Source organism: Bos javanicus, chromosome 28 (assembly GCF_032452875.1).
Source record: "Bos javanicus breed banteng chromosome 28, ARS-OSU_banteng_1.0, whole genome shotgun sequence".
NCBI classification, from domain to species: Eukaryota; Metazoa; Chordata; class Mammalia; order Artiodactyla; family Bovidae; genus Bos; species Bos javanicus.
The window spans coordinates 2,539,120-2,604,446 of record NC_083895.1 but is presented as its reverse complement, the minus strand read 5'-3'; the positions used below and the strand labels follow the sequence as shown (position 1 = coordinate 2,604,446).

At 40.6% G+C, this 65,327-nt stretch overlaps 1 protein-coding gene and 1 pseudogene across 1 annotated transcript; one reads left to right on the top strand and one right to left on the bottom strand.

The window, feature by feature from the left end:
- Positions 1-5,971: 5,971 nt before the first annotated feature.
- NUP133 (nucleoporin 133) lies at positions 5,972-62,724 on the top strand. Its single transcript, XM_061404778.1, has 26 exons — positions 5,972-6,278; positions 8,302-8,420; positions 12,931-13,034; positions 14,165-14,272; positions 16,339-16,473; positions 17,336-17,506; positions 19,133-19,288; positions 19,600-19,670; positions 22,869-23,016; positions 24,966-25,113; positions 25,968-26,125; positions 27,713-27,804; positions 31,971-32,134; positions 33,505-33,599; positions 35,910-36,134; positions 40,550-40,672; positions 41,280-41,379; positions 42,245-42,496; positions 43,144-43,277; positions 45,547-45,705; positions 46,318-46,453; positions 49,395-49,513; positions 50,928-51,008; positions 52,813-52,877; positions 54,536-54,624; positions 61,978-62,724. Exons 1-26 carry the CDS (start codon positions 6,097-6,099, stop codon positions 62,112-62,114), a joined length of 3,471 nt encoding a protein of 1,156 aa, XP_061260762.1. The 5' UTR covers positions 5,972-6,096; the 3' UTR covers positions 62,115-62,724.
- On the bottom strand, positions 9,439-10,632 carry LOC133240273 (sodium/potassium-transporting ATPase subunit beta-3-like; annotated as a pseudogene).
- Positions 62,725-65,327: the final 2,603 nt, after the last annotated feature.

Sequence of the window (65,327 nt, the reverse complement as noted above, 5' to 3'; positions counted from 1 at the left end):
ATGAAAGTACAGGCAGGTTGTGCATTGATGCAGCCAGCCTTGATGCCGCATACAGGAAGATGCCAGAAAAATGGGCAGGGCTGGCACAGGGGCCATCACCACCACATGGGAAACAGTTTTCATTGTGTGTGCATGGGAGCCACTGAAGGACATGTAACTCACGTGGGCAGTATAAAGATGAGCAGAAAGAAAGCTTAAACTATGTGAAAACCTCCATGTGAAGATGAAATACACATTAATGACCCGAGTGCTTTGTCCGCTCATCCAGGTTCCTCTCTGCAGTGTCTCTAACCTTGGACCTTGCTGGTTCCCGTGAAATAGTCACAGATTAAGCCATTATAGGCTGTGCCCTGTATTTGGACCTTTATGAAGTAGGCCTCTACTTAGGAACTCCATTTAAGCTCCATTTTCCCATAACAGTGCCAAAGCTGTTAGAAAACAAATGAAAACAAATGTAAATGTCACAAAACATTAAGTACACTAGTGAAGGAAGTTTGTGGAGACTGCATTGTAAATGTTTGGGGATGTTTTTGTATGTTTTTACATCTGAGACATCGTCGGGCTTAGCTGGTAATCTCCATTCAACTCACTCAATAAACATTTACAGAGCACCTTCTGTTCTGTTGGGCTCTGTGCTAATGCTGGCTGGGCCTTCCTCAGGAAGTTGGTGCTGGTGGTCTACAGCTGTGACCTCTTACCTGTTTTGTATGTCCTGCGAAGCTAACGAGGGTTTTTACAGTTTTAAATGGTTTTTAAAAGTTCATAACACTTGAAAGTTACATGAAATTCAAATTTCATTGTTCAAAAGTTGCTTTATTGGGGTGCAGCCATACTTACTTGGCAACAGGCTGTAAGCCAGGGACTCATCCTCTCTGTCCCTTGACAGAAAGAGTTTGCAGCCCCCAGAACTGGTGATAACAACACATGTTCTTCACTGCTTGAAGGATGTTTAAACTATGCTGAAATTTAGAGTTATTTCAAAAAATTCCCTTGCCACTAGATGAGATTAAAGGGATGCCTTGGAAATGATTGCACGCATACATGCTCAGTCGCATCCGACTCTTTGTGACCCTATGGACTGTAGCCCGCCAGGCTTCCGTGGGATTCTCTAGGCAAGAATACTGAGATGGGCTGCCATGTCCTCCTCCAGGGGATCTTTCCCACCCAGTGATCAAACCCGTGGCTCCTGTGTCTCCTGCATTGCAAGTGATTTTCTCACCGCTGAGCCCTGGATAATATCCACGATAAGTTCGTCACTGCACCCCTGCCTTCCCATTTGAAGAGGATCATAATTACTGTGTTGCTGAAAACAGAATTCTGACAGTCCTACCACATCTGCAAGAAATAATCCTGACTGCTTTCTTATTGATGGCTGCAGTAATGAGTTCTACATCAATCAGTTTGGTCCTCACTGAAAGAGCTGCATTTTAGGAAGCTGGACAGAGGGAGGCACATGTAGGTTGAGCATCTCATAGACACACACATACTGCACTTGTGAGGGATTTTTCTTTTTATTTTAATAAAACAAAAATGGACTTACATTGGACATATTAATTTTTAACCAACCTGTTTTTAAATTTGATGACAATATTTCCCTACATTTTTAAGTATTCATTACACACATCCACATGTGTTCTTTTTAACCTATAGCATTCTATAATGTTAGTATATTATAAATCTATTGTTAGATTTATCTTTCCATATTCTCTGCTGTCATAAACAATGCTGCCTATATATCTTTGTTATGATTTTTTTTTCAAATTTCTAAAAGTGTACACTATTTGATTTTGCAGTTTTTTTTGACATCTTCAAATGTGATATTTTTATTCTCTAATTCTCACAAGGGGGCACTACTAGCAACTTACCAGAGACTCAAAAAGGTGACACAGATAGTAGAGAGAAAAGGTGGGGATTTGAAACGTCTCATTTAATTCCAGAGTCTATACATTCTCTCAATTACTGTTGTTTTCCTTGTTGAGTCGCTCAATTGTATCCAACTCTTTTGTGACCCCATGGACTGTATCCCGCCAGGCTCATCTGTCCATGGGATTTCCCAGGCTGGAGTGGGTTGCCATTTACTTCTCCAGGGGATCTTCCCAACCCAGGGATCAACCCAGGGATCAAACCAGAGTCTCCTGCATTGTCAGGTGGGTGGATTCTTTACTACTGGGCATCCAGGGAAAGCCCTCTTAATTACCACACAGTAGTTACCCAACTTCATGGGAAATAGATGGGGAAACAGTGGAAACAGTGTCAGACTTTATTTTGGGGGGGCTCAAAAATCACTGCGGATGGTGACTGCAGCCATGAAATTAAAAGACGCTTACTCCTTGGAAGGAAAGTTATGACCAACCTAGATAGTATATTCAAAAGCAGAGACATTACTTTGCCAACAAAGGTCTGTCTAGTCAAGGCTATGGTTTTTCCAGTGGTCATGTATGGATGTGAGAGTTGGACTGTGAAGAAAGCTGAGCACAGAAGAGTTGATGCTTTTGAACTGTGGTGTTGGAGAAGACTCTTGAGAGTCCCTTGGACTGCAAGGAGATCCAACCAGTCCATTCTAAAGGAGATCAGCCCTGGGATTTCTTTGGAAGGAATGATGCTAAAGCTGAAACTCCAGTACTTTGGCCACCTCATGCGAAGCGTTGACTCATTGGAAAAGACTCTGATGCTGGGAGGGATTGGGGGCAGGAGGAGAAGGGGACGACAGAGGATGAGATGGCATCACTGACTCAATGGACGTGAGTCTGAGTGAACTCCAGGAGTTGGTGATGGACAGGGAGGCCTGGCGTGGTGCAATTCATGGGGTCACAAAGAGTCGGACATGACTGAGTGACTGAACTGAACTGAGTTACCCAAATGTCCTAAGACAAAAAAAAAAAAAAAGTCCCAAGACAGACGTCTCCATAACACCTGGGAATGCAAATTTAGAAATGCAGATTCTTAGCCCTCAGCCCAATGAGTCAGACACCGAGGTGGGGCTCATCGGTCCAGCTTAACCAGCCTTCCAGGTGGTGCTTAGGCTGGAGAGGCCTTTGCACTACACTATTCTTTCTTCTGGACTTCTAAAGTGGCTGTTGCTACTGCTACTGCTAAGTCGCTTCAGTCGTGCCCGACTCTGTGCAACCCCATAGACGGCAGCCCACCAGGCTCCCCCGTCCCTGGGATTCTCCAGGCAAGAACACTGGATGTGTTGCCATTTCCTTCTCCAATGCATTAAAGTGAAAAGTGAAAGGGAAGTTGCTCAGTCGTGCCTAGCGATCCCATGGACTGCAGCCTACCAGGCTCCTCTGCCCATGGGATTTTCCAGGCAAGAGTACTGCAGTGGGATGCCATTGCCTTCTCTGTCTAAAGTGGCTACACTAGATAAAATGAGGTGAAAAGATAAATAGGGAAATGGCGGCACTAGGGAGGGATAAACAAGTACCTGGCTGGCTGCCCCAGGTATATGTGCTGCACATCTTCTGTTCTACTCGCCTTCTCCACTATTTCCTCCAGGAGGTGGGCCCTCCCACCAAGAGGACTGTCCTAGTATTCTCCTCCTTCACATTCTGGCCTCCTCACACTGAGGTCAGGGCACTTCCATTCCCAGCTGTTCCCTCCTTCTGGGTGGCCTTGAGTTGGTTGTGTCTCCTGATCCACAGCCCTGGCCTGGTGACCCCTTCTTTTCTTGGCCCACTTGTTCTTAGCAGCCTCAGGGCTCTATACAATCTCTGCTGCTGCTAAGTCATTTCAGTGTCCAACTCTGTGCGACCCCATAGACAGCAGCCCACCAGGCTCTACCGTCCCTGGGATTCTCCAGGCAAGAACACTGGAGTGGGTTGCCATTTCCCTCTCCAAGGCATGAAAGTGAAAAGTGAAAGTGAAGTCTCTTAGTCGTGCCTGACTCTTAGCGACCCCATGGACTGCAGCCTACCAGGCTCCTCCATCCATGGGATTTTCCAGGCAAGAGTACTGGAGTGGGGTGCCATTGCCTTCTCCGTTACCTTTATTAAACTCTCTACCCAGCTCGAGAGTGCTGTTTCCTTTAGGATCTTGTTTGATAGTCTGCAAGGCCCTTCCTGGGCCCTCATTTCTCCAGATTCCCCCACTTTTAGTCACTTGTCATCGGTTGGTTTGTCTAAAGACCCTGGAATCTACCAGGCTCTTTGCTGCTTCTGGTCCTTTGCCAGAGGATCCACGGCTTCAAATACTCTTCCTCTTTTTTTGCCTGGCTGAGGGCTGAGAGAAAAGGACATCTCTCAGAGGCCTTTGTAGATCTTCCTCCAAAGTCAGATACCCAGTCATTCTCTATCAGACACCCTCCTCTTTTCTTCCATTGTACACATATCAACTCGTGGTTGTGTAAATAAATTTGTGTTCATTTGTTCAGGACCTGTCTTTCTCATTGGCCTGTGATCTCCATGAGGGCAGGGCCCATGTCTGCTTTGCTTACAGTTAGAAACTTAGCACTTAGCATACAGGCTGGCACATGGAAGGTAGTCAATAAGAATGAATGAATGACTGTCTGTTCACCATCCTCCAACAGTCATACATCTGGACTCCATGTCAAGTCACATAGTATGGGACAATGCAAAAGGCTGGGCTTACTGAAATTATCATTCAGTACTCACCTCAGCTAGATAGGGGTCAGTATCCTGTGTTTTCATAGCCTGAGTTTCCTCAGGGCTCACCAGCTTACATGGTGGCAGCAATCACTGATGACTGTGACATCCTTTGTTTACTTATATGGCAGGCAATATTCCACTTATCTGGAAGGACAGTGTTGAAGACCATCCAGAGGCGAGAAGACCCCCAAAAAGGCAAAAGGATAAAAAAGAGGGAAGTGTGAGCACTTTAACCAGGGCAAAGGCAATGCAGATGTGGTTTCTACTAGAGATGCTCAGGAGTACAGTGTCCCAGGTGCTACAATGGAGGAAAGTGTGAAGGATGAGTCTACAATAGAGCTCTTCTTTTCGCACTGGCCAACTAACCAATTTTATCCAACGGGGCAGAGGTGGTAGTGAAACAGGAGTCCTAGAGAAAACCTGAATTCAGCTTTTAATGAGTCGATTGTGAGGCATGCGCAGGATATCCAGGTGAAAGCGGTCCACTAGGGCTGTCAGACGGAGAAGGCAATGGCACCCCCTCCAGGACTCCTGCCTGGAAAACCCCATGGACGGAGGAGCCTGGTGGGCTGCAGTCCCTGGGGTCGCTAAGAGTCGGATACGACTGAGTGACTTCACTTTCACTTTTCACTTTCATGCATTGGAGAGGGAAATGGCAACCCACTCCAGTGTTCTTGCCTGGAGAATCCCAGGGACGGAGGAGCCTGGTGAGCTGCCGTCTATGGGGTCGCACAGAGTCGGACACGACTGAAGCGACTTAGCAGCAGCAGCAGGGCTGTCAGAAGCCTATGGTTTTTTATCAGGACCTGCTAGAGATACAGACTTGTTATGTCACTAGCATGAAGGAGAAATGACAAATCTAGGGAACATCATCTATAACACTAAATGTGAAACCAGTGTCAGCTTTTACAGTTTTCCTCCCTTATTTTGGACCAGGGAATGAAGTCTTTTCATTTCCCAAGAGGTTCAAGAAGGACCAGAGTGCCGGGGCTTTGCGTTTCAGCTGCTGGAGGGGCAGCCCCACCCTCCAGACCGGAGAAGAGCCCTTGCTTTTCCAGTTTCACTTCCCTGAAAACTCTGGACTCTATCTCCTCCACTGATCCGCTCCAGGGCCTCTCGCTCAGGTTCCCCCTCAACTTCGAGGGTCCGCAGCTTTCACAACGCCCCACGGCTCGGCGTTCTCCTTTACATCATCAAAGCGCGCCCCATTCCGGTTTCTCCTGCTGGCCCGGCCAAGCCTCGATACTCAGCGCTGCATCTCCATGTCACCACAGCGCACCCTACCTCTCAATTTTTGCTGGGGTCTCGACCGCGCCCTGAGGCTCGCGCAGAGCTTGGACGTCATCACAGCGCACCACACAGCCTGGCGCTGCTCTTTGACGTCTTAATCGCGCGCCCTCCCGCCCACCAGGTGTTCGGTCTCCGCGCGCGGGCTGCGCTTTAGCCCCACGGCTTGAACGTGCCTTGGCTGTTGCCTGTCCTTTGGATCATGTTCCCGGCAGTCTCCTCTCCGCGGACCCCGGGGACCGGAACTCGAAGAGGCCCCCTGGGCGGAGTCGGGCCGGGCTCCACGCCCCGGGCGACCAGCAGGAAGGGTCTGACTCTGGGGTCTTCTCTCAGCTCCCCCGTGCTCTTCTCTCCGGCCGGCCGTCGGAGCTCCCTGAGCTCGCGGTGAGTGGTCATCCTGGGTTGGGTTCGTCGACTCACAGGCTCACGGGCCTCCAGAAGCCACGAAACCAGGGACGGCGAGGGACGCCAGAGTGTTGGGAAAATAGACATCCGTCACCCTTGCACCCTTGAGTGATTATTTCAGCCTCGCTTTGATTAATTCATCAATTGAGTCTGCTTCACACACTTTGCATGGATTTACCTTTGTGTAGAGGCAGCAGCAGCAGAGGTGGAGTAAGCTCCGAGAGTTGGTGATAGTCAGGGAAGCCTGGCGTGCTGCAGTCCATGGGGGTGGCAAAGAGTCGGGTACGACTGAGCGACTGAACTGAACTGAGAGATGGACAGGGGCTTCCCAGGTGGCTCAGTGGTAGAGAGTCTGCCTGATAAGCAGGAGACGCGAGTTCGATCCCTGAGTCAGGAAGATCCCCTGGAGAAGGAAATGGCAACCCACTCCAGTTTTCTTGCCTGGAAAATTCCATGGACCGAGGAGCCTGGGGGGCTGCAGTCCATGGGGTTGCGGAGTCCAGCAGGACTTAGCAACTAAACAGCAACAGAGATGTTGAATTAGAATCTGGTGATTAGAATCGGGTGGTTACCTGCCTTGTTCTTATTACCCCTGTAATCTAGTGTAGGTCACACATGGTCTCCTCATCTGCGAAATGGCAGTAATGAACCTAATCTGAGCCTGCCAAAGGAGTCAAAATAAAATGCCACGATGCAGATTAAAGTGATGGTGGCAATGAAAGCCTCAAACCCTGTAGAATCATATTTGCCTAACATACTAACTCCCTGTTAACATCTGCTGATTGATAAAGGGATTTTAGTTACGGAAGTTAACCCTGAAGCTAAATTAATAGGGGAAAGACTTTCCATAAGCAACGAAATAAGAATAGTTGTTATGTTACCAAATAAAAGTGTGGCACACCAGTGCACATCACTTGTGAGACCATGCTCTGCATCTCCCCTTTCATAGTTAATCTCGAAGCACATATGTTTCTTGAGTGGTTCCCTTTGACTTCGTCTATCAAAAATGAATTTGCCTCTGTAAGAAAATGGGAATATTGAGTCTTGAACTCATATTTAAAATTTATGTATAGAAAATTGCAATATTTTAAAGGATAAGTGATTTTTAAAGAATACCTTGTATTCCTTGACATTTGTAAAGTGCTCTTCAAATGCTAATCTTGTGATTGTTTTCTACTCCTTTTGACAAAAGTCAGTGAATGAAAGTTACACTTTGTTTTCATCTTTTTATTTTAATTTCTTCTTAACTTTCGGTGATCAAGTCAAAGAAAAACCTTTGTTATATTCAGTCAGAAATAATGCTGTCAACCACTCTGTATGTGCACTCATTTAATGATAAGAGAATCCTATGATAAGAGAATAACTTTTGTATTGACATATTTATACTTTTTCTGAATGTTAAGAAGAAGGTAAGAAGGAAATATAATCTCTACTGCTGTATCTGTTATTGAAGAAGAGGTAACAGCAGATACTCGTGACCCTACTGGATTTCTTGATTTTGATGGTATATCTAGTAAAATCTTATATTTCTAGATTTGATGAGAGCTTAAAGATGATGTAACCCAATGTTTGTAAAACTTTTTTGACCATAGAGTATAATAAACTGGACTCTATATTCTATTTTGTTTTTCAAAAATGTTGAATGAAACCCTCAAAATGACCTATAATTTGAAAAATACTGATTTAGTCCAACCTTCTTATTTCACAGTTAAAGAAGCAGAATTATAAAGCGTTTAAGTGACTAGATCATAGATCTAATTACTGAAGCATGAGAATTGAAGCCAGATTCTGTTAGTGTTTTTTTTTTTTTTTAATGAAAAATACATTTACACAGTATACATGAGCCAGAAGTTTTCACTATTAAAATAGTTTTTCACTATTTCATTTTTCTTCTTGTTTATCAAAGATTTTCTCTCCATTGTGAAAATATATACATAACGTTATAATGAATAATGGAAAAATTTTAAGTTATGAGTAAAATAATATGGTCTCATTTCTTTAGAGGAACACCTACGCGAATATTCCCACACCACTCCATAACTGAGTCTGTGAACTATGATGTGAAAACATTTGGATCTTCTCTCCCTGTTAAAGTCATTGAAGCCTTAACATTGACTGAAGGTGGGTGTCATTTTCCATTTGTCTCTATTAGCAATTCAAATGAAGCCTAGGTCTGGCATGAAGATAGAAATTTGTGCTTTCTCTGGTCACCTGGTAAAGAATCCATCTGCAATGCAGGAGACCCTGGTTCGATTCCTGAGTTGGGAATATCTACTGGAGAAGGGATAGGCTACCCACTCCAGTATTCTTGGGCTTCCCTTGTGGCTTTGCTGGTAAAGAATCTGCCTGCAATGCAGCAAACATGGGTTCAATCCCTGGGTTGGAAAGATTCCCTGGAGAAATGAACGGCTGCCCTCTCCAGTATTCTGGCCTGGAGAATTCCATGCACTGTATAGTCTATGGGGTCGCGAAGATTCAGACATGACTGAGCGACTTTCACTTTACTTCACTGGTGTACCTTCACTTCCTTGGGGAGAAATAGTTGACTTATTTGGTTTTTCATTGTGTTTGAGAAATATAACAAATTTGGGAAGCAGAATGAGCTCATTTTAGCACAATCAAAATAAGTATTTATGATTGTACATACTGTGTATGCAAAACTCAGTCCAATTTCAAAAGTTGTTTGAGTATATGAAGTTTAGGTTTTTTAAAAAATCCAAAAACTACTGCCCTACTGCCTCACATTATTGGGTTTAATAATGCAATAGAATAAAGTCTTACCTCTATTTTGGATCTGTGTAGTACCCCAGAAGCTGTGTGCATAATTTTTTTTTTACCTTTCATGCTCACTTTTATTTTCCTTTTTCCTTCTCACATAAGAACTTTTCCACCCACCAATTTTCTTATAGCTGTAAAGTCATTTGATGTTGATCAGGTACCATTTTATCTCCTAAAACTTTGGTGGCATCAAAATATGACAGTTAACCAGTGTTAAATCTATAAAATATTTATATAGCACAGAACTTGAAGCATTAGACACTGGGCAATTAAACCACATAAAAATTGGACAAGACCCTTGTCCTACGTGTTCAGAATCAGGTGTTCACAGCCCCTATCTGGTGCAGTCCCTATCTGGTGATTTTACATGATTCAAAAGGCAGCAGAGGCAACAGGCAAGTTACTTTGAAGGACGTGGAATACTATGATCCGAAAGAACGTTATGTTGTTACTCCAGTGTCATGTACCGCTCCACCTTTCTCCAAAGGTGGTCTCGATAATTCTGAAATGGCAGGTCTGGCTGATACAGGATAAAGATGACAACACAACACTTACCCTGTGGAGATATCCTCCTACTGTGCATGTATGGTGATCTTGAATGCAACTCGTCTTGAAATCTTGTTTTTAGGTTTTTAGGTTGGGTGATCCATCAGTCTTGCACTCAACTGTTAACTTCTTTTATGTCATCCTTATTGCCAAAGATAGCTCACCTAGTGGCTGTAGATAGCTCCCATCCAGTTTTTTCCTGTAACATGAAAAATATTTTAAATCTATCTTTCCCCTGGGAAGATAAGTTGGTAGAACTGCTGGGCTTTCATTCTTTGCAATACAGTCTATCCTTGGTTCTCATTGAGGCTTTAATTCAATCATTCTGTTCATTTTCACAAGAATACAAAGGTTTCCTGTGTTGTAGCCAAGCTTGGCATCATCCACACCTCTGCATGCTTCAAGGAAGGCAAGAGGAAACTGACATGCGGTATAATCTGGACCTTTCTGCTCAGAAGAGTTTCCATTGTTATATTCTGTGAGATTCTGTTCTTCTAAGCCATATGGCTTTAGAAATTTCTTAAGCTCATCAGTGTACCTTCTATAGGACTCTGGATTAGACATGCCAAATGAAAAATCCAATACCGTCACTAGTTTTGGAAAAACCATTTAAGTCCTGAACTTGGAATCTGGTCATGATATTTTGGAATCTCATTGTTCAGAGTGAAGTATAGCCCACATTGTGAATGAAAAGAGTGCAGCCAGGCTCCCATAAAAGAGTAGGTGGAAGAGCAAGATCAAACCCCAGGTCTTAGCAATGCACCCCAGGAACTCTCATGGTCAGGTTTTAGATGAAGAGCTTCCACTTGGCCAGGCTCTGTTTGAAGGACTTCTTGTATTTCTTTGTCATGGTGTGTGCTGACCGCACGGGGAGTGGTGGCACGGTGGTAGAAGAGGCGAGAAGGGCAGAGGCTTGTCCTGGTTTGAGCAGCAGCAGAAGGCAGTATGTCCAAGGGACCCTCCTCGCTGTGGTGAGCACTCAAGCCGACTGCTCTGCACCATGCCAGGCTGGGCTGCTGCTCTGGCCAAATTCATGTTATCAGTTTTGTGCACCATTAGAAGATTCTTCTGGCAGGAAATCAATATTTTTATTTATTTTTAAATATTTGTTTATTTTTGGCTGTGCTGGGTCTTCATTGCTGCTCCCAGGCTTGCTTTAGCAGCGAGCAGAGGCTATTCTGTAGTTGAAGTGCATGGGCTTCTCATTGCAGTGGCCTCTCTCATTGCACAGCACAAGCTCTAGGGCACGCTAGCTTCAGTAGTTGTGGGGTATGGGCTCCAGAGTGCAGCCAAAGAGGTGACCCATGGGCTCAGTTACCCTGCAGCCTGTGGGATCTTCCAGAACCAGGGGTGGAACCTGTGTCCTTGCATTGCAAGGCGGTTTCTTAACCAGTGGACCACCAGGGACACCCGACTGGTAGAGAATGAGAGTGGAAGTGTGGAAGATGTGGTCAGCACGGGCTTCAGAAAGGTGCTCTTAAGGCTGAGATTTGGGGTGACTCTAAGAGCAAAGTTCAGAGCATCCTTTGGTTTCCTGGAACAGTGTTTTTCAAACTGCAGGTAGTGACTGAAATCCCTTTAGTGGCTCATGACCAACATTTTTTTAAAAAATGAAGTAAAGTAGATTGCACAATGTCAGAGTGTATCTCATTTTGTTTTATTTAAATTGTGTATGACTACATCATGCTGTGAAATGTATTTCATACTTGGAATGACAGTGAAAACAGTTTATAGTATTCCATTCCATAAAAGGGAACATTTCTTATCAACTTGAACTAGCACATCTTACCAATGAGTCCATGGGAGCTTCAGGTACAATTATTTTCAGACGGCTGAACTTCTAACCTCTGTCATGCATTGTTCCTGGTTTAAATATATATTTTCTTTTCCCTTCTAAAAATTTAAGCTTAAATTGCATTTAAGCCTTTGACACACTCCTGGTTCATACCATCAGATCATGTTAATAACAAATAGTACACAGGCTCAGAGGAGAGAGTTTCTAGAAATCAGGATGTGAAAACTGAAGACTGTGTAAATTTAAGAAGATCTCATCCTCACATGGAGATTTCCAAGCCCTAGTCAGTTGGTGTACTGAGTCAAGGTCCTCAAGCGTTCACCAGTGGAGGATTTGGAGCTGCCACGGTGCTTTTAGGGAAAGAAAACACCAATCAGGTATTCCATTTCAGCAAAAAGCCCACGCTCAACCTAGGTATGATTTGATATTTATATTTTAGCTTGTGCCTTATTGGTGCCTTTTATTTTGCCCCTCTATCCTGTCTTCAAATGAAGAGCAAAGCTCATATTGATTAAATTTCTAGGACTGTTAATGCATTTACACAGGTTTAGCACCAAAACTTACAGCAGCAATAGAATAGTCTTCCCTTAGCCACAGGCATAAGTTCCAAGACCCCCAGGGGTTGCCTGAAAGAGAATAGCACTTAACCCTGTATATACTGTTTTTCCTATACATACATGCCTATGGTTAAGTTTAGTATATCAGTTAGGCACAGTAAGAGAATATCCACATTGCCACATCACTTCTCTGTGCTTTGTGGCCACGTTTTAGTAAAACAAAGTTACTTGAACACAAGGGCTGCAGCACTAAGACGGTGACTCTGATAACTTAGACTGCTACTGAGTGGCTCATGGCTGGGTGGCGGGCACAGCGTCCATACACTGGACAAAGGAGTGAGTCACGTCCCCGTCAGGACAGCGGGACACTGCCAGATTTCATCACAAACTTAAAAGTGTTATTTCTAGAATTTTCTATTTAATATCTCAGGCCCCACTTGACTGCAAATAACTGAAACAACAGGTGAAACCGAGGAAATCTAACCCCTTTAGGTTATCATGTAATAAAGTAATCTAATATACATTCAAAGAGCTCTTATTTGAAAATCTTGTTCTTTTGCAGGAACATGATTTTTCCTTGAAATGTTTTATGTATTTAATTAGGGGTTTATTATTTGTGTTGCTTTATCAAAATAAAATCATGAATTTTACTAAATATTATAAAAAGTGAGATAAATTTGTAACAAAAAATAAGAAATGTTAAACCTAAGACCAGAACATAGTTTTTACCTTTCAATATAGTTATGAGTGGTTGTCAAAGTTAAATGGATCTCTTATTTTGGATATTAATAACTCTTGAATTATTCAAGAGTATTTTTGTTGTGAGTTAATCTTGTGTGTGTGGTGGTTACTTTTTTGGGTGAAGAGTATGGCAGTAAGGAAGATTTTGGTGTGAGAAATTTTCACAGTTTTAATTCATACTGTAAGATTAATTATGTACCTTGTTTTTTTTTAGTTGATGATCAGCTGACTGTTCACATAGATGAAGGTGGATGGGCTTGTCTGGTCTGCAAAGAGAAACTCATTATTTGGAAGATTGCTCTGTCACCTATCACTAAGGTAATGATTCTTTAAAGAGCTGGAGGGAGAGAGAGGAGAAAATTCCTAATTGGCTCTGAATTTTTACCCTAACTTTTTAGAGTTGTTGGAAATCTGTAATTTGAATCGACTCAAGCATTATAGATTTGTATTTTTATAGTAATATGAAATACCAAGCATGCATACACTTTTGTGTATTGGGAAAAAAGTTTCTCTCCTTATCATGATTTTAAACAAGATATATTTTATTTACATTTAATAAAGTTAAAGACATTGACGTTTTTAATGAATGTCATGCTAGTCACTCTGCGCAGTGAAGTCTAAGACTAAATGCCATCCACATAAACTAATGAACTGAGTTTCGAAGAGGATAGGAATGTGTTGCACTGAATCTATTGAATCATGTGTAAGAAAATAGGAAAGAATTATACCAATTTTTAGAATGCTAACTGAACTCTTCATTGTCAGCTTTTCACACGGGGGCTTTCATTTGTGTGTTCACTGCTGTACTCTCAGCAGCCTCTTTCTGTGCACTCCAGATCAGGCATACTCTCTTGCAATACTCATGCTCGCTGGGCCTTTGTTCCACTGGGACTCAGGCTCCACCTTACCTAAACTCTTCGCGTGTACTGGTCTCTGTACACCTGCTGTCTGGAAAACCACATCTGTAGTTAGGGGCGTAGGTGAAGGAGAGGTCCTGCAGTGGCGTCCTGAGTTAGCAGAGGAAGCCTGGTACTGGCCAAGTCTCGGAAATATTTTCTAGGCGACTTTGAATACTTACTCTAGTCATGCCAGTTTTAAATGTCAACTCAACAAATCAAGATTAGACTGGGAAAATTCCATAGGAATTCTACACAGTTCTTTCAACAATGGACTTTTTTTTTGTCTGGGAAGAGATTGGAGTAGTTTCTGTTAAGGGTCTGGTCTAGCTGTTAAGTTTTCCTGATTCTGTATCTCTTAAAATACTTTGTTTTAAAATTAGTGAAAATGATGATGGAAGCCTGATCAAAAAGGTGTGAGAAGAAAGTATTTCTAGAATAGTATTTCTAGCAGTGAATTAGAATCTAAAGTATGCAGAGAAAGTGAAGTCAGGTGCATGTTCAAAAATTGGATTTGAAATGAAAAATTTTTTGTTTGGATTTGTTTTATAGTTATCTGTTTGCAAAGAACTTCAGCTGCCACCTAGTGATTTCCACTGGAGTGCCGACTTGGTGGCTCTCTCTTACTCTGCTACCTCAGGCGAAGCACATTCTACTCAGGTGGGTGACTTAAATGCTTACTGAAGTACATTTTTTTAAGATAAGGGAGTTGTAAAGTTGGGGGGATCACCCAGTTGGGTTTTGAAACATAGCTGTAAAGCTGCAGAAATCAAGACAGAATGGTTGTGACAGAGGTAGACACACGGGGCACTGGAACAGAACGGTGTAGACATACAGACCCACGCAGAGACGGTGCACTGGTCTTTGACAGGGGTGCAGAAGAAATTCAGTGACGTGAGGATGGTCTTCTCATTAAAGGGTGTTGGAACCATCGACCATCTTTAGGAAGAAGAAAAAATTCCTCCTGAACCTCATGGACTTCCCTGGTGGCTCAGATGGTAAAGCGTCTGCCTACAATGCGGGAGACCTGGGTTCAATCCCTGGGTCAGGAAGATCCCCTGGAGAAGGAAATGGCAACCCACTCCAGTTCTCTTGCCTGGAAAATCCCATGGACGGAGGAGCCTGGTAGGCTACAGTCCATGGGGTCACAAAGAGTCGGACACGACTGAGCGACTTCACTTCACTTCAAACCTCATGGAAAGATGAACCCCAAATGGATCATAGGTCTAAATGTAAATTGTAAAACTAAAAACTTTTAGAAGAAAACAGGAAAAAAATCATCATGACGTGGGGTTAGTTGAAGAGTTCTTAGAAATGACCAAAAATGTGACTCATAAAAGAAGAAAAATCGATAAATTGGACTTAATCAAAATTTAAAACTTGGCTCTGCCAAAGACCCTGAGAAGAAAATGGAGAGAGAGCTACAGATTGGTAGGAAATACTATAAATCAAACATCCAATAAAGGACTTGTACCCAGAACATAAAATGAATTCTCAAAACTTAGTAAGAAAACAAACAACCCAATTTAAAAAGTAAGGCATAGGATTTGAACACTTTACCAAAGAGAATATAAGGATGTCAAATAGGGGAATGCAGATAAAACAAGTGAGATACCAGTTCACTCTTACTACAGTGGCTGAAATTAAAAGCACTGACACTGCCACCTGCTGGTGAGATGTGGAGCACCTGGAGCCTCATACATTGCTGATAGGCATGCAGAATGGTGCAGCCGCTGATCTTCACTTTCTTAGAAAGTTAAAGTGCCCTTGCCATATGACCCAACAATTCCATTCCTGGCTGTTTATTTTAGAGAAATTAAAGCTTATGTTCACACACACACACACACACACACACACACAAAACAATAGACTAATGTTATAGCACCTTTATTTGTGATAGCCAAAGGTGGAAACAATCTGAATATCCTTTAGCAAGTGAATGGGTAAATAAACTGATTCTTTCATAGGATGAGATACTGCTCAGCAGTAAAAAGACATGAGCTATTACTCCATGAAACAACATGGGTGGATCTCAAAGGCATTGTGCTAAATGAGATAAACCATTGTCAAAAGGTTCTATTCTATATGATTTCGTTTGTTTGGCATTCTCAGAAAGACAGAACTATAATGATGGAAATGGGGATTGCCAGGGGTGAGGGGAGGGGAGGGTGTGACCAAAGGGAAAGTGTTACGGAGCTTTGGTGCTGATGGACTCTCCTGTATCCTGTTTGTGGTGGGACTTACAGGAGTCTAAAAGTGAAAGTTTTAGTTACTTAGTCATGTCTGACTCTTTGCGACCCCATGGACTGTAGCCACCAGGCTCCTCTGTCCATGGAATTCTCCAAGCAAGAATACTGCAGTGGGTTGCCATTCCCTTCTCCAGAGGATCTTCCCAACCCAGGGATTGAACTTGGGTCTCCCACACTGCAGGTAGATCCTTTACCATCTGACCCACCATGTGTTTTAAAATTCATAGGACTGTAAAAAGTGAAACATTTTGTATGATCTGAAGAGAAACCAGGGTATAAAAATTCATAGAATTATAAAACAGGAGAAAATGTCAATTTTACTGTATGATAATTTTTTAAATATGGAAAAAAAGAATTTTTTCCCCTGATTTCTGTTCATTAGTAGTGCATTGCCCTGATTTCTTTATGTCAGTGTCGTCAGACTACCGCTTTGGGCTCCTTATCTTGTGTTTGCTGAGTGTTATGATCTTGTTTCAGGCTGTTACTGTCATGGTCGCCACCAGAGAAGGATCCATCCGCTATTGGCCAAGCCTTGCGAGTGAAGACACCTACACAGAGACGTTCATAGATCTGGGAGGTGATAAGACCTACAGTTTCCTAACAGCAGTACAGGTATACGATGGATATTCTTTTATATTTATTGGGAAGCTGTCATTTGGCTTGGAAATCAGGTTTGGATGACTAAAAATTTGTGATTTTGAGCAGATCATATAGGTAGGGGTGGGAGGAGATCAAAAAAGAGGCAAGGAAAGAATGGCACCCCACTCCAGTACTCTTGGCTGGAGAATCCCATGGATGGAGGAGCCTGGTGGGCTGCAGTCCATGGGGTCGCTAAGAGTCGGACACGACTGAGCGACTTCACTTTCACTTCTCACTTTCATGCATTGGAGAAGGAAATGGCAACCCACTCCAGTGTTCTTACCTGGAGAATCCCAGGGACAGGGGAGCCTGGTGGGCTGCCGTCTATGGGGTTTCACAGAGTCAGACACGACTGAAGCGACTTAGCAGCAGCAGCAGCAGCAGCAGGATTTGAGCACTTAAACAGAGGGAAGCCCTTCTTATAGGACTCTGACCTATCAGTGGAGCATAGTAGCCAGTGGTATTCGTTTCTGTCAGAACCATCTTTAGAGAGTGATTCAGAAACTCTTAGAGGAAGAATGGTTTGCTAATACATATTCTGCTGGTTTACCAAAGAAGTAAAATCTGATTCTTGATTTGTTGAACCTACATAATGTGAACCAGAATTTAAAAAAAAATGCAATTAAAAAAATGGCTATGAAGTTTTTCTGTGCAGTATTAAGTGAATGGATTCATAAATAAATGATTTTTTAGAATAGCACTGTTCTTTTTTTATTCTTTTAGATTTATGTGGAGGTTCCGATGATTTCCCTCAAAGCATATCAAAGTGATTTGTGTTCATTTTCTTTTCTTAGTCTTAAATGCTTAACTGAACTAATTTCACATTTGTTCACAGGGAGGAAGTTTTATTTTATCCTCATCGGGGGGCCAGCTAATCCGCCTGATACCTGAAAGTATAGGAAAAATTCATCAGCATATCCTGCCTCAAGGACAAGGCGTGCTTTCAGGAATTGGTCGGAAGGTTTCTTCTCTTCTGGGAATTTTATCTCCTAGTAGTGATCTCATTGTAAGTTGATAAAATAACTTTGTTTTACTAGCTTGTTTCTTAGTGAAATCAGTAAGTTGGCAGTCTCCTATGAAGTTAGCGTTGCCACTGTATGAGCAGTGGTGTCCGTGAGATGAAAACTTTGATCTTTCAGTGAAGCATTTTTATTATGATGATTAGATGAGTTCATACTGACCCTCTTGCATCCTCTGTAACATTAATTATTCTTAAGTTTTATAGATTATCTCATAAGTTCATTTTTTGAATTAAAACTATGATGTAAAGTTATGCATGTGTTTAAGGATTAGTTTTGCTTTCTAGACGTAACCAAAAGTGTGTTTCCACCCCCGAGCCTCCAGCTGTGTGTGTGGATGATGTCTGCTGGGCTCTGCCTCAGACTCTGGAGTAGTGAGTGACGATGCTGGGAACTAACATGTGGGGGCATCTGCTCTGCCAGGTGCCCTGTGTGTGTGATCTCCTGTAATTATTGTGATCTGTAATGTATAGAGCTTCATGTCGCATTTGTGTTAAATAATTGAGGAAATGGCCTCAGTGAGGCTACCAAAATTGCCCAAAGTTCAAAGCTGCTCAGCGACAGATGCATGCCCACACATCTGTGTGAACTAAGAGCACATTCCCCTGACCCCAGCTTTTTTTAAACATTTTATTTTATAGGAGTATAGCTGAGTAACAGTGCTATGGCAATTTCAGGTGGACAGTAAAGGGACTCAGCCATACATACACATGTATCCGTTCTCCCCTAGACTCCCCCTGCAACCAGGCTGCCACGTAACACTGAGCAGAGTTCCCTGTGCTATGCAGCAGGTCCCTTTGCATTAGCCCTGTTAAATACTGTGGTACCACATCCTTTATTAAACTGTGCTTTTCCCTCTGATTTCAGGTTGCTATCATTATCTGCTTCTTTAAATGGTCTTTGAACCTAAGCCTTAACATATCTAGAAAAAAATTGCTCATGTTCCCTTCTCTCCTATTGACTTACAAAACTCACTTTTCTTTTGACCTATTTCTAATGGCACTGTCACCTTTTTTCAGAGACCCAGGTATGAAATCCTGGTGGGGGGCGGGGGCGGGCGGTGTGTGTGTGTGGAGGCAATTAGGGTTTTAGTTCAGCAGTCATGTATACACAATTTCTAAGTTGGGGTAGATGTGTTCTTCAGAAGCAAGGAAAATGAAGTGATATAACCATGTGGAACTACACACACCCCTCCAGATTCCTTCTCCTGTAACACAGCTCTCGTGCTCACAAGCTATGGATATTATCTCCTTAGCTTACTTGGTTTACAAACTGACATTCAAGACTGTGCTGTGTGTGAACCTTAGTTTTGCTTCTTTCCTAGCTATAATCCACATTCCAGTTTAGCAGGACTGTGTTTTGTTCTTTAAAGAGTCTCTGACTTTCCTGCCTCCCTACTCTCCCAGGCTCTTCCTGGGCCTTCTGCCTGTGAAAATCCTCCTTACTCTCAAGGTCTATTTCAGGATCACTTCTTCCCTTGAATCCTAAATGGAGAATTCTGCTAGGATTACTAATCAAATAGCTATAAAATATACAATTTTTTAATTTCAGGAAAATCATCATTGACATTAGAATTTAATAATCTATAAACTTTTTTTCTCCTCTCCATACAGCTTTCAAGTGTCCTTTGGGATAGAGAGCGAGCGAGCTTTTATAGCCTGACAAGTTCAAACATCAGTAAATGGGAATTAGATGATTCTTCAGAAAAACAAGCACACAGTTGGGATATAAATAGAGTCCTGAAGGAAAACATTATTGATGCTATCTGGGTAAGGAACAGTAACATTCATCTCTGTCATTTTTATTTATATAAGATTGCTAGTTCCTTTAGTTGTATTTATTAGAACACATTTCAGTGTAATATACCAAGTTTTAGTCATCAGATAAGCTGAGATGGAGTATTCAATCTTTAGAAGTATTGGGACTCACTGGTTTACTTAATTTTTAAAATGCATACATTACTCATTCAATAAGTTTGACTTACTGTGGATGAGGCAGTTTCGTAGGTGCTGGGGATATAAAGGTGAAAAGAAATGATTCTTATACTGAAGGAGCTTACATTGTTGATATTTTCATGTAGGGATCTGAAAGTAACTATGAAACTATTAAAGAAGGGGTCAACATTCGATATTTGGATTTGAAGCAAAACTGGTAAGCAATTCATTTGTCATGCAGAACATAGGTAGTCGTTTGGAAAAACAGATTGATGTTTGTTATAGAATAATAAGCACCCTTGCTATCTCTTCTTCTGATGTGTCTAACCCTAATCTTATATTATTCCGCCTTATTGAATCACTTTGTCTGGCAGTGCTAATTCATTTCACAAGTGTCGGCAGTTTTCGGCCTTCCACTGAGTGTCCCATTAGCTGTCTGCCCTTGTTAGGGATCATCTGTTCTGCTCGCATAGCTGGAGCTTCTGAGAGCTGCCTGCCCCGCTGCTGGGTGTGTTCCATGCTGTCGTCTTTGCTGACTCAGTGGAGATTCTGGGGGCTCTTCTCCAGTCCTTTTTTTGTTGCTGAAGGAGCTTTAGCCTGAGTTTGTGGCTGTATTGAATAAAGGAAGGATGGATGAGGTTTTGTCCTGGAGGTACAAGTTAGAACTCAGTCATTGTTTATGACTGAGTCACTCAGAGTGAATTTCCTCTTAGAACCAATGCTCTTAGTGGTGCTTAAGATCTCAAGTTAGTCTGATAAAGCTACTTAATCCCATGTTATTGTTTAGCTTTAATATTATGGTCATATAGAACTGAAAAGCCATTTATAATACAGCTTCTGTGATATCGTTTATAATGAATGCCAACATATGATTTGTAATTCTTTAAAACACAGCTTACTGGAAGTTAGGATAATTTTTTTTTTTTAAGGATAATTTTTATGTGTTTTAGAGTAGTTTAGTGGAACAAATTCTACTTGTTTCTTGGCTTACAGTTCTGCTGTTTAATTTTTCTGTCGTGGGCTGTTGAGACTTGTCAGGATCCTTCTTTGTAATTTCTGAAAAACTTCTATGTAAACTATCAAAGAAGTAAAAATAATGTATATGCTTAATTTCCAAAAATATTTTAATTAAATACAGTTTATCTTGTTTTAATTTATCTTTACTGGACCTCCATCATAAGTTTAGAACTGGTGCCAGGATGCAGCCAACTGTGGGGAAGAGGATGTAGACATTTTTTCACATGTAATTTTCGGAATGGAGACATAGGTTGAGCACAGAGAAGCATGCTTAGGACTTGCTGTGCTGAGGCAGACACAGAATGCTGTCGTGCCAGCATGACTTGATTCTTGTGGGGCCTGTGAGATGCAGTTCTCATTCGCCTTCTTGGCCCCCTGCCACCATTGCTCCCAATGATCCAGTCATCACTCTCTGTATCCTCAAGTTCCACTGACCCTTGTAGACTGTTCCACGTCTGGATAGGTGTCTTCTGTTTAAGAAGCATGTGTCTCCCTCATGCTTGTTGCTCTTCCTTGATCAATTGTTGAAATTTTTACTGATTTGCAAATTAATTATCTTTCTATCATCTTTACTACCCAAAATAGCTTCATGTTATTTTAATCATGAAGTTTTTTTTTTGATAGAGATGTCAAATGAAGCTGATCTAAGCAGCCCTTCCTGAGGAATTCTTTATTAGCTATGTCTCTGGGCCTCATTGGCACCTCTTACCGCACAGCGATCCAGTCTGTGGAGTAACTTCAGTTGACTCACAACAGCATGGCCATCTCTACCTCCCTACCTAGTGCAGAGGAGGGCTCTCAGGACTGAGTTCTCTGTGGCTTTGCTCACTGCCCTCTTAGCTGTCATCCGCGAGCTGTTTAGGTCACTGCCAGTATGTTCCAATTTGGACCAGTGTCCTTGAAGTTTTCGAGGAACTTCAGGTAGAAATGGTAAGAGTTGGGGAGCTGGGAAAAGGAAACAGTGGAGAAGGAAAATGAGAGCTGTATCAGGACTGCTTGATGTGAAGTGCATGTCATCTATTCAGTAGCTTGCTTTATTATTTTTAGTTGTCGGTAGAGAGTGCTTGCCATCCTGTTAATATTTCTGAAACTTGAATGAAAGTTGTTAAAAATGCTACTAAATATTTCAGGAGTTGAGATTAGAGACCATTTAATTTTTTTTTATGTTCGGGGCAACAACTTTGATAGACTTAAGAGGACCACATACATTTTTAAGATGGAAAAAAGTTTGTTTTCACCTATACAGCAGCTTGAATATACAGTAGCAGTTCTATGATTGGTTATTAAAGGTAAAACCAAAATGTTTTTCTTCTGTACAAAAGTAAACTTTAAAAAGCAGATTAGATCAGAGGTTAGCAACCTTTTCTATAAAGGGTCCAAAACTATATTTTTAGGCTTTAGGGACCATGTGGTCTTCGTTTTAGCTATTTTACTCTACCAGTGGTAGTATTAAAGCATCCATAGACAGCACACAGACAAGGGGGCATGGCCGTCTTGCAGGACAGATTTATTTACAGAAACTCATCTGTGGCCAATTTGACCTGAGAGCTGCACTTTGCTAATCCCTGTGTTTGATGATTTGTTGGTCTTTTCACGTCAGATTTATTGAGTTATATTTTACATAGGGTAAATATTTTGTACCTTTTTAGTGTATAATTTGGTGAGTTTTGATGAGTGCATAGTCAGTTAACTACAACCACAATCAAGATACAGAACAATTCTATCACTCCAAAAATTACTTTGAACTCCTTTGTCAGGGGCTTTCTGGGTGGCTTAGGGGTTAAAAAAAAATCTGCCTGCCAGTGCAGGAGATGCAGGAGGCACGAGTTTAATCCCTGAGTTGGGAAGATCCCCTAGAGGAGGAAATGGCAACCCACTGCAGTATTCTTGCCTGGAAAATCCCATGAACAGAGAAACCTGATGGGCTATTGTCTGTAGAGTCACAGAGTCAAACAGGAGTGAGTATGCACGCACACACTCCTTTTTCAACCCCTTCCTTCACTTCCAGCTCCTGGCAACCATTGACGTCTTTTCTGTCCCTATAGTGTAGATGGCATCATACAGTATAAAGCCTATGGAGTCTGGTTTCTTTCACTTAGCATAGTGAATTTGATATTCATTCAGTGGTTCCTTCCTTTTTACTGCTGAGTAGCTTTACCAGGATTTGTTTATTCAGCAGTTGAAGGATATTGAGTTGTTTCCATTTTTAGGCAGTTATGAGTAAAATCACTATAAACATTTGTACACAGGTTTTTGTGTGAAGATAAGTTTTTATTTCTCTTAGGTAAATATCTAGGACTGGGCTTGCTAGGTCATATAGAAATGCATGTTTATCTCTTTAAGAAATTGCCAAACTGTTTTCCAAAGAGACAGTATATCTTTCTTTTTCATTGATTAGCGATGGGCTCCTAATTTTGGCAGCAGCATGGCACCTGGCAGACAGCCCCTGCCTTGTCTATTACTCTCTGATAACAGTAGAAGATAATGGCTACCAAATGTCAGATGCAGTGACTGTGGAAGTCACTCAGTATAACCCACCTTTTCAGGTAAGATTTCTGTTTACAAGCTAAATGACCAAGTGACAGTAACTTGCTGAGTTTTTTCTCCCTAACTGTTGCAAGGTCAGATTCTTTGAGATATTCACCTGTAGGGCTTAGATATATGTTTAATTTAATTTTTAAAAATCTCTTTATTGGGGGACTTTCCTGGTGGTTCAGTGGCTAAGACTCTGTGCTCCCAATGCAGGGGACCCAGGTTCAATCCCTGGTCAGGGAACTAGATCCCTCATCCCACAACTAAGAGTTTGCATGCTGTAATAAAAGATCCCACACACCCCAACTAAAACCTGGTGCAGTCAAATGTAAATACATTTTTTAAAGTAAAATCCCTTTGTTTATTTATTGTTATTAGCCACGCCGTGCAGCTTGCAGGGTTTTAGTCCCCTGACCATAGATTGAACTCGGGCCCTCAGCAGTTAAAGCAGAGTCCTAGTCCACACTGGGCCACCAGGGAATTCCCAGAATTCCTAGTTTTAAACAACTAGTGTTTAGGCAGTGCATTCTGTTTACCATCTCGTACTCATCCTCTGTTCAGCCTTAGCTAAAGAGAAGTGAGAGTGGGAGCCCTTGACAGTGAGCAGCATGTTTCTCCTGCTGTAGCTCTGAAGGGATTTTCATTTCTGTATTACTGAGTAGAAAGAAAACATTGATGATGAACTGCAGAGTGAAAAATAGGAAGAAACTTGATGGGAATTGGACTTTGGTTTTATGTGCTGTATATTACAGAAAAATCCTCTTTTTGCTCAAATAGGATCATATTTGTAGGTAACTGCATTATATATTTATTAAAATTCATGTGAATAGTTAAAAGGAAAGAGTTGTGGACATGAGGGGATGGGGCGGGCGGGGGGGAGTAACGAATTGAAAGAATACCATTAAAGCATATACATTACCATATGTAAAATCAGGTAGTCAGTGGGAATTTGCTGTATGACACAGAAAATGCAAATGCTTGAGACAGCCTAGAGGGGTGGAATTGGCTGAGAGGTAGGAGGGAGGTTCAGGAGGGAGGGGGCATATGTATACCTGTGGCTGATTCATGATGATATATGGCAGAATCCGATACAATATTGTAAAGCATTTATCCTCCAATTAAAAATAAGTAAATTTTTTAAAAAGACAAGCTGTCTAATTTTAAGCTTCTTGATGGCAGTTTAACATTGTTTAATAACTGCTGTTATTTAGGAGAGGCCTACACAAGGTTAACTTCATTTAACCTTGTGCAGCATCTAATTCTATTGAACTTATTCTTAATACAATTTGCATAACTGACTACTGTAAGGAAATCTTAATTTGATCTTTTATTTCAAATAGAAATAAATCTTATGTGTTCTGATTATACAAGAAAAACACACTCAGTGTTAAAATTTTTCACAGACAATGCGAAAGGGATAAAGAAGACAGTTTGAGAATTAAAACATCATGGGATTCCACTTTTATGTTTGTAAAATTCTTTTAATAAACAAAGTATCCTTTTGAGCTTTTGCTAATTTTATGACTTACTAAGTCTTATTTCTATTTCTCTAATTTCATATATGAACAAATTATCTCAGTTTTCTTGTGCTTGATATCTGGACAGTGAAGAAAGAAACAGTATTTATCAGGGATTGTTTTAAAAGTATCTCTAAATTCTAAAATAATGAACTGATTTTATTTTTTCTCATGTTTGTTAATAGGCTTTTTAGTTGAAATCTTACCACCATGGAAACATTTTCAAACTTTGCTAGTTATTTGCAACTCAGCAAATGATTTCTCTGATTGATGTTTATAAACTTATTTCTGTCATGTTTTGTAAATCATCTCAGGTAATTTTAACGAGGAAAATCAGTGAATTATTTTATCATTTTTATGAGATAGTGTACAAAAGTATGAATTATGAAGTCATACAAAAGTATTTTTTGTTTCAATTCTTATTAAATACAATCTTTAATTTTCAGTCTGAAGACTTGACTATATGTCGGTTGATGGTCCCAAACTTTTCAAACCAGACTGCCTGTCTATATACTGAAAATGCTGTCTACATGTGCTCCACAGGAACTGGGAAGTTTTCTCTTCCTCAGGAGAAAATTGTTTTTAATACACAAGGTGGGTAATCAGTTTTAGAAAGTAGGATTAGGAACTCATTAGTCATTCTGAGAAGTTTTTGTTCTCTTTGCATAAGCTTTGCTTCAAGCGTGATACCTGTGATGATTCAGTACCATACCTATAGTAGCTGAGAAACTGGCAGGGTGGTAGAGCCCAGTTTTACTATAGACAGAAAATAGTAACATTTTCCCCAGAAGAGGCCAAGAAGGAAAGAACTTATGCTCAGAGAAGTAATTGGTTGTTCCTGGTCAGTAAGAGTGACTTATTCTGAGTTGATATTCTTTAAACAAGTTTGTTCAGACCCCTGGGTGAGAAGAGTCCCAGGCACTGGACTCATGCATGGGGGCTGTGGTGGGCGGCGGGGGAGGGAGGTGTTGGGGGAAGCCAATCAGGAGTAGGAAAAACAAGCAGATAGTATTTATCTGAAGGGGCAAAGGACAAACTCCAGGTGAGCAGCAGCATGGCACCTTGATTGTCTGGTCCCAGCCCCAGAGCCTTGACTGGTTGGGTGGGATGCTATTAAGGCTGCAGGCAAACTTAGACTTTTCCTTGCCCCGCTGTTGGCTTACTCAGTAAGTCAGAGTAGGACTGACGAGCTGTTGCTCTGTGTCTTGCAGACAGGACGATTTTCTTGTTTGGCTCACTGTACTCACTGCTTTTGCACAGCACCATGGAGGACTCAGCCTGCCTCTGCAGATAGCGAGGAGCCTTGACTTGATGCAGGGTTATAACTGGGTTCAGAGTAGGAGTAACACAGTAAAGGGCTGTCAGCAGGATCTTCTGCTTAGGGAAGTAGATTTAGGAGGGTATTGTTTGGTAATATGTATTTGATTGCGTATTTTCCTTTCTCTTAGGAGACAGTATTTTAGGAGCTGGTTCCTGCGGGGGTATACCTATCCTTTTTTCTAGAAACAGTGGATTGGTGTCTATTACTTCAAGGGAAAATGTGTCCATATTAGCAGAAGATCTTGAAGATTCCCTAGCATCTTCAGTTGCTGGACCAGGCAATGAGGTAACATGGTTTCATAATTTTTTTTTTAAATATAGTTGATTTTGCTGTAGTTGTGTAGTTGCTAAGTCATGTCAGACTCTTGGCGACCCTATGAACTGTAACCTTCCAGGCTCCTCTGTCCATGGGATTTCCTAGGCAAGAATACTGGAGTGGGTTGCCATTTCCTTCTCCAGAGGATCTTCTCCACCCAGGGATCAAACCCACGTCTCTCACATTGCAGGCAGATTCTTTACCACTGAGCTACCAAGGAAGCCTGTTACAAAGGATTTAAACATTTTTATTGGACTATTTCCCACAAATGTTTGAAAGTCATACAGTTTTAAGAGTTATGATGAAGACGTTAGTTCTTTTCTCTCTCTCATTTCCTTTGTCCTCTTATTCAGAAGCAACTACTTTTAAGTCTCTTAGGTGTTTTTATTTTTTTGGTGTTTTCCTCCATATTTCTAAGTAATATGTGTATATCACTGTCTCTCATTCATTATTTTTCATCATCTGTAGACCTCCTGTTATTGAAGATGAGGACTTGGGGTAACTTACACTCCTCTGCCTTGCCTTTATCATTCCAGTATACATTTGTTCCATTCTAATGGCAGTGTGAATGTTGTTTTACAGTCCAGAGTGTAGTATGCTGATTATATTTATTTAGTGTACAACTTCATGTGATGCTTAGAGTGGACTAATTGTGTATTTGCTTACTTCTGCCTGGTATCAGGTTTAATCTCCCAGCATGTCCCAGCAGCTCTGTAGATGTCTTTCTCTCTAGCTTTGCCCAGTCACATGTAGAAACCTGTGCCTGCTGTCTGTTACTTGTCCTTGGGATCTGTTGCCACACCGCTCGAGTTGGCCTGGTCTCCTCCCCACTCTCACTTGGGGCTCTTCCCTCTGCTTTCCATCTTTGTGTACTGGAACCACAGATGTATGGGGGGTTTTTCTTCTTGGTATTCTGGGATGATTTTTGAGGGGAGAGTGGGGTAAAAACTGTCATTTTTTTCGCTGTCATCTTGAAGCTCATAATCTGTGAGATTTTTATCCTTCTTTTAAGCATTAATACCGTTTTGAGTAATTTCTGTTTGAAGAATACGTAAAGTATATAGACTTTTTGTGTAATTCAAAATGAAAATGATTTAGTAACAGTTTCAACAGAAAGTAACTTTTTGAAAAACTTTCATTATTTTGTAATCATGTAGTTTTCACAATCCTGCTATATGTTCTGAAGCTATCTTAACAGTATTCCATTTCTTTTAAATTTCTGTAAGTTTTTCTTTAAGCTTGAAATCAACCATTATGATTAGAAATATACTCTGTGATGTAAGGGTAAGCCTATCCAAAGGTTGTGTTGTGATGAAATCCTCAAATAATTTTACTCACAATATAATTCCTGAATTATATGTACATTTTCTGTAGGACTTTAATTAATCATTTGATGTTCCCATAAATGTCTTAAGTATATAAGTCATTGATACAGAGAGTGTGGCAAACAGCTTGTGTGTCTGTGTTGTTTTCCTCATAGCTTAGTCTAATTTTTTTTGTAGTAACTAAGAATATTCTTATACCTTCAACTCTAAACTATAGTTTATTATTTTACAGAGTGTGGTTTTTGATACTTCTACCAAGAATGAAACTATTGCCCAGGAAGATAAAACCAAATTGCTCAAAGCTGCTTTTCTGCAATTCTGCAGGTATAACAAGTTTTTAAAATTATGGCTCTTTTGATGTCCAAGGACACTTTACTGACATTTGCTACTTACTTGTTGACTAGTGGGAGTGAGTTGAAGGAATGATGCCGTCACCTAGATGTTTTTCTGAGCTTGGTGCTTGAACAACCTCTGGCTCTGATTTTGGTAGCCAGGGGAGGGTTCCAGCCCGGCTGGGAAGAGCGTGACGTAACACAGCCCTGGCGCGTGTTGCAGCAGTGTAGCACCAGAAGTGGGAGTTGCAAAGGTAGCTTGTGAGCGTCTTTTAGGTAGGATGTGAAGGCAGTGAAGTTTCATACACAAGGTCATCCTAGCTGTTGTGAAGTGTTGGCCTGGTGGTCGAGTTTTGTACTGTTGCAATCACCTCAGAACTCTCTGGCTTACTTAATATAGCTTCTGGTCCTGCAGTTCGGCTGTTCGGGGTTACGCTGGGGGTGGCAGTTTTCTTGGTCCTGCCTGAGCTCGTGCGTGGTCTGAGGTCAGTAGCCAGCTGTCTGGCTACACTTGCCCACGTTTTGGGGGCCCTAACTGGTCAGCTCCATCTGCCTCACATGGTGTCTCTTCATCTAGCAGGCTGCCCTGGCCTCTCTCAAGCCTCAGGGTTCCGGGAGCAGGAGGGAGCAAGCATTGCTACATAAGTGCTCCTCAAGTCTCTATCTGCTCATGTTTACTAATATCCCAGGGGCCCTGGCGAGGTCCGGGGGAGCCCCCCAGGGGAGGGCGCTCACAAGAGGGTATGCACAGGGTAGAGCAGACAACTGCACTCGCTCCGTCACACTTGCTGACTGGGTACAGTCATCTCTGCTTGTCCCCCACACACATTCTGCATAGTATGTGTCTGGTACCTTCCTTAAATGTTGTGCATTCCATTTATGTTGGAAGTAACACTCAGGAAAATTGTGATCCAGCCGTTGCTCTGCCCCTAGTTAGCTGTGTGAGACTGGACAGACCGCTTATCATTTCTGGGATTCTGGTTCAGCAAATCTTTGTTTTTAAGAGACATTCATACTGTACTGCCTCCATTCCCCTCACTCTCAGCTCATGGTCCTGTAACTCCACTCCTAGTGGTGTCTGATGCATGGAGGCGCCCTCTCACACAGGGGCGTCAGCTTGAAAGGGGCGGTGCGCTCATGTCTGGAAAGATCTGGGCCGTTGTAGTGACGGTCTGCTAAGCTTAGTTTCTTGTCCAGAGGAGGGCACCATTAGGTCAGTTTTTGATTTCTGTTTTTATATAATATTCTTTTAATCTTGTTTTATTGCATAGTGTTCAATCTGACTACCAAGATTTGGATAATACTATGATTTTATCTTGTATAATTTTATCCTTTAATTAACAGCTCTGACAGTCTTGTCTCATCTCAACATTTATATGGTAATAGAGTCATTGTACTAGTTTCCTGTGCCTGCTATAATAAATTGGCACAAACTGGGTGGCTTAAAGCAATAGAAATTTATTCTGTCACAGGTCTGGAGGCCTAGTGTCCAAGATGAAGGTACCAGCAGGGCCAGCTCCCTCTGAGACTCCGGGCCAGGACCATTGTTTGCCCTTCCCTGGCTCCTCGGGGCTGCTGGCCGCTGGCTCTCCAGGCCACGTCTGCACCCCTCACTTGTCTCCACTGTCACCCGTGGCTGTCTTCCCTGAGCACCTGTCCTCACGCGTCCTGGTAATGACACCAGTCATTGGATTTAGGGCCACCCCAATCCAGGATGACCTCATCGTAACTCAGCTGATCATATCTTCAGAAACCTCATATCCCAATAAGGTTACATGCTGAGTTTTTGAGTGTACTTGGATTTGGGGGAAACACCATTCAACCCAGCATAGTCATTTCTAAATGTTTTACTGGAGAAGATGATTAAGTACAAAAGGGGTCCCTGACCTGAAGTGCTGATAAGTGTAGTAACCTTAGGACTGGTGTTATTGGGCTTCTAACACAACTGTGCCTTCTGCTTATACTGTTTAGCATGAAGTACCATGAGGTTAACAAGTAATCATTTCTGGGGTGGTATCAGCCAATAGTCTTTAAAAAATTAAGACTTTTCACAAATGAAATTATGATACCTTTAAAGCAGCATTTCTCAGTCTTCTCACTATTGACCTTTGAGGCAGATAATTTTTGTTGTGGGGCTGTCCTGTGAATTGTAGAGTGTTTAGCAGCATCTCTGGCCTCTTCCCTTTTGATGCTGGTAGCATGCTTTTCCCCCAGTCTGACAACCAGGATTATTTCCATGGGGCCCAAATTGGTGGGTAGAACTTTAAACTATTGTTTAGTTTTTTGTGAAAGTAATATTACTATTTTTTATTATAGTAAAAAATATACTTTTTTATATATTATATTATATATAATATATATAATATATATTACTATATATTATAGTAAAAATATAGTTAAAAAATACTAATTTTTATTAATTAAAATTAAATTAATTTTCTTTTGATTTTCATTTTGCTGAACTCAGTATAAATATAAAATCTTGTTCGTGAGAATTTTAAGAAACTTCGTCTTTTGAGTAAAATAGTTCATTATTGAGTGATCTTGCTGTAGTACACTTTGTATTCCCGTAACCTCTAGCACAACTAGGTTTCCAGCTTCAACCTTGCCTTTAACACTTTTTGGCAGTTCCTCTGAGTTTCTCTGATCAGCTCTGTCTCCTGTCCTGCCCAGAGACCATTTCAGCCCTTTCTTCACCTCCTCTGTCCCCGTTTCTCCTCTACCCTTCCACCCCCTCACCCCCCAGCAGTTGATTCAGCCTCCTATTCCACAGGGATAGCAGAAGCCATTATGACAGCTCCCTGTACTTACCACGCACAGGCTTACCTGCATCCCAGCTCCTCTTTCTCCTTACCTCCCTGGAGAGCAGGAAGACGTGTTCTTCCTGAGACCAGTCTCGGTCTTTGTTCTGAGTGCCACTGGGTCTTGCTTCCCTTGAGACTGAACTCTCTTAGTTACCCTGTCTTATATCTGACATGCCATTCTTAAAAAAGACCAGTCTTCGTGTCCCCCTTTGAGCTAGCTTCTCTTTTGTTTGTTCCTGTCTATAGCTAAACTCCCTGAAAACTTGTCTCCAGTTGTTATTGTCTTCCATATTTTCCTCTATCTACTCCCTGAACAATCTTTTCTCCTTCCCAGGCTTCATTTGCTGAAGAAACACAAATCTACCTTGCTCTGGGCCAGTACATATAATGACGAATGTTCAAAAGCAGTTGTGTATTCCACAGGCAGCTGGTTGTAACACATCTGAAACTGTGCTTGTCTTCTCCAAATATTATTCTTTCTTTCCTAGCCTATGTTCCAGCCACATTCAGTTGTTTAGACTCATCTTTACATATCAGATCTAACCAGTGGCCAGAATTTCCCTCTTGTATCTCTTTCTCAAAGCTGTCTACCTGTCTGCCTCCTTCTCTGCTGCAGCTATGGCTAGTGGAAACTACTGTCCTCTCTTGCCTGGATAAATTTCTGCAGTAACTTCCTCACTGTATTTTTCTCCCTCATGTCTGATCTCCCATCTCCGTAGCATAGTTAGAATGATCTTTTAAAACTGGAACAAATCACATTTCCTTCTAAGCTCACACTCTGTCACATGTTTTCTGAGACCTGTACACTGTCCTTCAGTTACTGGTGTTCCTGAGAGGTCTGCGCTGGACCCTTCTTCCCTCTCTCCTCTCTGGGTGATTGCCATTCCCCAGGCCTTCACTTCTCTTGACGCAGGCGTGCCGGGTCCTGTCTCTGCCGCTGTGTCTCCCTCCTGCAGTCACCCCAGCCTTCCTGCACCTTCTGCAAGAAGACTCCCTGCCCCGCTGGTGGTTTGTGTTTCTCCTCCGTGTGCTCTGTGGCCCTCTGTTAGTTTCCGACTATGTGTGTGTCACTGCCTGCTTGTCTTACTCCTCCTGACACTGTAGACTTTGTGAAGTCTTAGGACGGTATTCTGATGTTTTGTTTATTGTTCTGTCTCCGGAGCCTGCATATTGTAAATGTTCAGCATATATTTGTTGAATTAAGGAATGGATAATTGTTGTCTCCCTTTTAAATAAATGTTACTAAAAGTGATAAACTTTGGGCTAACATATGGGATTTTAACTTCACAATTAACTTTCATGGTGAATTTAGTACTTTGAGTTGTAATACTTTTGTTTCCTAATTTTATTTCAGAAAAGATTTAGGTCACGCTCAAATGATAGTTGATGAGCTGTTTTGCTCTCACTCTGATTTGGACTCCGATTGTGAGCTAGACAAAGCTGTCACCCAAATCAGCGTGGACCTGCTGGATGACTACCCAGCTTCCGATCCGCGATGGGCTGAGTCTGTGCCTGAGGGTAGGAGCATCTGAAGTGTAATGTTGCAGGGATGTTTGTTTCGAGAAGAATATTCTGCTTTTTTTGTTCAGGCATTTCTTGGTGCATATTTTTTTTTTTATTTTATGAAACAATTTAGTATTAATTCAGTATTTTGTAAAAGGTTGTAACTTTACTTATAGCAGATTTTAAAAAGGACTCAGTGCAAGTAGTTCCCTGGTGGTCTAGTGGTTAGGATTCAAGAGTGTTCACTGCCATGGCCTCATTCAGTCCCTGGTGAGGGAACTGAGATCCTGCCAGCCATGCAGCACACCCAAAATAAGGAACAGCAACAACAAAAACCCTACCTCATCTATTTTACTTACATAAACACACACATACACACAGAAAGGGCTCAGAACAGATCTGCATAGTAGAACAGAAACGGAGGAAACATTGGAGCAAATCCTACATGTTGTCTGAAGTAGATTAATTAGCTCTACTTAGCTTTGTCAGCATTTTATTTCTAAAAGGAAATTGGTGGCATAGGTAAACATTTGGCAGTTACCGGAGAAGGCAATGGCACCCCACTCCAGTACTGTTGCCTGGAAAATCCCATGGATGGAGGGGCCTGGTAGGCTGCAGTCCATGGGGTCGCTAAGAGTCGGACACGACTGAGCGACTTCACTTTCACTTTCCACTTTCATGCATTGGAGAAGGAGATGGCAGCCCACTCCAGTATTCTTGCCTGGAGAATCCCAGGGATGGGGGAGCCTGTTGGGCTGCCGTCTATGGGGTTGCACAGGGTCGGACACGACTGAAGCGATTTAGCAGCAGCAGCAGCAGCCCCAAATTAAATGATAATTTTAGTGTAACTCCTGAATTTGGCCAATAGAAATTATATGTTTTTCTAACAGCAGCAGTGATCAAACCTTGGCCTGTAGAAATGGGCAATGTTCTGCCCTGGGTCTTCTCCAGATTGTTCCTCTTACCCTCCAGGCAGCATTGGGCTACCCGTTGGTTCCCAAGGACCATGGAACTGTCTCAAGAATCCTTTCTCTCCCTAATTTCCTACCTAGTAAGTAGCAATAGGCTCCTTGGAGACTTGGGAAGGAAACAGCAGTGCTCACCTTCTTTGACTGTTTTGAACTGTCAGGCTTAGAATAATACAAAGTGATGAAGCCAATAGTAATATATTTCTTTTTGAATAACTGTGGTATGAATTTTATCAAAGCCCCAAAGGTTTCCTATAGATTTTGAACCTCTTGGGTAATGTAATTAATAATCGCATTGAAAGGTCAGTTCTTTCCTTTTGTACAGATTTTTCTCACTTTTAGTAGCAGTAGTTGTTGTCAAGCCACTTGTGTCAAGCCACGTTGTGTCACGTGTTTGTCTTGTTATTGTTTCACCAGAAGCACCTGGGTTCAGCAACACATCCTTGATTATTCTCCACCAGCTAGAAGACAAGATGAAAGCCCACTCTTTCCTTATGGACTTCATCCACCAAGTAAGCATCCCAGTTGCTGTGAACCCTGAATGGCTGGACTCCTGACTTTGCTGTGCCTTCTGTGGCTCTCTCATGACAGCAGGAGACCCTTTCTTGCTAATTCTGAGGTGTTTCATTGGGTGGGACATGACTGCTGTTGTCCATTTTCTTTGCTGACTTAAGTAAATAATTCCAGGGCTGGTAGGGACCTGTTACTGCAAGAATCAAAGCTGCATTGAAATAAGATGAAAAGGAGAAAAATAGTATACTTCAGCAAAAATGTTATTTTAACTTTTCTTGTTACATTTTATGACACCCTGCTTTTCCTTCAGTTGTACTGTGTACTTTTATGTAAAGTTTAGGTTTTCCTGAGTTGATTTTGTATCGTTAGTGAAGAATCTGAAGGCGATGACAGGTTTTTCTAATATGTAGATGTTTAATTTCGAGGTGCCATTAGCATCAAGTACTCATTTAAAGTATTCCTCTTTTTTTAAGGGAGAGGGAAATTCCCATTTATATTGTGCCCAAAATTAGACAATGTTTTTGTTGCTAGACAGAGTTGTTACATAAAATCACCCATCCTTGCCTTGTTGATCAATTGTGTCTCCAAGGCATAATCCAGAAAAGTTAGATTATTCCCATTTTTCTGTGTTTTTCTCCCACATTAGAAACGCCTCTGCTAAAAAGACTGCAGTCAGCTCCGTAACAGAGCATTCTGTAGTGGTGGCAGCCTCAGTCCCCAGCAACTGCTGAGTAATTGAAATTGCTGCTGCAGCTGAGGAACTGAAGGTTTTTTTTAATTGACTAACATTTCAGTCACCACTTTGTTGAATAATGGCTACCTTATTGGACAGTGTGGTTCTAGAGGATTCCAGAAATGTCTTGGTTGTTTCTAATCCTGCATACCGCTTCACTTTTAATGCACGGTTTGGCTCCTGTCTGCTCTTACTGTCGTGACAAGACAACTTTATTTAGTCATTGAGTTCTTCCTTTTGTTAGTATTTTAGGTGGGCTACAGATCAATGGGGAAAAAAAAACATTTTCTCCTGATGTAATTGTCAAGTGTATCAGTTAACTATTAATACATAACAAACACCCCAGGATGTACTAAGTTGAAACAACTCAGTGGGTTTGACAGGTAGTCCTGCTGACTTCCATGGGCCCCTTCCTTGAACCACATTTGGGGTTGACTGATCTGGCACGTCCCCAGGTGTCTTGCCTGACTGGCAGGCAGTGCTGTTCAATCTGCTGGGGCCTCTTGGTTCCCTCCTACCTAGTCTCATCCTCCTCTAGGCTGGACTGGCCTCCTATGCCAGTGCTCTCCTTCAGGGAGCACTCTGAGGAGGTGAACTTAAGGCTGTAGGCTTCAGGCATCACATATTGTCGTTTCCACCCAAGTGTCATTGGTCAAAATAAGTCACAAAGCTAGGCCAGAATAAAGGGATTGGGAAATTGATTCTGCTTGTAGATGGGAGAAGTGGCAAGGTCATGTTGCCAAAGAGTGGGCTTGTTGGCATGGGAGGAGTCCGTGGCCCTAACACGCTACACTAAGGGAGCGCTTAGTTCTTGGAGGGCGGGAACAGTGGAGCTGGAGCTGGTGCGGCCGCTCTTGTCACAGCCTCCCTGGGCTCAGACCCTTGTGGAGTCGCACAGCTGCTGGCAGCAGTGTCTGTTGCAAAGGAATGTCTGTCCAGATCTAAAAATCCCACTCTGCCTACACCTTTATATTTCCTGAAATATTGAGAGCTTATTTCATTGAAAGATTTGCATTAATAATCAGGGAAAATGTACAACTACATACTTGTGTCTACGGAAATAGTTTTAAATATAAACTCTCCTTCTTGAGTTAGAAATAGGCATCAAGTAAAGAGACAGCTGATGCAGAGGGTTAGAGACCCCATCCTCCCCCTGGCTTTAGGGTTCTGGAACATGAAGACTTCTGAGTTTCTAGTTCCAAAGGTCTGGAGTTGAGGGGAGTTGATTAATGTAGGTAGAAAAGAACAATTTTATAATTCTTTGATAACCATAAGCAATCATTTGAGGAGTAAGGTAGGCAGAGACAACAGTAGTTGACAGAATCTCTGGGGTCACTGTAATCTTAGAAAAGAAACACCTGTACTTTCTTATAGGTGTAAATTGCCCTGGCTGGTTACGTGTGTGTGCGTGTGTGTGTGTGTGTAACAGCCCCAAAGACAGACAGCAGGAGATTTTTCTGGGGGAGACTGGGGCCAGCCTCTCTGTGCCCACTGTGCTTCTGGTGGAAATACGACTGCATCCTCCTCTGTTTTACTTTGAATGCTCTCTAAGAACACATGTTCGTCTTTCCACAAGGTCGGCCTCTTTAGACGTCTCAGCACTTTTCCAGTGAGAGGGATGCCAATGGCCACGCGGCTACTGCTCTGTGAGCATGCCGAGAAGCTGGCTGCCGCCATCATCCTCAAGAACCACCACTCGAGGCTTCCTGACCTCATGAACACAGTGATCCTGATGGCTTTGAACAAGAGGGACTGTGACGTCCCGTCCAACCTGACCCCTGCAGATGTCTTCTTTAGAGAGGTGAGATGAGCCCCCTCCTCCCCTTAGCATGACTCTGGAGCACTGCCATTTACTGAATGGACCCCCAGCAAGGAGAGGGTTGAGGACAGACGATCTCGTGGAGTTTTGAATTGAACTCCATGTTTTCTGGTTAAATTATCACTCAGAAGCATCACTCACTGATCACTTTCCCTGTAAATGAGAGCTTGGGAAGTTGACAAAGTCCTCTCTGTCATGTCTGATGTTGTCTTGTGCTTCTCCACACCCCTCTTGACTCTGCCCTGGAGGGCGCCTCCACAGGGGGCTCCCCTGCCCCTCCATTCCTGTTGGCTCTGGTGGAGCGGCAGCACCGTCGGGTCAGAGCCTGGAGCACCGTCCCCACCTCCCTTCCTTGCTGCTTCTGCCTGTTTGTTGTGCCTGCTGTTGGACCAGCCTCCGCTTTGGCTGCCCTCTGTGTGTCCAGCAACTGCTCCATCCCAGTGCCCCTTCAGGCCTGGAGCGAGTCGTGGCTGTCCTGTCTGGGTGGCCTTACTCCTGCCCATTGCTTTGTAGATAGTCCCTTCTCTAAACTCTTCTCAGCCGCCTGCTAGGATCCTGCTCTGCATCTTCTTTTTGACTGTGCTGAGTCTTCATTGCTGTGTGTGAGCTTTTCTTGTTGTGGAGCACAGGCGCTGGATGCGAGGGCTTCAGTAGTTGCCCTGTGGTATGTGGAATCCTCCGGACCAGGGATCCACTTTGTCTCTTCCATTGGCAGGCGAATTCTTAACCACTGGGCCACCTGGGAAGTCCCTCCACTTCATTTTTATTTTTTTTTAATATAAATTTATTTATTTTAATTGGAGGTTCAGATTTATTTTCAGAGAAAAAGAAAACCTCCTGTAAACTTGGGAGGGAGAAGAGATGAAGGTGCTGGAAGTCAGCCCACAGCTCTGGTACCTGAGTGAGCGCTCCCAGCCTTGTGAAGGACAGGGCTGCCTCCCATCTCCATGAGTGAACACTGATACCACGGCCCGGGGCCGGCTGTCTCAGTGGGGACCACAGGCCCTGCTCTGAGCCACCTGCAGCAGTGTTTTGGGCATGCTGATAGGCTGCTTCTGGAGTTCATAGTCCTTCCTGGAACTCCCTCCTACCTTTGTGGCATTATCTGAGTTTAGAGACAGTGCTAGCCTTCCCCCAACTCTGTGGAATGTGGAATTGTTTTTTGCTTTTGGGAAACTTCTCTGTTTGGTGCCTCTAATTTTGTTTCCTTCCTCCTACAATTTAGCTATAATCTAGCAACTAGTAGCCTCTGCCAAGAGTCTTTTTTATTCTGAATATTTGATGTACTGTAACCTGAAAATAATTTGACACTGAACTATGTTCACATCTGTTGACTCCATAAATGTATCTAGTTTGAAGAAGACATCATTTTTATACGTTTGGGCTTGTTTTCTAGGGAATGTAAGGCAAAACACTTTTCTGTTTTGTTTTGTTTTTTAATCAAGGAAGTATGCCTGAAATCTGAATTAAAACAAACCAAGACAGTTCACCTCAGATTTTATTATCTAACCAAACTACTGTCATTTTTTGTTTCCCTTTTTGTCTTTTTTCCCCCATGTTCACCTTTTTATTTGAATATTGGATTTAATAAGGAAAAAGATGCACTAAAAATATGTTGTAGAAAAAAATACACAAAACAGGGTCATTTTTTAAATTACAGTCACCATAAAGAGAAGGGTAGTTCCAGGTCCTGTGGCATCACAGGACATCACATGTCCCGTAACTGTTCTTCATGCCCCACTGAGGATGGGACAGGAGAAGGTTGATTTGTCCTCCAGATACAATGTCTTAATTGTCCTTTCCTGCCTCAGCCACATGGCAGGGTTGGTGCATTTGCACAGATCTTCAGTTGTAGTGGAGGGAGAGTGGCTCGTGAGCACAGTTCAGTTCAGGTCAGTCAGAAACAGTGCTCCTGACCAGTTTCTTTTTTATTGGGAAGGTGCACTCAGTAATTTAACAAATTATCAAATCACTTATGTTCATAATATTCTGAAGGGACAGCACTACTTAGGTGGACTTGGATAAGATAAGCATAACAGTGGTAAATTAGCCAGAATTGGACATTTTCCTATTTAAGGCATGATGGAATTGTCACCAGAGAAAGTAAACAGAAGCAAAATAATTTAATTGCTCATCCCCTGGATTTTAAGATTTTGAGCTATGGAAAATGGAAATTAAGTTTTGGTAATCAGTGCTAGCATCTAGGATGTGCTACGTGTTAGGTTGCTTCAGTCATGTCCGACCCACCCACTGTAGCCCACCAGGTTCCTCTGTCCATGGGATTCTCCAGGCAAGAATACTGGAGTGGGTTGCCATTTCCTTCTCCACCTTTTTGTCTTTATTCATACATAATTTTACATGATAAAGGTTTTTTTTTTAATTATTAATGACAGATTGAATTGAGCAAGAGCCTGATTCCTTTTTCGACTTTTAGATCAAAGTACTAAGCATACTGGTTAATCGAGTATGTGTACATTTTCCAGTTAACTGGGGAAAAAAAGAAGAGTCTGAAACTTATCAGTTAGATGGATACATAATTGATGAGTAGTACCGTAGGATATGACAGGAGAAAAAAATTTTAAATATGATTGGTTCCTCGAAAGAATACTCCATATAGAAAATGATAATGTTTAAGATTGTTTACATCACCATTTATCTTCACTTCTCTTTACATTTACTGGTCTTTAGGTAAAGTTCTAAAGGTCCTTCCACATGGCATAATCATAATAAAAACAGAGAATTCAAGAAAAAAGAGAATTCAAGAGAACTGAAGAAGGAACACATAAGTTTAATATGTATCAATTTTTTTTCTTTTTACCTGTCCATCCACTTGGAAGTGGTAAATTACATTACAGACAGGTATTAGCATTTTAAGAGATGAACTGGTTAACCCACGTTAGGCTCTGATTGGTGGGCAAGGTGATCTTGCAGTCCAGGTAAAAGATCAGACTCTGCTTGAACGTGCAGCCTCCACCTTGCCTCCAGTCTGGGAAGCAGCCCCACACCTCCTGGGGCTTTAAAAAGCGAGTTCACAGCTTCAGAACAGGGCTTCCAACTGTGTTGGTACAGCTTATGAGCAATGTTTGAAACCACTGAACACGTAACATATGTGATAAGGGTATTTAGCAAATGTTTTGGCATTTTATTTGCTTTTATGTTATTTTCTGCCTCTATGTCACATTTACTTTCATTATCTTTTTCACATTAACAGTGTAAAAAACTCTTACAAATTCACTGTGCCAGAGGTTTATTGCTCGGGCTGTTAGGATGACTTTGAGTGACATCAGAAATACTAAAGGAAGAACAAGATTTGCAAGACAGTGATTTTATTTGGGCTGCATTGTGCATGTGTTTATGTCTTGTTCCTTCAACTGGTTTGTAAACTCCTTGAGGGCAACAAATCTGATTTCCATTTCTTCTTATCTTTGCGTGCCCAATGCTAACTACCAAGTAAATATCCACTTGATAAATAAAGGAGGGTGAAAGCTTAACTGTGAGCTGAAACTGGAAGCAGATGTTTCAGTGCTTAACATTTTTCCTCAGTTACCTTTATGTGTTAATAATTAATGATAAAAAAAGAAAAGAACAGTTATAAGTTATATATTTAGTTTCTATGTAGCTATTGTTGCTGCTGCTAAGTCGCTTCAGTCGTGTCTGACTCTGTGCAACCCCATAGACGGCAGCCCACCAGGCTCCCCCGTCCCTGGGATTCTCCAGGCAAGAACACTGGAGTGGGTTGCCATTTCCTTCTCCAATGCAGGAAAGTGAAAAGTGAAAGTGAATTTGCTCACTCATGTCCAACTCTTAGCGACCCCATGGACTGCAGCCCACCAGGCTCCTCTGTTCATGGGATTTTCCAGGCAAGAGTACTGGAGTGGGGTGCCACCACCCTCTCCAACGTAGCTACTACTATTCTATAAACATTTCTATTATGTCTAAAGAAAATAAATTCTTCAAAGAAAGAAATTAGCCTGTTCATTAGCCAGTTGAATCACTATTTTTATCCATTGGTTCATTTGTTTAATTCATTAGTTTAGGGTCTTACAGTGTAATGTGACATTATTTGTAACCTAATACTATTTAAAGGTGGCATTGAGCCTTCATAACTCTAATAAATATTTCAGTGACTTGGTATTTAAATAAAAAGTCTACCTGCTAACAGTTCAGAATTTGCTTATTTAGCAGACTGTTATTTGGGCTCGCTGCCTTTTAAAAGTTAGGAGATTCTAGCTTTCCTTGGTTTTTAAATTTGTTTTTGTCACTGACCATCCCTCTGACTACTAAGCAGAGGATGTAACTTAGTGAGAAAAGCCTGCTGGGTCGAGTCTAGGCAGTTGTGATGGTCAACTGTCAGCATGGTTCCTCTTACTAGTGGGTGCTGTCTCTGTCCTCCGCAGGCGTCCCAGGTAGATACCATCTGTGAGTGTTTACTGGAGCACGAGGAACAAGTCTTGAAGGACACGTCCCTGGAATCAGTTGAATGGGCGGAGGTGGTGATCAATGTGAACAGTATTCTCAAGGTACAAACATATGAAGATTCTAGCAAATCAAAGCCCAGACCGTGGACAGAGGAGAAAGTGGTTTCCATATTCCTACTGTGCATCACCAGCAATCCATAATGGGTTAGCCATTTGTTAATTCCAAAAAGTTAGGAAAACATCAGTAATTTTATCAATTAGCAGACATTTTGAGTGTGTGCCTTATGCATATTAAAAGTTTCTGTTTGGTAGAATAAACCTTTTATTTTGGAGAAGGACATATATATCATTGTAAATGTATTAATTTTATTGTAATTTTCTAAACAATTGTCAGACACCACTTAGCAACTGAGAAACAACAAATAAGTTTCTCTTTTTTAATTACTCAAAAGCTCAGTTAAAACATTCCACTTAATTTTACCTCATGGATATTATAGTGATGATTTTCCTACTTCGGTTACCATAATTTTCTAAAATTGAAGTTAGATTATGGAGTAAAACAAATTTCAAATGCAGAAAGAATCAAAAAGTAATCCTACAGGCCTGTGCTGAGTAATTTTTTGTAATAATAGAACTTGATGTTTCAGATAATCTCAGGGATCCTGGGATCCCTCATTTCCGGCATGTGGTAACACATTTCGTTTTCCAGGACATGCTCCAAGCTGCTAGTCACTATCGACAAAATAGAAACTCCTTGTATAGAAGAGAAGAGTCAGGAGAAAAAGAACCTGAGTATATTCCATGGACAGGTGAGATTGCAAGCATTGATCCCAATTTTCAGATTCATTAGCAGTTGCTCAAATTATATATTTTTTTCTCTTTTGGGGGTTGTGCTGGTTCTTTGTCGCACACAAGGACACACGGGCTTTTCTCTGGTTGTGGCTGCAGGGGCCACTCTCCGTTGCCATTTGCTGGCTGCTCGTTGCAGTGGCCTCTCGTCGTGGAGCACAGGCCCTAGGCACACAGGCTTCTGTAGGTGCACCAGGTGGGCTTAGTAGTTGTGGTACATGGGCTGCCGCTCTGTGGCATGTGGAATCTTCCTAGACCAGGGATTGAGCCTGTGTCCCTCCATTAGCAGGTGAATTCTTAACCACTAGGATGTCCCAAAATATATTTCTAATGGTCTGTTATTTTTGGAAGTCATATTATTCTCCTAGTACAAGTTTGTAAATGAAATAAAAAATAACATAAGTGACATCTCCAAAATGAGCAGATCTTATGAAAAATCACTTTATTCCCTTGAAATAATTTGCAGCTGTCTCTATAGCTTAATTTTTTAACTGATACTTGTGCATCTACTAGGTTTTAGTATGTATAGTTATTCATAGAAGCAGGCCCTGAAAGTAGTGACGATATTTTATGTTGATTTAACACACAGAAGTAAGTGGAGTAGCATTAAAGGAATTTAGAAGGAAGAAGAGTCCGGTTTACTTGATTCTGCTGAGGCCATCTCCATAGAGATGGTTTTGAGCAGTACATAGACAAGTGTCTACTGACCCCCTGTTTGATTTCTTTTTCCATCAAAGGTGACAGGATGTAATTTTTAGGCAGTTGGTCTTCCCTGTAGCCATTATGGAACCCTTACTTGTCCTATTCTTTTGTGTGATTTCACAGCAACCAGCGGTCCTGCTGGCATCCGAACAGCAATAATGCGCCAGCATAGGACTGTCCTGAAGATGGTTTATCCTCAGGCAGACAGCAACCTCCGAAACGTTCTAACAGAGCAGTTAGTAGCACTGATTGATGGCTTCTTGGATGGTTATGTTTCTCAGCTCAAGTCTGTGGACAAATCCAGTGATCAAGAAAGATATAGCAGTCTGGAAATGGAATACCTACAGAAAAGATCAGATCTCTTATCTCCACTTCGTAAGTGCATATTTAATAGTGAGGGCTGTGGGTCTTTGAGTCTACAGAACGAATGGAGGAGTCAGATCATTCAGGCAATGGTATTCAGTACAACATTGTTAACCCAGTTGTAGCTGAGAACTTAAGCAACACTTCGTATGTATGTCTTTCTGTGTTCATCTGTTCGGCCTTATTGTCATTACTTACCTGGTTTCCTAGACAATGCTGAAGATGATTTACAAAGGAATAAATTATCAGCGTGTGGAGACGGCTCTCAAAGAACTTGTTACCGTCTGAGACCTTCATAGGAATGGCTAGACCATAGGGCAGAGCAGATAAGGGCCATTAGAGGGTGTGGATGGGTGATGAGACTGCAGCAGAGGACATAGCCGGACTGTCATAGCCAAGATTCAGGGGACGAGCTTGCCTTGCTATGTGAAGGAGGGGAGTAGCATCTTAGGGGGGCAGTGATGAAGGAAGGGCTGAATATACATCTTTAATGAGTTTATATGGATTATGAAACTAACTGCCAGTAACCAGAAAGGTTTCCATTAAGTACTTTTAGTAAGTAATAGGAATAAAGGCAAAATTTCAAGGAATATTATTTTTTATTACATATTAAGTTTTCACTAACAGGATTTTCTTCCCATCTGTTCTCATTCCCACAGTCACACTAGGCCAGTACCCATGGGCTGCTTCATTGGCAGAAAAATACTGTGACTTTGATATCTTGGTACAAATGTGTGAGCAGACTGAAAACCAGACCAGGCTACAGCGCTACATGACCCAGTTTGCTGATCAGGTAACGAACACAGCAGTGCAGGCGGTGGATCCTGTAAGAAGGCGCTACCATTTACGTCTTACTTAGGTTGTGGTTTGTTTTTTTTTTAATGTGTGTCATTTTATTTATTTATTTATTTTTGGTTGCACTGGGTCTTCATTGCTGCACGCAGGCTTTCTCCAGCTGCGGTGAGTGGGAGCTACTCTTGGTTGCAGCCTGTGGTGTCTCCTTGCAGTGGCTTCTCTTGTCGCAGAGCACAGAGCCTAGGCACGTGGGCTTCAGGAGTTGCAGGTTTGGGCCCTAGAGCACAGGCTCAGTTGTGATGCTTGGGCTTAGTTGATTCATGGCACGTGGAATCCTCACAAATGAGGGATCGAACCCATATCCCCTGCATTGACAGGCAGATTCTCATCCATAGAACCACCAGGGAAGTTCTTACTTGGAGTTTTTGGAAGACGATGCAGTCTTTTTGCAGTTTACTGGATACTAATTTGTACATTATGTTTCTTTGTAAATTGTCAGACAGTTTTTTATATATAAATATTACAGAAGGATTCTTTGATGTTTGAAAAATATGTCAAGACTTTTTATTTCTATTTTTGTATTTTCAAAGTACTTAGGTTAGTAATATTGGTAGAGTTCCACAGTTTGAATGGAAGATCTTGGGAGCATAGGATGCTAATGTTAAGAAAGCTCAGATTCCCATTTACCTAAGACTCTTGTTTTCCTTCTTTGACATCATGCTTCCTTTTTTTTTTAATACCTAATTTTTTTTTTAAGTTCCCATTATGACACTATCTATGTAAATTTAAGTTGTTCCTTAAAGCCATTTTATTTAGCCAGTTGATCTTTATATAAAATCTGATTTTTATAAAAAATCAAGATGTTTATAAAAAATCAAATTTTATAAAAAATCAAAATGTTTATGTTTATAAAACATAACATTGTATAAAATTCAGGAAACCACCATAAAGAAAAAAGAAGATAAAAAATCATTCATAATTCTACCACCAGAGAGAACTCTTTTTTAAACATTTGGTTTAGTCTTTTTAATCTATGAAGCATGTTTTATTAACTGCTTATTTCACTTAATACATAACAGACATTTGTCCATATCATTGAATATCACACAACCACATTTTTAATGGTGTTATGGTATTTCATGGACTGGATATAGCTTATTTGATCAGTACCTGATTTCTGGACCTGGCTTATCTTGTATTTCATAATAGTGCTAAAGTAAGTACTTTGTGCTTATTGTAATTTTTATTCTTTTTAAGGATTCTTATTCTCTGTTGACATTTTCCATGCATTCTACTTTGTTTCTTTTACTTCTTAAAAAAAAAAAATTTGTTTACTAGTTAAAGTTCTTTTGTGCTAATTCCAAAATGATTGTTCTTAAGTCTGCTTCTGTTATCTACATATTCATAGTTTTCTGCTTCCTAAGTTGTATTTTGGTCTTTGTGTGTGTTAACCATAAAGATGGAAATCAGCAGTGGTTTTTCTCCCCTGGAAGGCAGATAAAATGAAAGGCAGATCACTCAATTCATCAAGAATAGAGGTAGGCCAGGGCTTGATTGCTGCTTCTGTTACATTCATTCATTCCAATGAATTAATTGGTTTCAAATATCTAATGGGACTGGTGATTCCTTGCAGAATTCCCCATTTTGTGGAAACATCTCATAAGTAATGTGTGAGCCTGCAGGACACTTGTCTTCCTTTCCAGCCCAACCTCTTACTCTACTGCAGGATCCAGCAAATGTCCTGGGCATTTGGAGCCTCGCTAAATTCTGGTTTATCATGCCAGCCACATGAATGCGTGGCACACGGTTCCACCCTGGAATCTTTCACCCTGGAAGGATGGAGTCCCAGTAGTGTCCAATAGACCTTCCTGTAATGAGATCTTGCTCATATGTGCTGTCCAGAATGGGAGTCTCTGGCCACAGATGGCCTTTTGAGTACTTGAAATGTGACTGATGTCTTTGAGGAATTGATTTTTACATTTTAGATTAAGTTTAAACAGCTACACGTGAGCAGTGACTACCGTATTGGACAGAGCACATCTAGATTCTGGGTAACGTTGAGCAAGATCCCCATTCTGAATCTGATGTCCTCCTTTGTCAAATGAAGTCATTTGAGGACCCTACAATTAGGAACTTGGTGTTTAAAAACAGGATTTCCATGCTGAAGTCTAAGACCTTTGGGAAAAAAACAATACTTTTTCATCAGAAATGTATTTTTTGAAACTGTATTACTAAATATTATTGGATTCTTGCTTTGTTCTTTACAGAATTTTTCAGATTTTCTCTTCCGTTGGTATCTGGAGAAAGGAAAGCGAGGCAAATTATTATCTCAGCCCATTTCTCAGCATGGACAGTTGGCGAATTTTTTACAAGCTCATGAACATCTCAGCTGGTTACATGAAATTAACAGCCAAGAATTAGAAAAGGTAAGGTTTCAGCTATATGGATCAGATTTAGGTAATTTTTAATTTAGTTTTTAGCTAGTTTATTTTTTTATAGTTAAATATTACAGATTTTTAAAAAATGTCTATCTTTCTCTCACATAATTTGATAAAAGTATTTTTCATTTATAATGGTATTGCCATTACTTGTTATATCTCAGTTAAAAGAAATGAAGCCTATTGTAATTTGACTGTATTTACAATAAAATAAAGCACAAAAACTTCAACAGATAAATAGCAGTCATTGGCCATTTTTTGTAATGAGTATTTTCTTATAATAGAAATGTTCAATTATCAGTAAAAACATTAAATAAATTCACGTTTCTCCTTGACAAGGTGTTGTAGTGAATATATAATTATTATAGAGCAAACGTTTTATACATGTCTCTTTTCCCAGTGACCAGTGTGAGTGGCTGATATTTTATTGTGTGATTACTCTCAAAGTATGCTGCTGATCTGTTTTAAGTTTTCCTAATAGTGACTTGATCTTTCAGTGATATAGTTTGAGGCGGGGAAACCAAGTTTGGGTTTTACATAATCATTATTTTAACTTAATACTGAGAATTTTACCACAGTTTTCATATTTTGTTATTGTAGGCTCATGCAACACTTCTGGGTTTGGCAAATAGGGAAACTCGTTACTTTGCAAAGAAGAAAACGCTTCTTGGCTTGAGTAAATTGGCTGCATTAGCATCAGACTTTTCAGAAGATACACTGCAAGAAAAAATTGAAGGTAAAAGGCCATATTTGAACAAGAAGATGTACAAGTCAATCATGCTGTCAGTGTAACCTTAGAATGCATTCCTGTTATCAGTTAATGGGATCCTTTAGAGACAGGAGCCATCCCCTTTCTAGTCAGTGTTCTTAGACAATTACTCAGTTACATAATTAGGGTTCTCTTTTTATAGAAAAGTAATTTGTGCTTTAAATAAGAATTCCTAAAGAATAAATTCAAATGATTTGGACAGAGTACTCTGATTACACCCTTAGCAAATCATACGCTAAGAACAAACTGCCATGCCAAGAAACATGACGTTTATTCAGTGGGTTTGTGGTAGGTGGTGGTAATTCTGAAGCTCTTGATTTCAGAATTCAAAAATTGTTGATGTCATAGTAGTGAAACTATTCTGTTTCACATTCTGTGTATTGTAGACTGAGAAAATGATTGAGAATATTATTTTTGAGAACCAAAGGGAATGGAGGTATAAATATAGAAGGAAGGTGAGAAATAACCCTATATTATTGCATTTGAATTGCGTGTATCACATGGAATCATGGTTGTTTTCTTAAATGTATTTCTTGGCTGTCTTCCTGAAAAGTCCTAAGAGCAGTATCACCCCTGATAGCATGAGTATACCTAATCCCATGCTTTGGGGAGGTGTCTCACCCTGTGGCTCAGGGTGAAGTGTATGTAAATAGGGTACTGGCGGCAGCAGTGGTCTGTCTGGGGTCTAGATTCACATTCCACTGCTGTCACTTTCTTCCTCCAAGGAGTAGATGTAGCGGAAGGAATCTGGACAGAAATTAGACCACACTTGTTTCACATGTTTTTTCCAGCTGACTAGCTTTGTGACCCCGAAAGAAAGTGAAAGTGAAAGTTGCTCAGTTGTGTCGACTCTTTGCAACCCCATGGACTATACAGTGCATGGAATTCACCAGGCCAGAATACTGGAGTGGGTAGCTGTCCCCTTCTCCAGGGGATCTTCCCAACCCAGGGATTGAAGCCAGGTCTCCCGCATTGCAGGCAGATTCTTTACCAACTGAGCTATAGTAGTGACCCAGGGTACACTACAAAATGCGTAGTTCTAACAGTCAGAGACACTGGGTGTTCCTTGAGAAAAATGTTTTACTTTTTGTAAAATTGAGTACTCAAATCATAGGATTAGTATTTAACTTCTATTATTGAAATTATTTTTCACTGTGGGAAGAAATTATTTTTCACTGTCTTTTATTTTTAAATGCTAATGGTGCCTGTTGTTCTAGAGAAGTGTATATATGTTTTGCAAGGCTGGTTGGTAGTCCGCAGGGGGAGCCGTGTTTTAACCTGGCCATCAGAGAGAGAGCATATTAATAAAACTATTAAAAAATTTTTTAAATTTATTTTTATTATTTTTGGCTGTGCTGGGTCTTTGTTGCTGCATGCAGGCTTCCTCTAGTTGCAGTGAGTGGGAGCTACTCTCTAATTGCGGTGCCCAGGCTCTTCATTATGGAAGCTTCTTTTGCTGTGGAGCACGGACTCTAGGGTATGCAGGTTCTAGCAGTCATGGTGCACCGGCCCAGCTGCCCTGCAGCCTGTGGAATCCTGGACCAAGGACCAAACCCATGTCCCCTGCATTAACAGTGGACTCCCAGCCCTTGGACGCAGGGAAGTCCCCAGTCAAAACATTTTAACAAGAGGTTTTGCTTCTGGTTTTCCCCCTTACATCTGGTTATTGTTTTGCATTCGATCACTTCTTCTTAGCTTTCGCTTTCTTAGTACAATGAGAATATTTTCAGGCCTCAGTAATTTCCTGCAGACTATTACCACATTATGTCTAATTGAAGGGAATAGATATTTAAAAGGTAACTTTATATTGCTTATATAAAAATTTCCTTGTGGAAATTTGTAAAGTATAGAAAAATAACAACAAGAAAATAATATAATAATATAATCCCACTACCCTAAGATGACTGCTGCTGCTGCTAAGTCACTTCAGTCGTGTCCGACTGTGCGACCCCATAGACAGCTGCCCACCAGGCTCCCCCGTCCCTGGGATTCTCCAGGCAAGAACACTGGAGTGGGTTGCCATTTCCTTCTCCAATGCATGAAAGTGAAAAGTGAAAGGGAAGTTGCTCAGTCATGTCCGACTCTTAGTGACCCCATGGACTGCAGCCTACCAGGCTCCTGCATCCATGGGATTTTTCCAGGCCAAGAGTACTAGAGATGACTACTGTTAATTTTTTCTCTATCCTTCCAGTGTGTTTTCTTAGGTATGGAAATTGCACAAAACAATTCCATTTAGTTTTTTACAAGATTGGGATCATGTGGAATGATGCCAGTATTTAAATGAGCATATCTGTGCTTTAGTCATTCCATTTTGCTGTAACTGCTGTTAGCAAACAGTTCTCAGCCCTTTTCCCCTGCAAGCCAGCTTGTTCTCATGGGTGAAGCCAGGTCATGATGGTTTATGCAGACCCAGAGCCTCTGTCAGCTCATCATATGGAGATAAATAACCATTGCTAGGTAATAGGATTGGTGCACAGTCCTCTGGGTGTTGTTCTCCTGGAAAGTTCTCATCATGTCCTTTAGTGAACAAGATTATACGAGACACTCCCATAAGGTAAAAAGAAGTACTTTACAGAGTAACCTTAAAACAGACTGAGACACTTCAGATTTGGGGGACTTCTGTCTCTGAAATTGCCATCTGCTCTTCAGTCACTTCCATCAGGTTTGTTTTCTTGGCTCTTCTCTCTTTGATATTTCTGGTTGCTGGGACAGTCCATATGACCTGGATAAGACCATGAGTATTTGTAACATAGTTAGGAATCAAGAATAAGCAGAATTAATAACATTCTCAGATCACTGAATAGTGATGGGATTACCTTCAGAGCTGTTCCTTTTTCTTTTTAAATTTATATTTGTTGATGACAGAGTAAAAGTGAATGTTCACACTGCCCCCTGTGTTGTCTTCTAGAAATGGCTGAGCAAGAGCGCTTTCTGCTGCACCAGGAGACCCTGCCTGAACAGCTGCTAGCTGAGAAACGGCTGAGTCTCAGTGCCATGCCTGTACTGACCGCATCGCAACTCATTGGCGTACGTGCTTTTCACATCCCTACGCCGTCTTAGTCTCAGAACAACCTGTGTTTCCTTGGCCCCTTAGTACAGTTTCTCAGAGTAGACATCTTTCCTTTTCCTGTTTTCCTGGTCACTGTCCTCGGGAGTCAGGTATCAGAGCTGCTTAGGAGCAGGATGCCAGTTAGCAGAAAGTGGAGGATCAGCCTCTGCCCCTAGTAGCTCTCTGTCTGTTCCTCAAGATGCTTATCCAGGTGGCCAGAAGAAGTTACTTCCATTGTGCTTTTCTAGTACAAGACAGATATGTATGAAGAGATATAGTTCAGGTTCTTTAAAAAGAAAGATGGTTTTAGGAACTGGATTTGCACAGCCTGTAAGTGCCATCCTCATCATTCCTCTGCAACATAGCAGGTTCCTGAGGACATAGCTAGATTAGGAGCTGCAGCCCAGAATAAGGCAGTTTTATTGTGTACAGTTACACCCTTAATTCTGCTTCTCTCTTTTCCTTTCAAGAAAGTATTGCAAATGTAAGAGCGATGTCTTACAGTCACCTTGAATTTACCCTAATTATGTTACTAAGAAAGCAAGCAATTCAAAAACTTTGGTATTTTAGCCATTATTAGTATTAATAACAGATTTCCTATTGAGCTCACATTGAGCTCACAGCAGCTTCTCCTAATAGAGCATATCTAATTTAAAAACCTGAGGAACTGTTGCCTGTAAGACCATTGTTTTATATACTGGTAAGATGGAAAAAGTTTTACCAACTTTACTCTGATACATTATCAATTTTAATACTGCATTCCAATTTCAAATATGTTGACATTGGGGAAGAAAGGAGGTTCAGAAACAAATAAAATATTGTTTTCAAATGTTGTAACACAATGACAACAAGTGGATAGCTTTTTTTCTGAAATGGTTTGAATATTGTCTTTGCTGTTAAAGGATTTTATGCAGTATTTTAAAAAGCAGTGTTATTAATAGGACATTTATGACGTGTTACAGGACATTTATGATTATATAGTTAGCTGTGATCTAACCAACCAGGGATAACCGTTGGTAACATACTGGTGTGTTTTCTTGTCTTTCAAGTAAACTGTAGACCAACTGCATGCTTTCTCATCAGTCTCAATGTTTAAAAAATTATTGAATGAAAACATTTCAAAAGCATTATAGCCAACTTTAAAAATGCAAGAGCAATTTACTGATATTCTAAAGCTATATATACACCAACTTATACAAGTTAATTACTAAATGAACATAGGTGTATTTTAAAAGACAGTTTGTTGTGAGGTAGATGGAGTTTAATTTCCAAATGTGCCACTGTTCTTTGCTATAAAGATACCTGTAAATGTGGTAACTTCTCTGTAAATCTCTCTAGTCTTATTTATAGGATGACTTAGAATAATTCTCCTGTTGTTTTAACTTGCTACAGCTGTATATCTGTGAAGAAAACAGAAGAGCTAATGAGTATGATTTCAAGAAGGCTTTGGACTTGCTGGAATATATTGATGAGGTATGTAAAGTCACTTAATAATCTCAGGTAAGGATCACAATTTGTGTATAGTTTTCTGAAGAACTGAGTACATCTTGAAAATGTCTTAATTTTAAAAGACTACCTGGTTCAGCTACCAGTAACTCTTTTTTTTTTTTTTTTTCCTGGAACTCTCTTGCTTTTTTTTTTTTTTTTAATTTATTTATTTTAATTAGAGGCTGATTACTTTACAACCTGTAACTCTTGGAGTACATAAAAGTCTTTAGAAAAGCTCACCTCCTGATAATTCTCACACATTTCCAAGTATCTTTTTCTCTGCAAAAATAAAAATTGCTTTTAAAGGTCCTGACATAGTTTTTCTCTTTTATTTAATGAGTCATTGTTAGTTTCTCAAACTGATAGGCTGCTTTGTCAATTTATTCTTCATAGTACTCACCCCAAGAGAAGCTGTTTCTCAGCCTGCTTTGAAAAAAAAGATTGTAATGATAATTTTGTAGGGCAAATAGTCAACCCTGCAACTGAGAGTAGTTTGGTAGATTATAAAGACATAATATGTTGGTTTTTATGTTCAGTTCAGTTCAGTCACTCAGTCGTGTCCGACTCTTCGCAACCCCATGAATTGCACCATGCCAGGCCTCCCTGTCCATCACCAACTCCGGGAGTTCACCCAAACTCATGTCCATCAAGTTGGCGATGCCATCCAGCCATCTCATCCTCTGTCGTCCCCTTCTCCTCCTGCCCCCAATCCCTCCCAGCATCAGTCTTTTCCAATGAGTCAACTCTTCACATGAGGTGGCCAGAGTATTAGAGTTTCAGCTTTAGCATCAGTCTTTCCAAAGAACACCAAGGGTTGATCTCCTTCAGAATGGACTGGTTGGATCTCCTTGCAGTCCAAGGGACTCTCAAGAGTCTTCTCCAACACCACAGTTCAAAAGCATCAATTCTTCGGTGCTCAGCTTTCTTCACAGTCCAACTCTCACATCCATACATGACCACTGGAAAAACCATAGCCTTGACTAGATGGACCTTTGTTGGCAAAGTAACATCTCTGCTTTTGAATATGCTATCTAGGTTGGTCATAACTTTTCTTCCAAGGAGTAAGCGTCTTTTAATTTCATGACTGCAATCACCGCCTGTGATTTTGGAGCCCAAAAAAATAAAGTCTGCCACTGTTTCCACTGTTCCCCCATCCATTTGCCATGAAGTGATGGGACCAGATGCCATGATCTTAGCTTTCTGCATGTTGAACTTTAAGCCAACTTTTTCACTCCCCTTTTTCACTTTCATCAAGAGGCTTTTTAGTTCCTCTTCACTTTCTGCCATAAGGGTGGTGTCATCTGCATATCTGAGGTTATTGATATTTCTCCTGGCAATCTTGATTCCAGCTTGTGCTTCTTCCAGCCCAGCGTTTCTCTGTTTAAAATCTTGACTCTCTCGTGCTTCCTGATAAAATCAGGTTATCTTGGAATAATCGGATACAATTTCACATAAAGTTATTGATAGTCTTACTCTCCTGAGTCAACTTTAACATCTTACAGAAAGGGAAATTTGCCAGGCTCCTCTGTCAATGGAATTCTTCAGGCAAGAATAGTGGAGTGAGTAGCCGTTCCCTTCTCCCAGGGATCTTCCTGACCCAGGAATCGAACTGGGGTCTCCTGAATTGCAGGCAATTCTTTACCAGCTGATCTACCAGGGAAACTCTTAAAATTATAAAGTAAAGCTTAACAATATTTATATAGTATTACGAGCTGACATAACTAAAATTTAAACATATATTTTTTAAAATCAGGACTTAATGAAGATTTTTTTTTGTTTTGCTGTGAAGGAGGAAGATGTAAATATAAATGATCTAAAACTGGAAATCCTTTGCAAAGCTCTTCAGAGAGATAAGTAAGTTCCCATAGTGTGAATCTAAGACATGATTTTGGGATAGGACTCTTTAGGAAGATTATGAGATCATGCATCAATTCATTTTATAACCTAATTGTATTGTAATATGTATTATGAAAATATTAATAGTTTCATTAGCAATCCTAATTTTTTTTATTCAGTAATTAAGGAATTGCTTAAGGATTTAGGACCACTGGAGTAATGATTCTCTACTTTTGATTTTAAATTTTGCATTGTCAATTTGCACAGAAATATATATGTTCCTTATTTTCTCAGAAGTTGGGCTAGTTCTTCATAGGAAGACTTGAGGCTACTTTTTTTTTTTAATAAGAGATTAGTACAGGTTGAGAATCATTATTGTCTCCTAAGTTACTGAGATCTCTTTTTAACTGTAATCTCCTTGCAGAGAAGGATTTCTGTCCACTGGAATGGTGGTGTTAAGATTCATTGGCAAAGAGAGTCTGAGAATATCAGTTGTAGAGATGGATTTTTCCCAGGGAAAGAATTTCTTAAAAAATTTTGGCCACACTGCATAGGATACAGCATGTTAGTTCCCCAAGCAGGACTTGAACCCACGCTCCCTGCAGTGAAAGTGCGGAATTTTAACTATTGGACCGCCAGGGGAAGTCCATACTTTTTTAAAAAAAAAAATTGGGGGCCAGAAAATAGTTTTAAAGAGAGCATGACTTGAGTGCTAAAGGCCTTCTCTACTCAATTTTCCTTAATGTGGCTTTGAGAAGTTGCAGTGGAACTATTTTTACTAAAGCATTTCTTCTGGTGATCACTCATAGATAGTTTAAATTGTTGTCAGATATGGTCTTGGAGGTCATTCTCTGAAGCATCTAGCTCTGCCTGTTGGGTTCTGCTTCCCAGTTGTAAGAAGCATACTATGTCATTTGACTGGAATTCCTTGTCTTGGCTTCAAAGTATGAGGGATGTGGCCACTGATTACTACAGAGCATGGTTCTGTGGGTTTGTATTTCAGTAGCAGATAATCTCAACCAGATAAAGAAAATTTGGTTACATCAGACACTGGTTGCCATTTTATGAAAAACAGAATATATTATAATATATTTAAACTACGTTTAAACTATTGCCTGTGCTCTGAAAGGTCATACTTTGGGGTCATTACTAGGTTTGTTACTTACTTACAAAATTTTCTTGGGAAAAATACCTTACTACTTGGTTTGAACATTAAATGCATACTACCTGGCTGTAGCATCTTATATCTAATATAGAGACTCTGGGTATATCTAGAGACTCTGGGTATATCTGATTTGAAGCTCCTTTATTTAAGCAATTTTCAATAGTGTCACAAAATTCAAGATTCTTTACCCCCTGTTGTTGCTGCTGTTGTTTAGTCACTAAGTTGTGTCTGACTCTTTTGCAACCCCACGAACTGTAGCTCACCAAGCTCCTCTGTCCATGGGATTTCCCAGGCAAGAATACTAGAGTGGGTAGCCATCTCCTTCTCCACGGCATCTTATCAACCCAGGGACTGAACCAAAGTATCCTGCACTAGAGGCAGATTCTTTACCTCTAAGCCACCAGGGAAGCCCACTACAAATACCAAAACAAATCCACAACAGAAAACAAGTCATTTATTTCAGATTATGGCCATGGTTTCATTTTCTCCTCACAGTGGTTTTGTTTTTTAGCTGGTCCAGTTCGGATGGTAAAGATGATCCAATTGAAGTATCTAAAGACAGTATATTTGTGAAAATCTTACAGAAACTTTTAAAAGATGGTAAGTGATTGGTTAATATTGGAAATTACAGTGTCACTCCTTGGTTTGAACTCTTAGAATAATGGAGATTTGCCTAGGTATCAAATACCAGAAGGTTAAAATTAAATGGTATTGTACTTAGATTTGTTTAAAATAAAGAGAGGGAGCTGTGTCATGGCGGAGTTGCCATCTGCTTGGCCAGTTAACTCTTGTGAAGGTTGAAAATCTGAAATGCAATTTTTGTGGTATGTCCTATACTAAACTGGCCATACCATGCTTGAGAACAAACCACAAAATATTCTACCAGTTCATTTTGGATATTAAAATTAGTTTTAAGGACAAAATAAAAGGAAACAAGGGAGTATGTTTTGTGTATGTTTTGTTCCTGAGACAGAGAACAAACTTCTATTTCCTGATCAAGATCCAAATAAGTAAAGAGGCTTTTATAGTTAAATGTTTGTTATGAAGGGAGATGAGGTAGAGGACACTTAACTTTTACTTCCTTTCATATAACTAATATATGGAGAATGTTAGACTAGAGATGAGAGATTTTGTGCATTTTATACACGAAGGTGTAATCACTCACACTCACCTAGAGTTGGACATCCTGGAATGTGAAGTCAGGTGGGCCTTAGGAAGCATCAGTACAAACAAAGCTAGTGGAGGTGATGGAATTCCAGTTGAGCTATTTCATATCCTAAAAGATGATGCTGTGAAAGTGCTGCACTCAATATGTCAGCAAATTTGGCAAACTTAGCAGTGGACATAAGACTAGAAAAGGTCAGTTTTCATTCCAATCCCAAAGAAAGATAATGCCAAAGATTGTTCACACTACTGCACAGTTGCACTCATCTCACACGCTAGTAAAGTAATGCTCAAAATTCTCCAAGCTAGGCTTCAGCAATAACCAGACCACCTGACCTGCCTCTTGAGAAACCTGTATAAGGTGAGGAAGCAACAGTTAGAACTGGACATGGAACAACAGACTGGTTTCAAATAGGAAAAGGAGTACATCAAGGCTGTGTATTGTCACCCTGCTTATTTAACTTATATGCAGAGGACATCATGAGGAATGCTGGGCTGGAAGAAGCACAAGCTGGAATCAAGATGGTTGGGAGAAATATCAATAACCTCAGATACGCAGATGACACCACCCTTATGGCAGAAAGTGAAGAAGAACTAAGAGCCTCTTGATGAAAGTGAAAGAGGGAGTGAAAAAGTTGGCTTAAAGCTCAACATTCAGAAAACTAAGATCATGGCATCCGGTCCCATCACTTCATAGCAAATAGATGGGGAAACAGTGGAAACAGTGTCAGACTTTATTTTTGGGGGGCTCCAAAATCACTGCAGATGGTGATTGCAGCCATGAAATTAAAAGATGCTTGCGCCTTGGAAGGAAAATTATGACCAACCTTACAGTATATTAAAAAGTAGAGACATTACTTTGTCAAGAAAAGTCTGTCTAGTCAAGGCTATGGTTTTTGCAGTAGTCATGTATGGATGTGAGAGTTGGACTGTAAAGAAAGCTGAATACAGAAGAATTGATGCTTTTGAACTGTGGTGTTGGAGAAGACTCTTGAGAGTCCCTTGGACTGCAGGGAGATCCAACCAGTCCATCCTAAAGGAGATCAGTCCTGGGTGTTCATTGGAGGGACTTATGCTGAAGCTGAAACTCCAATACTTTGGCCACCTGATGCTTAGAGCTGACTCATTTGAAAAGACCCTGATGCTGGGAAAGATTGAGGGCAGGAGGAGAAGGGGACGACAGAGGATGAGATGGTTAAATGGCATCACTGACTCAATGGACATGGGTTTGGGTGGACTCCAGGAGTTGGTGATGGACAGGGAGGCCTGGCGTGCTGCAGTTCATGGGGTCACAAAGAGTCGGACACGACCGAGTGACTGAACTGAACTGAATACACGAAGACAAGTATAACTCATTTATTATAGAATTATTAAATCAAAAAGATGATGTTAAATCCAGGCAATGTGCAAAATAGGCTAACCTGTATTTACCAATCTTTTAAGATACAAGGACACTCTGTTTAAAACCACCTGGAATAAAGTACACAATGACAGAAACTGTTGTAAACTCAGCAGCCCTTCTAGATGGATATGAATTTTATTCACGATGCTGACATTTGCATACAAGTTATGCAAATGTTCCATACCTACGTCTGCAGGACACATTATTTGATCTGTATAAGACATGCCCAGCCCAGTGCCTGGTAGATAGTAGTCACTCATTAAACTTTTTTTCTTTAAAAGGCTAGAATTATTTTACAGATTCACATTCATAGTTCTTCTGTAGTAGATTGCACTCTGCGGTCCTCTGCTTGAGACTCCCTGGTTTAACTGAAATGACGAGGGCCTCAGAGGAGAACCATGGAGCTCACCACACCAGCCAACATGTGAGTGAGGTGAAAGAGCAGCGACCTCTTGGTGCTTACATGCCACAAGTTTCACTCTGGATAGAACTGTTGACCTCAGTACTGACCTGGAGGTTTGTTTATGAAAAATAGACTATTGACTACCCCACATTGACAGTAGGTTTAATGAACACTTTTATTTTCAAAGATGAATAAAGAACACAAAGGCAGTTAAGCCATTTCATTGTCAAAAAATAAAAATTTTAAATTAAATAATGGAGATAACAAAAGAAAATATCTTTTGCTTAAAAATACTTGAAATTCAGACAGTTAAAATATATCTCCTAGGCTTTCTCTTTTCTATATTTGGAATTGAAGAAATAACTGGATATGGTTGATTTCTTTGTGCTGTTGAAGAGATTCATTTGGGTCCACATCTGATGTTTTCCATGAAGTTAGTTCTTGTAAAGGTGCCGCTGAACTGAATTGTGGCTAATTAAGTATATGATACTATTTAAAGTTCACCTGGCAGTTTTTGCTATCTTTAGATTATATATTGTAGATGGAAAACAAATAGAAACCTATAATTTTACAAAAAGGATTATTAAGTTTTGACCGAAGGACAAAAACAAGTGGAAGCTATTATATTTATTATATAATGATATAATATAAGTAATATATATTTATAATGTTATATATATATATAAAACAATACCAAGCCGAAGGCATTTATCTTTGGAATCTTTTTAATAATATGACTTCCATATTATTTACATTTACAAGAGTAAATGTTTTTAAAGGGCAGATTCTGGAGGTAAATATAGATAGCTTCCATTGTATTTTGTAGACTTGGGCAACCTAACAATTACTTCAGCTTATGGGATAAATTTAGCCTGTAGATATATTTAAGTTACCCACCTGGAGCTTTTCAGTTTTTATGTTTTGTTTTTAATATTTATATGCTTCCTTAATATGCTTTTCAGTTTTAAAGTATATTATAATGAGTGAAGTCACTCAGTCATGTCTGACTCTTTACCACCCCATGGACCCTGGCAGGCTGCTCCATCCATGGGATTTTCCAGGCAAGAGTACTGGAGTAGGTTGCCATAGAGGAGAAAAAAAATGTGTCATTGCATGGAATTTAACATTTTTCCTAATTAGTCTCTGGCATTTAATATTGAGAAGAGCTCTTATAAAAGTCTTATTTTCTATGAGAGAAAAGAAAGAGAAATTAAGGAAACAATTCCATTCATCATTGCAACGAAAAGAATAAAACACTTAAGAATAAATCTACTTAAAGAAACAAAAGACCTATATATAGAAAACTATAAAACACTGATGAAAGAAATCAAAGATGATACAAATAGATGGAGAAATATACCATTTCATGGATTAGAAGAATCAATATAGTAAAAATGAGTATACTACCCAAAGCAATCTATACATTCAATGCAATCCCTATCAAGCTACCAACAGTATTTTTCAGAGAACTGGAACAAATAATTTCACAATTTGTATAGAAATACAAAAAAACCTTGAATAGCCAAAGCAATCTTGAGAAAGAGGAGTGGAACTGGAGGAATCAACCTGCCTGACTGCAGGCTATACTACAAAGCCACAGTCATCAAGACAGTATGGTACTGACACAAAGACAGAAACATAGATCAATGGAACAAAATAGAAAGCCCAGAGATAAAACCATGCACCTCTGGACACTTTATCTTTGACAAAGGAGGCAAGAATATACAATGGAGAAAAGACAATCTCTTTAACAAGTGGTGCTGGGAAAACTGATCAACCACTTGTAAAAGAATGAAACTAGAACACTTTCTAACACCATACACAAAAATAAACTCTAAATGGTTTAAAGATCTAAATGTAAGACCAGAAACTGTAAAACTCCTAGAGGAGAACATAGGCAAAACACTCTCTGACATAAATCACAGCAGGATCCTCTATGTTCCACCTCCCAGAGGAATGGAAATAAAAGCAAAAATAAACAAATGGGACCTAATTAAAAGCTTCTGCACAATGAAGAAAACTATAAGCAAGGTGAAAAGACAGCCTTCAGAATGGGAGAAAATAGTAGCAAATGAAGCAACTGACTAAGAATTAATCTCAAAAATATACAAGCAACTCCTGCAGCTCAATACCAGAAAAATAAATGACCCAATCAAAAAATGGGCCAAGGAACTACACAGACATTTCTCCAAAGACATGTTTAACAAACACATGAAAAGATGCTCAACATCACTCATTATTAGAGAAATGCAAATCAAAACCACAATGAGGTACCATTTCACGCCAGTCAGAATGGCTGCTATCCAAAAGTCTGCAAGCAATAAATGCTGGAAAGGGTGTGGAGAAAAGGGAACCCTCTTACACTGTTGGTGGGAATGCAAACTAGTACAGCCACTATGGAGAACAGTGTGGAGATTCCTTAAAAAACTGGAAATAGAACTGCCATACAGCCCAGCAATCCCACTGCTGGGCATACACACTGAGGAAACCAGAACTGAAAGAGACATGTGTACCCCAATGTTCATTGCAGCACTGTTTATAATAGCCAGGACATGGAAGCAACCTAGATGTTCATCAGCAGACAAATGGATAAGAAAGCTGTGGTACATATACACGATGGAGTATTACTCAGCCATTAAAAAGAATACATTTGAATCAGTTCAAATGAGGTGGATGAAACTGGAGCCTATTATACAGAGTGAAGTAAGCCAGAAAGAAAAACACCAATACGGTGTATTAATGCATATATATGGAATTTAGAGAGATGGTAATAGTGACCCTATTGCAAGACAGCCAAAAAAGACACAGATGTAAAGAGCAGAGTTTTGGACTCTGTGGGAGAAGGTGAGGGTGGGATGATTTGAGAGAATAACATTGAAACATGTATATTATCATATGTGAAATAGATCGCCAGTCCAGTTCGATGCATGAGACAAGGTGCTCAGGGCTGGTGCACTGGGATGACCCTGAGGGATAGGATGGGGAGGGAGGTTCAGGATGGGGATACACATGTACACCCATGGCTGATTCATGTCAATGTATGGCAAAAACCACTACAATATTGTAAAGTAATTCAGTTCAGTTCAGTCGCTCAGTCGTGTCCTACTCTTTGCGACCCCATGAATCGCAGCACGCCAGGCCTCCCTGTCCATCACCAACTCCCGGAGTTCACTCAAACTCACGTCCATCGAGTCAGTGATGCCATCCAGCCATCTCATCCTCTGTTGTCCCCTTCTCCTCCTGCCCCCAATCCCTCCCAGCATCAGAGTCTTTTCCAATGAGTCAACTCTTCGCATGAGGTGGCCAAAGTACTGGAGTTTCAGCTTTAGCATCATTCCTTCCAAATAAATCCCAGGGCTAATCTCCTTCAGAATGGACTGGTTAGATCTACTTGCAGTCCAGGAGACTCTCAAGAGTCTTCTCCTACACCACAGTTCAGAAGCATCAGTTCTTTGGCGCTCAGCTTTCTTCACAGTTCAATTAACCTCCAATTAAAATAAATAAATTAAAAAAAATGTTTTCTGACTTCTCTTAAAAATCGAAAGATTTGCTGCACTAGACTGAAATATTAACCTGGTGGCCATCACCTAGAGCCAATGAATATTTCCCACTTAGAATGGGGTCGTAAGTTTTTAAGAAAATTGATCTTTAGGAAATTGATATTTTCACAAGTGTAATACTGTTTCAGAGATAAAAAGTCTTTATTGAAAGTGTGTTGATTGTAATGAATGATGTGTAAATATTGCAGATTAAGTCCCATAACATTTATTATAAGATTTTTATTGTATAATAACTAAGTACCAAAAATGGTGCTTAGTTATTAGATGATGATGTTAAAATAAATTTTTAACATCATCACTTAGATGATGTTAAAAATAAACAGTATTTGATTTTGAGAAGCATGTGGTAATTGACAGGTTATAAAATATTACCTTATTAATTTAAAATTATCAAATGAGAAAATTGTATATGCTGTTCTGTAACTACACAGATGCGTATTGGCTTTCCAGGTCCATAAAGGACTGACAAAGGCGTGGTTTCCCTCCTCCTGGTCTCAGAGAGAAACTGCCAGTATGTTACATACTGCAGATAGCTTTCATGGCAGTGTTCTAAAGTATTTCCTGAATAGGAGAATATAGAATTGTTGGAAATACTTGTTTTCTTTTTTTTTTTTAATTTTTGAATAATTTTATATGTCTTTTCAAAAATAAACTTGAAATACAAAAGAAAGTTGATCAAAATCAAGGAAAATATATATTACCAAAGTTGACTCTGGAAATTAATTTTAAAAAAATTAAGCGAACCAGTCACCCTAGGAAAAAGCATTAAAAACCAGTTCTCAAATAAGCACCTCTGCAGTCAGGCATTTCTGGAGTGTGGGGAGACCACCCATCCAGGTGAAACAATGGGTCTTTGATCTGGGGGACAGATAAATGTCTGAAAGTCTTTTAAGAAGATATAGTATAACTTTGTCTTCCTTGATAACTCAGGATTCCTGTCTTAACAAATTTTACAGCTGATTTATAAGCAATCTTTCACTGATACCTTCTGCTTCTTTTACTGTATAGCTGCTTAGAATGATGTTTGCTTGGTCTTGAAATACTTGTTTTCAAGTGATTATTAACTTAAAACTTCCACACTGAAGGAATGGCTTAAGCTGTGGAGGAAAATGAAAATATTGCAGATTGTTTTTAAAGACTTTAAATGGAGTGGCTGTTTTGATGGCTCTTTAGACCACTAGAGTCAAACATGTAGCCCGAATATATAGAACAGTCATGTAGCCCCTACTAAGTGAAGAATGTCATATTGTCAGGCCTGTGAGTATGCTTGGCAGATGGAAGGAATTTAGAACAGAGTATTTTCCAATAGCAGTGACGTTATATTTTAAATAGAAGCACAGGTGTTTCTATCATCCGTCATCTTAATTCATTTGAGAATTATGTGAAAATTTAAAAAAAAAAACTTTCTGTGTTTGTATTTTTAGGCATTCAGCTCAGTGAGTACCTGCCCGAGGTGAAGGAGCTGCTGCAGGCCGACCAGCTGGGAAGTTTGAAGTCCAACCCTTACTTTGAGTTTGTTTTGAAAGCCAATTATGAGTACTATGTCCAGGGACAAATGTGACGTTTTCTAAAAATGGTTGTTTTTCCTGAAAATTTGTATAAGTGTGTCCTTATAAAAACTTTAGACCTTAAACATCTAGAAGTTTGTACAGTTTTATAACATATATTTCTGAGTTTTTTATACTTTATTTGTAAGCTACTACAAAATAGTTGTATGACTGTAGTTTTGGTTTTCAGTTACATGATATTGTTTTTTCTTCCTCTTTTCCATCGAAGTTTGTCAGTTGTTTTCATACCTACTACCATTCCTTTTTATCTCACTCCATCCAGGGTCCTGGTTCCAGCTTCTTGTATGCAAAGACCACTTCTATGCTTTAGCTTCTATAACTCTAAAAACAGCAAGATTACACTAAGTTGTCTCTGAAATTGCTGTGACTCTTAGATGTTATGTACTGCAAAGTGTCTGGCATATTTGTTTTGATTTTGATTACGGCTGGGAGCAGAATATCTAGTGGGATAAGTGTCACAATTTGCTAACTTATGAAATAGACAAAACAAAGTGGGGCAATTCAGTGTGAGCTTGATAACTGTTTACTTCATTGGAAAAAATGTCAAATTTCTCTACATAAATAATAGAATATTAATAAAAATATTTTGGTGAATAAAGCATATTTATGTGGCCTTCTAGTATTCTTACCTGGGAAATCCCATGGACAGAGGAGCCTGGCGGGCTACAGTCCATAAGGTTGCAAGGCGTCTGACATGGCTTAGCAATTAAACCACCACCACCACAACCTATTCAGTCAGCTTCATGCATTTTAGAACGATTTACACTGAATTCCAGCTTCTCCTCAGTCTGTCTACCTAATGTAAGGAGTGAAACCTTTATAGAAACCTTTATGGGTTTTCTTAGTATGGTAACTGATTTAACTGAAAAGTAGTTGTTCTCAAAGCTTCTTTGTCCTGGCCAATGTCATCGTGCAGTTTTTATCTGTCTTTAAATAAAGACGGAGTTGCTGGCATATTCAGGCTTTGGCCCAGTTGAATACTCACTAAACAACTTGCTTCCAGCAGCCGAAAAGGTCAGGAGTTAAATGTGGTGAAGAGTCCGGTTCCTGGCTTCGCAGAGCTCAGCCCTCATGCCGGTCCACTGCAGGCTGTAGATGCTGCCTCTGAGCTGCTTGCAGTGGTAACCAGAGGGCAGGGAGGGGCAGCCCGGCCTCTGGCCTCTGTCTGCATTGCCATGGTGGAGCAGGGTGAGGAGTGTCCTAACGCCTCTAGGGGAGTAAGGGAGAGAGAGTTGTCAGATGGCATAAGAAATGGTTGGATTCTTGTGTTAAAGGATGTTGGTTTTAGAGGGACTTAGTTCTTATCCATTGGAGAAGGCAATGGCACCCCACTCCAGCACTCTTGCCTGGAAAATCCCATGGACGGAGGAGCCTGGTAGGCCGCAGTCCACGGGGTCGCTAAGAGTCGGACACGACTGAGCGACTTCACTTTGACCTTTCACTTTCATGCATTGGAGAAGGAAATGGCAACCCGCTCCATTGTTCTTGCCTGGAGAATCCCAGGGACGGGCGAGCCTAGTGGGCTGCTGTCTGTGGGGTCGCACAGAGTCGGACACGACTGAAGCGACTTAGCAGCAGCAGCAGCAGTTCTTATCCATAAGATCCTGTCATGTGACACTGTGCTCTGGGGACACAGGACCGTGCCACCTGCTTAAGTGCTACAAGCCCAGTCACCCCACGTGAGGACAGGCAGTGACGGCGACCCTGGCCCGCTGACCACCGCGGGTAAAGTGCTGCTCTCACAGCGTCATGGCTGATTGTCTCGTTTTGACAGAGAGAAAGGCTCTGCTACCTCTGTCTGTTAAGGATGGCCATAGCTCTAAGATGGTTGGGGCTTTTAAAAAAGAACATTTTAACAATAATAGCATAATTAAAGCCTAAAGATTTTGAGTACTTCTTTTCTTCTAAATTTAAAAAATTTCCACAACATAGTCTTCATCAAAAAATAACTGATTCTTTTACAAACTGGGTAGTTGATAAATTATAAAGGTACTATAAGGGTGAGCATGTTTATTAAGGAGACAGAAACAGTTCTGACTTGGGAAAGGTTTTCTTTGCTCCTGTCTTTGAACACTACTCAGAAAGTCACAGCTTTTGGCCCCAGTCAAACAATAAGGTTGTGGATTTGATTGTGAGGAGTGGGCCTTGTGTATTCTCCTGTTTTAGGGATTTGTGAATGTGTCAAGGATTAAGACAGAATTTGAGAATCACAGCAAGAGACATGCTGGAATTCTTGGTGAGGTAGAAGGCGACTGATACTGATGCCCTTTGTTTTGGCATCTTGTTTTTGAAGAAAATTTTTTAGAAATTGAATTTTGCTTCTTTTTATCTTTGAGGTTTGAATCCTACTTTTCTTGAAGCGTCCATCACCCCCCAAGTACTGGGGGACTCTCTGGGGGAGTCAGGGTGTGTGGCACAGTCCTCCACGTAACTAGACCTGGAGGAGAGCCACACTTGATGACCTTAGCCTCTCGCCATGCGTGGGCATATTTGATAACTACAGAAGTATCAGTGCAGTCCACCTACCTTTTCCTGGACAGTTTATTCAAGGAATCCTAGAGAAAACAACTGTCTATATTCCTATGTAAACTTAACTCATTGAATACCAAAGTGTATTTTTCACACAGAATCTTATATAATTCTGTAAGTCAAAAAATACTGTAGGAAATGTGAAACCTCTCAAAAATATATGGAGGAAAATAAACCCCTGTAATCCCACTAGCCAGAAATAACTTCAGTTACCATTTGGAAATATAGCCTAAATTGTGCATGTATCACATCTTATAACCTATGTATTTTGATGTGAGGTATTATGAGCAACCTAGACAGCATATTAAAAAGCAGAGACATTACTTTGCCAACAAAGGTCCATCTCATCAAGGCTATGGTTTTTCCAGTAGTCATGTATGGATGTGAGAGTTGGACTGTAAAGAAAGCAGAGCGCCAAAGAATTGATACCTTTGAACTGTGGTACTGGAGAAAACTCTTGAGAGTCCCTTGGACTGCAAGGAGATCCAACCAGTCCATCCTAAAGGAAATCAGTCCTAAATATTCACTGGAAGGACTGATGCTGAAGCTGAAACTCCAATACTTTGGCCACCTGCGAAGAGCTGACTCATTTGGAAAGACCCTGATGCTGGGAAAGACTGAAGGCGGGAGAAGAAAGGGGTGACAGAGGATGAGATGGTTGGATGCCATCACCGACT

Bases quoted from the DNA above. Each gene is read 5' to 3' on its own strand.
- NUP133 (XM_061404778.1), top strand. From the start codon at position 6,097: ATGTTCCCGGCAGTCTCCTCTCCGCGGACCCCGGGGACCGGAACTCGA. The intron at 6,279-8,301 runs GTGAGTGGTCAT...TCATTTCTTTAG, and splicing joins CGGAGCTCCCTGAGCTCGCG to AGGAACACCTACGCGAATAT. The intron at 25,114-25,967 runs GTGGGTAATCAG...CCTTTCTCTTAG, and splicing joins AATTGTTTTTAATACACAAG to GAGACAGTATTTTAGGAGCT.